General features: G+C 36.9%; 1 protein-coding gene and 1 pseudogene across 1 annotated transcript; one reads left to right on the top strand and one right to left on the bottom strand.

Moving 5' to 3' along the window:
- Positions 1 to 3,800: 3,800 nt before the first annotated feature.
- Positions 3,801 to 58,295, bottom strand: LOC129871530 (ferredoxin-dependent glutamate synthase, chloroplastic-like). The gene is made up of 33 exons (XM_055946464.1): positions 57,627 to 58,295; positions 53,742 to 54,054; positions 52,291 to 52,733; positions 52,074 to 52,205; positions 51,181 to 51,279; positions 50,977 to 51,047; positions 46,104 to 46,200; positions 45,753 to 45,845; positions 45,375 to 45,520; positions 43,500 to 43,659; positions 43,106 to 43,216; positions 42,759 to 42,974; positions 42,156 to 42,313; positions 41,685 to 41,814; positions 41,417 to 41,475; positions 41,171 to 41,276; positions 39,853 to 39,949; positions 36,586 to 36,701; positions 35,424 to 35,621; positions 35,175 to 35,285; positions 34,711 to 34,950; positions 34,497 to 34,595; positions 32,362 to 32,457; positions 32,020 to 32,217; positions 31,853 to 31,927; positions 19,543 to 19,671; positions 19,320 to 19,418; positions 18,526 to 18,668; positions 18,334 to 18,427; positions 10,312 to 10,550; positions 10,117 to 10,195; positions 5,091 to 5,174; positions 3,801 to 4,500 (listed from the first exon to the last, which is right to left on the bottom strand). The coding sequence occupies exons 1-33, from the start codon at positions 57,885 to 57,887 to the stop codon at positions 4,321 to 4,323; spliced, it is 4,872 nt and encodes a 1,623-aa protein (XP_055802439.1). The 5' UTR covers positions 57,888 to 58,295; the 3' UTR covers positions 3,801 to 4,320.
- Positions 58,296 to 63,969: 5,674 nt separating this feature from the next.
- LOC129871793 (5S ribosomal RNA) lies at positions 63,970 to 64,089 on the top strand (annotated as a pseudogene).
- The last annotated feature ends 8,000 nt before the right edge of the window (positions 64,090 to 72,089 follow it).

Genomic DNA, 72,089 nt, shown 5'->3' on the forward strand with positions numbered 1-72,089 from the left:
GGTTTGATGAGTTGCTATTTTACCGACTCGTTAAACTCAAATTCATGAATTATTTTCATGTTTTAATGTTAATTGAAGGGATTTTAGACCATAGTTCTCTTACGTGCAGGCACTCTTTAGAAAAAGCAAGTTCGATGGATTTGGGGCTAAACTCTATTGAAACACATCGGTGGAGGAACTGACATCCCGCGAAGCCTACAGGCGTCTCGCCAGCTTAAATGGAGAAAGGATGCCTCCATACCGATACTACAATCAATATGGTACAATGATTGATCAGCGATTCACCGGTCTCAATGCAACAACTCCTACTTCGAACCGAAGGTTGACTCGAGGAAGCAACTGACGCTTTACATTTTCGGATTGGCAGTCCCCCGATCCAACTCAAGTTTCGAAGCGAAAGTAGATGGGCAAAAATACAATTCTGAAAATTAGTGCTCCCTTTGTTATGTTTCAAGGACCAAAATGGAGATTTGTGCAATTACGTAAAGCAAAGCCAGATTTTCAAAAAAGTATAGTCAATTTTAAAGCAAGTTCAGTTCAATTTTAAAGAGTTATTTTGAGCAAGGACTTAAAGAAAGAGATTTTCAGTTTTCTTCCTAAAGTGGGGCATTTTTCTTGAAGTGGGACATCTTTAAAATTATTGGGCACCAGTGCATGTTTTGGGAGTAGTATTTAACATCCAGTTGGTCAAGGGTTAAGATAATCCAAACCCTATAACTATGCTGACAGCATATGATAGAATCCTATCATTGATTCGAGTGACTTCTCAAAAAGTCATTTGTAAAGGCTCAAAGATAAAATTCATTAGCAAATTTTGTCCTTTACCCTTGAAAGGTATAGAATGACTCTGGCAATGTGGACAAGACATTATATCATCATGAGCCTTACATGATAGTTGTCTGTTAGGGGAACACTCCAAGAAAGTAAAACTATATTACTTTCAATATTTGCCATTTGTACATATTTTTAGTTGTAGAGTTTTGTTGCTAAAGTACTCATGCATGCTTTACTATTAAGTTAACTTTATTTCAGTCGATCTTTAGAGTTATTCATTCAGCTCAATATGTTTAGTTTTAGTCAATTGTTTTATTCGACTATTTTACGTATAGTAAATTACATGTATGACGTCACGACACTGCATTATTTTAATATGCAGATTCAAGTGCTTAGGATTGAAAGCAATCGCTTTATTAGGATTCACTTTCCATCCAGCATTGGCAAGGCCTCCTTACTTTTAGAGGGCTTTAGTTTATCTAGAATATTTAGTAGTCGTTAGGTGTATGTAGTAGAGTATTCAGGTAGATGGGTGTCATATCCCGATAACCTATCTTCAGTACTTTAGAGGCTTCATAGATGAGTCAGTTGAGTTATAGCTTTCGCCATTGTTTACCCACTATATATATACACACACTATACATATTTCAATTTTTTAATTATATTTTTTGAGTTTGTTTTCCAAGTTATTGCATGTTCATCTTTTAAAACCTTCTGCACAATGTTATAGTATATAGTTAGTGGCAAACTAGACCAAAGACTTGCTTAGGACAAACAATGGTTCTGAGTGCCGACCATAACTAGGATATTGGCTCAGAGCATGACATACACCTCCTATCATACAATGCCTCAAACGAAGTCATATGAATGCATGAATGGTAATTATTATTATACGTGAACTCTGCAAAGCCAAGAATTGATTTCATTGACCTCCGAAATCAATAACACTTTTTTGAAACATGTCCTCTAGAACCTAGATAGTCCTCTCAGATTGACCATTAGTATGCGGATGAAAATTTGTGCTATGTCAACTCCAACTTTCTCATTCAGACAAACATGCCACCATATATAGATACATACATAACCAATACAAAATACACAACATGTCCCTATGGAAAAGCCCAATTAAAATTTTAAATTTTTTTAACTATAACATTTCAAACCCTATTTAATTTAATTACAAATTAAGGTAGGCTTTAATCTTGACTAGTCAAAATTGTCACTTTTTTTTAGTTTTGAGACTTGGCTGATAGCTTTTTTAAACAGGTAACCACCCCTCATTTTACTCAACTTAGAATCTCTACTTTTGGAAAATAAGCATTTAACTGTTCATTTATGTAAGTTTATTTTAATACTTGTAGATAACTATTTTTGATGAAGAAATGTTGTAATTTGTATCAGCCGAATAAAATAGGAAGAGAAGACATGTGTGTTTCCTCGTTTGATTTTTTTGGGGGGTAAAACCCTCAATCGAATTTCAATGCAGCTAACATAAGTCCTAGATGAAAAATATGCTTTTTCAGCATTAAGATAGTTTATCTTCACCACTGAAAATTTCATGCGTTAGTAGTATATTTTAATTATGGTAAGACTACATAACTAAGTAAACATAGGTAGTATATTTACTCAACTCAAGTATAGTTTTGAAACATTACATAACCTAACGAGGATTTCCTTTTTCCTAGCACATTCTCTTTTAACCACTCTCACCCTCTTTAGATTTATTTCGAAACCCAGCAAGGAAAGATAAAGATGAATTCATACCATTGGCAACAAAATTCATAAATATCCAGAACTTAGATTGCAAGAATATGTTATCAATACCTTCATTTGTAGTGAACTAAATAAGTTTGGGGTTTATTATGAATGCCATTTTTTTTAAATTTGAGGCGACTTCTAAATCTTCTCTTATTTTCTTTTGAATCTTATCTTCTTCTTTGATTATTTTGAGCAATTCAATCTTTGAATTATAGATACGTAAAGCAACACGTATCATAAATACATACTATATCAAAAAAAAAATCTTAGAATGTATTAGACTCTTCTTTGCTTTCGAAATTCAACTTTTTCTTTATTGTTCTTGAGAGATTCAAACATTGTATCATAAATACAAATGTAAAGCAACATGTATCATAAATTAAGATAATATCGGGAAAAAGTCTCTATATGCATCAGACTGTTCTTCTCTTCTAAAATTCCTCTTCTTCTTTGATTGTTTCTGAGAAATTCAAACATTATAACGTAAATACAGATGAAAATCAGCCTGTATTATAAGTACAAATTGTATCACTCTTTTCTCTTTAGATACATAAGCAAAGTAGCATGTATTATAGATACAAAATGTATTAAAGAAATCATAGAATATATTAGATGTGTCAAACTCTTCTTTGCTTTCGAAATTCCTCTTCTACTTTATCGTTCTTGAGAAATTCAAAATGTATCATGTATACAAACCTAAAGCATACAAATTATATCAAAAAAACCCTCCGAAATGTATCACTCTTCATAGCTTCTAAAATTTCTCTTCTTCGATTGTTCTTGAAAGATTCAAACATTATATCATAAATATAGATGTAAGCAACTTATATCATAGTTATAATCTATAGCATACTTTTTTCGCTTTTGTATCATCTCTTTTTCTTTAATTTTTCCTGAACAATTCAAACATTAATGTAATAGATACAAATGTAAATCATCATATATCTATGTTCATGGATTCTAAATGTGCCTAATACACATGTACAGAGGGAGAAGGACGAGAGAAGGTCAAATACACAAAGGGAGAGGGACGAGACAATGACAGATATACAAAGTGAGGGACGAGAGGAGAGACACAAATACACAGGGGGGGGGGGCGTGAGAGAAGTAGAGATACATAGATACACAAAAGAAGAGGGACAAAAGAAGCAAAGAGGCAAGCCATAAAGGAGAGAAGCGGGTGAGAGAAGGTGGAGATAAAGTGCCACAAGGTTTAGTAAAATGAAAAGTATTGTTGAGTTTAGTTATCAGGCCCCAAAGTACCGTGGTTTGTGAAATTCTCTTTTATTCTTTCATGCTTAAAGCAAAGGAAGCAATTTGCATTGCAATACATAGATGTTCCAAACAAGCAAATCTTTCTATTCTAATTTACACATTCTTGAACCAGAGTCGAAGTCACGATACAAGTTACAACTTATTAGGCATGAGAATGAAAGCCCCCTGAAACAGAAAAAAAATTAAGATCCAGAACTAGTAAAAGCATTAACATTGTATCTGAATTTCCAAGTTCTTCAGCTAAGCAATACTAGCAAAGGCACGACTATGCCATAATTTATCAAGAATTTACAATTTCTCCATCATCACTGTACAACTGCTGAAGCACCACGAAAGATTAGCCCCCTGTTAGACAAAGGTAAGCTTGCATCTTTAAGTATTTCTATCTCTCAGATTTCACTGTTCTCTTTTGCTGACAATCTGATTCTAAAAATTCAAAAATGAATTTCCTGTACAAACTGTCTTCTGATTAGACCGTGGTCATGGCTGTGTGCATATAATTGGTCTTCAGATTTATTTTAATGGCATCTTTGCAGACTGTAAAGTGACCACCTGCCCAGAAGCCAGTTGCTCATATTCAGCACTGGCCTCAGGGGTGTCTTCTTCACTGGGTGGAACCAATTGCCAAAAGAGTGGCAAATATTTGTCCCAGTCTTTGAGTATAACAGAGCCTTTTGTGCTGCCAGTTTTTTCCTAGGAAGAATGAACACGCTTACATTAGAACATATTACCTCAACCACTCAGCACCTCGTTCAAAAAAGCTGAGAACAAAAATGAAGAACTAATCTAAATTGCTTCACCCAACCGTTTAAACTAAAAATATTGAGCGAATGCATGATATATTTATACTTCATATCTAATATGTACATAACGTGCATAATCAGAGTTTAATTTGTGTGTACCAATTAGGAAATGTAAACAGTGAATCCGGCCCACTATTTGTGTAAGATCCCAAGAAATATAGGGTTAATAACATTCATGGAAAGAAGACACACCATCACTTAACTGTATTACTGACTAAAGCCCATTAACTAATCATAGGATAAAGAAAGATAAAAGTCCCCCCCACCCCAAATACACACACACACCCACAAGCAAAAAAAAATATTTTAAATTGTAGATGGAAATATACTAGAAAAAGTTTGACGGGAGCTAATCAAATTAGATTGTGGGCAGATATGGCAAATTCTTAAAACATGTAATTATGTCCCAATGAGCCGTATCACTAATCGAGTATGTGTGTGCGGGCATGTAGCCACATACGAAAATATACGTGTACTTACCACATGAGCTTCAATTAGGTTCTTTAGCTGTGTTTGACCCACCGGAGCAACCACTCTTTGGATCTTAACAATCTCCTTGTTTACCTTTACAAAATGGTGAAAGTATCAGAAATTATGCGAAGAAGAACACAGTTTCAAGAAACCAAATCAAATTTGTTATACATGTTGGTAAAGCTTAAAGTCATATAAAGCTAACTATGATTTTATGATTCAAATTGGTGAGTATATCTCACTCCGATATGGAATCTCCACATGGTCTGCCAAGAGATTTAGGTACTTTTCAATCTTTCACAAGGCAAGAATGCCTGCTTACTCACATGGTCTACCAAGAGATTTAGGTACTTTTCAATCTTTCACAAGGCAAGAATGCCTGCTTACTCACATGGTCTACCAAGAGATTAAGTTATTCTTTCCAAATCCTACACTAGTGGAAAAGAGTGTCTGCAGCTTTGGTGACTAACAACATCAGATATTTTGTTGCAGACTTCTATTTTATAGATCAACAATAGAGTTTGAATTCCTAAAAGAATTCTAGCAATCATTGAAGTGGAACAAGAACCATCAGAGACCTAAGTTTAAATCCCGATAAAATAAAAATACATTGGGTGATTTTTTTTCATTTGTCTAAATATTGATGTGCAGGGTTACCATAACCCTGTAGTAGTGGAAGATAATAAATACCCAGTGGAAAAATTGAGGTATGAGCAAGCTGTGACTTATAGAACTAACGACAACGATGAAGCTTTGGAAATACCACGAAGGTCATTCATAAGATTTCAAGCTAAGGAATTGTAAGATTGTTCGGCTTTCAGTGGGAAACAAAGAAGATGCTAATTGTGGAAGAGGAGCTCACAACTCAAGGAGATGATTGGCAAGTGCAACAATTATTTTACGGGCCAAACTGAAGTCAAAGAGGATATAGATTGGGGGCCGAACACCAACCGAGGAAGGCCTAAATCATCCCACAAAGAGGCCAACTTCGCGGCAAGTACGGGGTAAAGGCTCATAAAACTCACCCACAAATCAAGGAGTTTTTCCTTCAATTTAGGCAACTTCACTTCCCATGGTATTAGGAGACTTAGTCATACTTCCCTAATTCTTTCCTAGTTGGTTTATGGAATGTAATGAGACACATTTTAAATGTTTTCCTAGGTAGTTAGGATTTATTTCTTTTCCTTTTCCTGAGGGTGTGGGGCTTGTTGTCCAAGTTTGTTCGACAAATGACAAAAAAGGCCCTTAATGTATCATAAATGGCTCAAAAATACCACTTTTCCACCTATTAGATCACAAATGCCCTAAAAAAAATTAGGTCTATGATTGCCCCTTTCTTAATGGAACAATGACATGAAATTGGTGACCAGGATTAATTAATCACGTGATTCTATCTTATTGGTCCACATAGATTTTTAGACCTGACCGTCCATTGTAAAAAACACAAACCCCACAAAGTAGCATGTTTCTTCAAGCATCTGTAGAATTGGATGTTCATTTAAAGATTGGATTACTGCCGCAAGTTACTCCATCCTTATCACCCCTTCATTTCAATTCAAATAAACACAAACTTGTCTCCCAAGATTTTAAATTAGTACAAAATAAAAATCCATTTTCTGGAGTTTTTTTTTACTATTGGTTAAAGACGACACAATTTATATATAGTAAATTATATCTATCTATATTATATTAAAAATGAGAGTCCCAAAACTTAAAAGTTGAATTACATAAATGCCCTGTTTATTTAATGTACCTAAATATCCTATTTATATATATATATAACAAAAAACTACACATAGAGGCAAATTTTGTTGCTCCGCGAATAGTCACCACAAACTATCAGACCCGGTTTTGAAGAAAACCCTCTTGTTTGGAAAGTAATTAACCATTGTTTATCTTGATTGATAGAATTTTGAGATTATACCAAAAAAATACTTCAATGGATCATTGCCAAAGATATTTGCAAAATTTAACCAATGCTTAGCACTGTTTGCCATCTTCCAATTCTCTCTTTTTTAAAAAAATATGTATATATCTTCAGATTTACATACATTTCATGTGCTTTTATTTATTAGGCTATTTGCTATGGTGGCTGAACTCATTATGGTGGCCAAGTTGTTAATTACTGTGTCTTGGTTACATATTAGCAATTGTTTTGGTACATTTGGTCTTAAATCTTCAAGCACTTCTTCCTCCGGGATTTGCACTCCCACACATATATATAATAATATTCCATCTTTTACAAATTGATGTTATTTCAATAATTTTGTCAATTGCTTTAATTTTTACTTTAAATTGAGAATTTGAAAGTGAAAAACTCTTTTGAGGAGTATTTCAAGTGATAATGGTAATCACTCGCAAACTTCATTTTATTTTTCAAGTGAAACTAAAGTCATAAAAGTGAAAACTCCAAATTAAAAAGTTAAAAGACCTAAATACCCTTTTATTTACCTAAATACTCTTCTTCTAAAAGAAACATCACCTAAAAATACTCCTCCATTAACAGTCATAATCATTCAATTCACAAACGTGTCTTTTTATCATTACCCAAGGGTGTGGCCTATTAGTTAATGAAGTGGGTTGAACAACATGAAGTCTCAGGTTCAAATCCCAGAAGAGACAAAAACACTAGGTGATTTCTTCCTATTTGTTCTAGATTTGGTGGATAGAGTTACCTGACACCTATTGCTAGTGGGATGCGACATGTATCCCGTGGAATTAGTCGAGTTGCACACAAGTGACCCGGACACCATGGTTATAAAAAAAGTGTCTTCTTATCAAATGATAAATAATTAGATCCCTAATAGACTACAATATTTAATAAAAAGTTGAATGCCCCTAGAACTACAATCTAAACATCAATAAGGAGCTGAGTGTAGGCAAAATTGATTACCGAGGTGAAAACACACTGAAAAGGTTGCCTCCTGGTATGAGTTTTTAAACACTGAACGGGAAAGCATTTTTTGTCGGCCTATACGCCGACTCTGAATCAAAGATTTACTCACTGCCAACAAGTATATACTTGTACTAAAAAATCAATTTGTACTTAATTATCTCAAACTAAATCTCATTGTGATATTAAGAGAAAACAAACAAGCAGAATGTAATTCTCTTTATGTTTTATAACAGATAAAATCATAAAACACATTGATTTGGAAATAATATGTGTTCACATGCCTTTATAACTCAAATAATAACTTTCAAAACATATCATATGATTAAAATTCAATATTTTGCAATACAAACTTTATAATTATGCCATGAGATAAATGTGCAACGCACACTCAGAGATCTGAGACTACTAGAGGGGGAAATGAAGGGTAGTTTCAAATATATACAATAAAGTAATTAATTTACAACAAATATAGCCATGTTTTATTAACATAAAAATAGCCAAAACTCATAGAAATACAATATAGCTTGTCAAAAGTCACAGAAAGTATACATTGACTATACAATATAGCTTATCTATACATGAAATATACACTGACTATACATTAAGATACACTCAAAAAGCTGAATATAGCTTAACTATATATGAAATATACACTGAGTGTACATGAAGTATACACCGACTATTCAATTTTGATCAACTCAAAATCACCTCTAAATAGTCCCAAAATTTAGATATAAAATCCACTCAATGTTTTGAGTCTTTGGATATATAATTCGCTCGAAACGATTCACGTTTGTGGTACATCGTATTTTTAAAAAGAAAAAGAAAAACTGTAAGAAGAAAAAAAAAAGAAAAAACTCGAAGAAGAAGAAGAATTGGAAGAAAAAACTGGCCAAAGCAGAAGACGAAGATACAACCAAGGTGAAGAAGAAACCGGTCATTTTTTGGTAATTAAATTTGACGAAGGGTCTTTTGATGTAATTATCCCAAAAAAGAATTAACGTAGAAAAGAGTTTATGACTTATCAACAATCCTTGTCAATAACCCAGAAGGCTTCACAAAGCTCAAGTCTTTTCACAATGCATCACCCATGCCAAATTAATTGCTTTAAATTTTGCACTTGGTTTATAAATAGTACAAATAGGTTAGTTAAATTAAGAAACCGGTTACATTGTGGGCTTGTATGTTTTACAATGGACGGATCGGGTGGTCTAAAAATGTATGTGGACCAATAAGATAAAGGGCGCAATTTTTGAGCCATGTATGAGAAGTTAAGGTCACTTTTGACCCTTCCCTAAAGTTAGTTTATGATTTAATTATTAGGCCTTTAGGAGTGGTTTACACGTCCCCTTCCACTATTTGTTTTTATCAAGACATCCCCTTACAGTATATATAGGGGTTTCTTACACTACTTCTAAGGCTAGAAGACCACTAGAGGACACCCAGGACTATAGCATGTCATGAAAGAAGCACACTAGACTTCCATCGCACTTGGTGCCAATGAGGTTACTTTTACAAGCACATACCTTCAGGAGATAAGTAATTTCCTTTAATTGATATCTTTGGTTTCAATTAGGTCATCTATAGAGGAAATTAGCCTTGAGTGAATTACTGCCTCAACTTTCTTGAATTTAAAGTCAAGATCACTTAATCCAAGTTTTTGATTTGTTTCTCTAGTTAAAGTAATTAGTTTACCCAATGAATGGTTATTACTAGGTACAATTTAGGATTCTTAGGATCTTTCTTGAAATTCATAAATTCTATTCTTGAATTTCTCTCTTCAGTTCTTGTGGTTTTTTCTAGCTTCCGCAATTTCTTTTAAGTTTGTTATTCAATTCTTGAACCCCCAAGGTGATCCTTATCAATCACAGCCACCATCATATAAATAAAAAGAATTCAAGCAAATATTCATTAATTTTCTCTCCATTCTCAACAAAGTGAGATCATCTTGGTCTTCTCTTTTGCATGAATTTTAAGGAAACTCTGCAATTTAATATGATTATTTTGGGAGTCTAAAATGACCTATGTAGGATCCAGATTCTTCATAAACTTTGTAACAAAAGCGAATCAAAAAGGCACTTCAATACATCAATGCTGTGACAGACGAGCAAATATTCATAAAGGTGACTCAAATCTCACCTTAGGTACAAGTGTTTCGTCCTCATCTAGAATGTATGCCAAACCTCCAGTCATACCAGCAGCTACATTTCTACCAACCCTGTTGTAAGCAAGAAAACATAGCTCAAATCCATGTCCCGAATTCTGCACTGTCCAAATTGTACATTCAAATCTCTTATGATAATGAGTAGAGAATGAACAACAAACAAGACTTACTTTCCAAGCACAACAACACATCCTCCTGTCATGTACTCACAACAGTGGTCCCCAGTACCTTCTACAACAGCTTGAGCAAGAGAATTCCTCACAGCAAAACGCTCCCCTGCTTTACCTCTGACGAATACTTGACCACCTGTTGCTCCATATAAGCAGGTGTTCCCTACTATGGTAGCATCCTCTGGAACAAATCCAGTATTTTGAACAGGAGTTACAACCAATTCTCCTCCAGCCATTCCCTTTTGAAATTTAATTCAGTAACTTCATTTAGTATGGATGAATTATTCAAAAGTCAACAACTACATCTCAATCCCAAAATAGTTGGGGCTATATGAATCCTGATTTCTCATATAAACTCATATCATATCATCATAATCATATATAATATATTATTAAAAGTGGAAAAGTGCAAAGTGAAAAGTTGAATTACCATTTTGCCCCTACACTAAATTAAAATAAATCTAAATATAATTTAAAATCTAATTAAGTGATAAATAGTATAGGTTAAATTAGAAAAATATAAATGTGGACCATTGAAATTCTCAGCTTTTATTAGGTACTTTGGGCTTCTCAAATCATTGAAGATGCATGTGAACTTGAGCATTTATTTTCCCCATATTCAAAATTGTAACCTTTCATTAGCAATTCTAATGAAAAAAATGTTGCTCCCTTATCATGTTACTAATGAATTAGCTCATTTGCCTTAGAAACTAAGGGGTCGTTTGATGTGGTGAATAAGGCAAAATAGTCTTGGAATAAATTTTTAGTATCTCTCAATTGTTTGTTTGGTTACAAAGTGTGGGATAACTTATTCCAGGATTAATAATTATGACAGGGATAAGTTATCCTTCCCTTTGAGTGGTATAGTAATTCCGGGATAACTTATCCAGGGATAAAATAGGTAAATGACAAAAATATCCCTTTAAACCCTTTTTATACATCATTTTTCACATTCAAAAAGGTTATTTTTGTAAACAAATAATTTATTCTTAAAATTTATATAATGCATATTATTTTGAATGCAACAAACCAAACACTCAATAAAAATAATTCCATCACAATTTATCCCATCATAACTAATCTCATCATAACTTATCCCGTCATAACTAATCCCATCATAACTTGTATTCAAACCAAACGACCCGTAACTGAAATTACTGTTAATGAATCATCCCAATCCATTAAAGAAAATCACCAAATGATATATAAAATTTTGATTAAATAACATAGAATTACGTGGCTTAACATTCATTTTTGTCTCATGAATAATATAAAACTGCTTATTTATTGTAATTATTGATGACAAGTCATACAAAAAGTCATTTTAAAATGTATATAATGAAGAAGTAAAAAGTTGACAGCATCTCAAAGTCTCTTCTATCCTCCTCTTTTTTCAAGATTGTCTTCAATGTCACTTTCATCTTCAAGGTATTTGAACGCTCAAGAACTGATCTTGAAAATATATATGGAGTGCAGCAATGAAGGTTATGAATCTATTCTTAAGAGATTCAAAAGAAAATTGCTTTTAATTATAAAGTAGTATTTTAATGTTTTGACCGACTGTTTTTTAATTTTTATTACGTATGAATATTTCAGAATTCTGTTATTGCTTACAGGCCGAGGAAATTTTGTTTTGAAAAGATGGTGGGATAAGCTTTTCATTTGAACAAAAGTGCACTGAAGCGTATACAATTTCATACTACTAATATGAATGAATAGTTTTCTTCTGTTGCCGTCTTGTAGAAGTCCCTCTGTGGCCGTCTTGTAGAAGTCCAACCACTGTAAAAATTAGTTTAAATCAATTCTTTCATTTTATGTTGTTTATGGTTAATGTTATGTTTCAGTTTGTGTGTTGTGTTGTATGTAGCAAAAGTGTGAAGCTTCTGAGTGAAAAGACCAAAAAAGCCATCAAAAATTGAACAACTATTTCGTCCTTAGGACAAAATTATTTCACGAACTTTTTTGATGTTTATATATATATATATATATATATATATATATATATATAGGAAGCTTCAAAAGAGTAAAGTTGGATTACCATTTTATCCTACACTAAATCAAACATCTAATTATTCAAATATTAAATAATAGTACTTTAATTAGTGTTTGGATTATAAGTTATTTATTAGTAAGACGATCAAAGGATCATTAATTAAATTGTATAACGAATTAGCCAAATGGAAGTAGTGTACTATTTTAATTATTTTTTGGATTGTAAGTTATTTATTAGTAAGACAAATTATTAATCAAATTGTACAATGATTTAGCTAAAAGCAAACTAACGTCTATAAGTTCTCAACTTCTCCTTGGCATCAAAATACTCCAAAACATCTAATTAATTGAATATTAAATAGTAATCATATTATATTAAATATTAAAAGTGGGTATGTGTTAATCAAAAGTTGAAAGTATCATTTGTACTAATCTTTTTCTTTCCTTCATTTATTTATTACTAATTTCTTTATTTACCTTAAATATTCACCTTCATAACTCGAATCTCGTACCTATTCAACTGATACTCTTAATATCCATAACTCTCCTTCTTTTCATATTCATAACCTTCAAATATTTAATTTAAAACTTTAAGATACCTTTTGGTATTCCTCTATCTTTATCTATATAAATTCATCTTTTTTGTTGCATAAGACTACTATCAAAGATTATCTTTTTCAATCTTTAGTTAAAGTAGTGAAGCACTAATAACCTTATTGTACAATTTGATTCATGCTTAGTTTGACTCGATGTCTTGAATTTTGATTGGTTATGGGAGAAGGTGTCGACAAGAACTTGAAAAATTATGTATTGATTCTGTTTTTCTTTTTCCATCTATATTATTATGATTAAAGTCTTAAGAAGGATGTGTACGCGGTACATTTTTCTCTCTTTTTAATTTCTCTCTATTAGACAACTTTAATTTAATCTTTTATGAATTTCTAATTGTCATAAGTCTATATTTTATTTGGGCTGATATTAGTCATTTGTGAATTTATAAGAAGTTTGCTAACTACAAACCAAAGTTCAAAATTTACAGTTGGTTGCTTAAAAGAAATTAGTTTTAAACATAAAAATACGCCCTCAGTTGGTGTTTCGTGTCACACTTTTAAAAAATTTCTTTTTATTATTGTATTTTATTATTCATTACACACATATTTACATGGAATTTTAATCATTTTAACGGGTCTAAAAAACTTTACTGGGGACACATGTGCAAATCACGTGCCCAGAAACTAGTAATGACATAAAATTGAAAATTATGTTTAAAATATATAATAATAATAATAATAATAATAATAATAATAATTATTAAAAAAAATACCCAGTGAAATCCACAAGTGGGTCTGGGGGTAGGGTGTACGCAGACTTTACCACTACCTCATGAAGATAGAGAGGATGTTTCGGAAAGACCCTCGGCTCAAAAGTCACAGTCCCAAGTAAAAGATAAAAATAATATATATAGCATAATGGCACAAAAAACGAAAAGTAATGCAAATTTTACAGGACAAAAACAATAACAAGAACAATAATGATAGCAAAGAAATGTGATAATCAAAGGCAATAACAACACAACTATAAAGGCACGCCTGGACCTATGACCACCCTAAACCGGCACACGACCAGACACCATTCTATCCCTACTAGCCTTCTACTCTAATCTGCGACCTTCACTCTTTTCTACCTAAGGTCATGTCCTCGGTGATATGGAATAGCGTCCTATCTTGTCTAATTACCTCTCTCCAATACTTTATCGATCTACCCCTACCCCTCCACATAACCCTCAAATCCAACCGCTCGCACCTCCTAACTGGGGCGCCGACACCCCTTCTCTGCACATGCCCAAACCATCTCAGTCTCGCTTCTATCATCTTGTCTGCCACAGATGACACTCCCACCTTCTCCCGAATAACATCATTCCTGATCATATCACTTCTAGTGTGTCCACACATCTATCTCAATATCCTCATCTTCGCCATATGCATTTTCTAAATATGAGAGTTCTTTACTGGCCAGCACTCCACTCCATTTAACAACGCTGGTCTAACCACTGTTCTGTAGAACTTACCTTTAAGTTTAGGTGGTACTTTTTTATCACACTGGACTCTAGAGACAAACCTCCATTTCATCCATGCTACCCCAATACGGTGCATGACATCATCATCGATGTCCCCACTACACTGGATGATAGATCCAAGATATTTAAAGCTTTATGTCTTGGGATTGGTTGAATGGCAAGCCTCACTTCCATGCCCTCTTCCTCCATCGCAACTCTAAATTTGCACTCCAAGTATTTTGTTTTGGTCCTGCTCAATCTTGAACCCTTTGGACTCCAACGTTTGTCTCCAAACCTCCAACCTATCGTTAACTTTGTCCCGAGTCTCATCAATCAAAACTACTATGTCTGCAAATAGAATACACCATGAAACCTCCTCCTGAATAGACCGTGTTAGCTCATCCATCACCAAGGCAAAAAGAAAAGGACTCAGCACAGATCTCTGATGTAGTCCCATCTCAATAGAAAAATGCTCTGAGTCACCTCCCACCGTCCTAACACGAGTCTTGGCTCCAGCATACATGTCCTTTATCGCCCTAATATACACCATCGGGACACCTTTAGCCTTCAGACACTTCCAGAGAACATCCCTTAGAACTTTTTCATAAGCCTTTTCAAAGTCAATGAACACATATGGAGATCCCTTTTTCTTTCTCTAAATTTCTCCACCAGTCTCCGCATAAGATGGGTTGCTTTAGTAGTCGACCGCCCTGGAATGAATCCGAACTGATTCTTTGAGATTGACACTCCTCTCCTCACCCTCATCTCCACCACTCTCTCCCAAATCTTCATAGTGGGGCTTAGCAATTTGATACCCCTGTAATTATTACAGTTTTGAATATCACCCTTGTTCTAGTACAATGGAACCATAGTACTCCACCTCCATTCATCGGGCACCTTAGTAGTCTTCAAAATAACATTAAACAACTTAGTCAACCACTCCAAATCTGCCTTGTCAGTGCTCTTTCAAAAGTCCACCGAAATTTCATCGAGCCTGATTGCTCTCCCCCTCCTCATCCTGCTAATAGCACGTCTAACCTCCTCAACCCTAAAACACCTGCAGTAACCAAAGTCTCGAAGACTATAAGAGTACGCCAAATCACCCAGTACAATGTCTCTGTCTCCTTTTTCATTTAAGAGTCAATGGAAGTAAGCTCGCCACCTTTGCTTGATAGAGGTCTCATCCACTAAAACCTCACCTTCCTTGTCCTTGATACACTTTACTTGATACAGGTCACGGGCTTTTCTCTCTCTCACTTTGGCGAGCCTATACAATCTCTTATCCCCTTTTTTCCCCTAACTCGACATATAAGTGTTCAAAAGCTATCGTCTTAGCACTGGTGACCACCGACTTCGCTTCTGTCTTTGCCTTCTTATAGATATATTTAAGCCTACTTTGCTTTCAGTTTACCTTGTACTTCTCCATTCCACTACTAATCTCCTTGACGACCACCAAAGATTCCTCTTGATACCCCTAGAACCTCGGTAGCTGCTTTTCTAATGCAATCATCTTTCATGTCCTACATGTTGTTCAAAACCCCACTACTACTCCAGGCCCCTAAACCAGTCAACTTCACCCCCATCTCCCGAGACAGGGCGGGAGTTAGCCCCCCCCACCTAATTTTCAGTCGGTCATAAAAGGTCTTTTTTCTCCTATCCTTCTTAATCTCCAAGTCCATCACCAAAAGCTTATGTTGGGTAGTAATATTTTCACTCGGAATAACCTTGCAATCCTTACAGAGGCCTCTACCACCCTTCCGGAGAAGTAAGTAGTCAATCTGATTCCTAGCTACAGTGCTACTAAAGGTGACCAATTGATTATCCCTCTTCAGAAAACACGAGTTAACAATAACCAACTCAAAGGCTTTAGCAAACTCCAGAAGAGATACCCCGCTGCCATTCCTTTCCCTAAAACCAAAGCCTCCAGGATATCATCAAAACCATCAGAAGTTGTACCAATATGACCATTGAAATCTCCACCAATGAAAATCTTTTCGGTATTCAGTATAACTCTCACTACCTCATCCAAACCCTCCCAAAAGAGCCTTTTGACTTCTTCATCCAGGCCTACGTGGGGTGCATATGCACTAACAACGTTCACAATAAGCTTGCCTATAACTAGATTAATAAACATCATCCTATCACTAATCCTCTTTACCTTCACCACACAATCCCTAAGATCCGCGTCGACTAGAGAACACCTACTCCATACCTATCTCCTGAGCCTCCAGTGTACCATAATTTAAAACCTTTCACATCCTGAGCTTTGAAACCTACCAATCTAGTCTCCCGAACACAGACTATATTAATCTTTCTCCTCTTAAGACTCTTCACTAGCTCTATGAACTTCCCTGTAAGTGACCCTATATTCCACGATCCTACTCTCAACTTACGAAAATCCGACTCCCTCTTACCACTATTTCTCCTCGCCTTTAACCCCAATTGAGGACATGATCCTAGTCCACCATCAGTAGTCAAAGCCACTAAAACGAAATAAACTACAAAGTGAAAAATTGACAACAAATAAATCCAGAAAATACAAGCAATGAGATAATAATTGACAATATATAATGTATAATAAAGAGACAACCTCACTAGCTAATAGGCAAATCAATAACACTAAACACCAAGTGAAGAAGGAAAAATGAAGAACAATAGCTAGAAAACTAATTGTAAGAACTAAGAAAGAAGAACAATAATCCAACTATCAGAAAGTGATACTAAAATATAAATGGGAGCACAAATAATCCGTTGAGGAGAGGAAAGATAGAACTTGGCCTGACGAAGATTCTGAATGTCACCAGAAAGTTCGCCGGAAACCACTAAACGTCGCAGGAAATCAATAGATCTAGGCCAGATCTGGAGGTATTCGCCGGAAAACAAGCAAAAAGAAAGAAAAAAGAAGAAAAGGAGAAAGAGAAATCACCGGAGTTGCACCGAAGAAAGAGAGAGAGAGAGAGAGAGAGAGAGAGAGGAATCGCCGGAGGGTTCGCCGGCAGTAGAGAGAAAAATATAGTCGCCCGCAGCAGAGAGGAGTCGCCGGTAGAGAGGTAATAATAATAATAATCTATATTACTTTAAAAGCATGAAGATCCTTAGAAATGTTGATTGAATTTTGTTTCCTTCATTAAAAGACTCTACAATAGACAAAATTGTCATTTACAATTTTTCTCAAATAATTGTAATTTAATTATTATCCTAATATTTAGGACTTTGATATTAATTAAAATTATACCTATTAAATCTTTACTTATTTGTCATAGATAAAACTCGTAATATTTAGTTTGATATTAATTAAAATTATACCTATTAAATCTTTACTTATTTGTCATAGATAAAACTCGTAATATTTAGTACTTTAAAATTGACTAAAATTTTAGTTCCTAAATCTTTCTTAAATTGAAAAATATACTAAACGTCCTAACATTTAAAACTTCAAAACCAATACCTTTACCTTATATAATCTTACTTAAATTATGGTAAACAAATTAAATAAATAAAAGAATTAAAACTATTAAAGAAAGAGGTTCACATTTTTTTAAATAACTTTTTGGCCTTCCTACATGAAATTTTTATAATTTAGATATATATAGCATTTATTATAACGTCAATTGCTATTTATTTTTTTGTAATTTTGTTCTTTTATATAATTTTATTGATTAACGTGAGATACACGTGCAAAGAATGTACACTAAACTAGTAATAATAATAATAATAGAAGAAGTTCCATACGAGCCTAAAATCTAATATATTCTTTTTGAGGAACTAAAATCTATTATATTCTTAAAATTCATATTGTGAGCACTACCCAGCTTGGCAATATTACTTCGCAGTTTGCACATCAGAGAAACCACATGTGGCATGTGATCCAGAATTACACTACACGAATTACCAATGACCAGTTAGGGAAACCATAACAGACAGTTTCAAATCCACATGGAGCACATTGATAAGATATAGGTTGTCCAACAAACCTTTCCTACATAGTCATTAGCTTCTCCAATAAGTCTGATGTTCATTCCAGGTGTCAGAAAACAAGCGAAAGATTGGCCAGCACTCCCGGTAAATCTGCATAGTGGAGAAAGAGTTGACTTGTTCATGCTCATCTAGGACTCTAAATAAAATAATTGCAAATACAGAAGACAAATCACAAAAGATAATCTTACGTTATGTTCAGCTGCCCAGCAAAACCAGTATCACCATATTTCTTAGCCACGGCACCCGCAATACGACCACATACAGCACGGTCAATATTGTATATTTCAACTGTCTTGTTGACCACCTTTTCATTCTCAATTGCATCAGATATCTGCATATTAATAGTTTCTCCATCAGTTCCTTATAATTTCTCTAGAATATGGGAACATAAACATGTATTACAAACACGAAAATGAAAGATGCTTCTCTCTCTGCCAGACACTGCCCAACTTTCTTTTTTGTTATTCCTTTTAACCCCTTTCCAACGAAGAAAAATTTCTCTGAATGTGACAGGAGTAAAACATATATGGACAAGAATCACTTGTCACGAGTTATACTTACTTGTCCTGAATAAACTGTCCCTTTATTTGTTAGAGTCCCACATCAATAGAGGATATGGAATGCTGTCTCCTGATATGGCTTTGGACAATTCTTACATCATATGCTACCATTTAGGGTTGAGTTAGGTCATTTGGTTCATTTTCTTCACATGGTATCCAGACCCATCCCTATACTTGGATTACCCAATGTTGGGCCTTATGTTATGTTGTTGACGCTCCAGCTATGCAGCTGTGAGTGTGCAACCCTGCAGTTGTTAGTCCCATATTGGTTAAGGGTATGTGTTGTTGTCTACTTATATGACCTTGGGCAATCCTTATCTATGAGCTAGCTATTGGGATTGAGTTAGGCTCAAAGTTCATTTTCTTAACATGATTCATTGGATATTTTGATTCATGCAATGAAGTTTCTTAAGTGATCTTACCTTCGGATCTGCAAGCAAAACATCATCCAGAACAGGACCATTACTATGAACTACCTGGTTCCTTATCATACTGCTGCTCCATTCAGGCAACCCAACATTCTAAAATCATAATGAAATGACTTGATTCCTCTTGTGAAATAAAATAGGAAGAAAGTAATACACAAACAACTACAAGTAACTTAATCAATTGATCGATAGATCAACTGTTTTTAAAAATACTTACAGAGAGAAGGTAACTAAGATCAAGATGCCGAGTTTTCATCAATGATATGTCTCGAGGTCTAAGTATATCTGTGTGCCCAATTATGTCATCCAGTTTCTCATAGCCTAGTTGAGCCAACATGCCTCTCACCTGGCCAAAGATAGTGGAAAAATAAATTAAGCCGACAAACAAAGAAGGGCATGCTGATCAGGTCAAATTTAAGTAAACAAAAAAAAAACATAGCAGTTAATTTGTTGGTTTTAGATCATCAAATCCTTGCTTACAATTTTTTTGTGAAGTGACTTTTGAAAATACATATTTCTTCTTCCAGTTCCACATAAGGAACTCGAGAATTGCAATCCAAACACAATTGATCATCCTCATTTCACTTGTATATGTGACCATGTTTCCAGTAATGTTGGCTACTATCAGCAGCATATCTAGGGTTGCTTCTCAAGAGGAATATCAAAGATAAGGATCTCTTGTAAGAGAAATTGAAGAAAAGGTTGAGCAAGTGATAGAGACAATATTAGTTTAAGGAGGGAAAATTACGTCGTTGATGTCTACAAGTACGAAATATCCACATGCATCTTTATTTTGGATTCTTTGGCATTGCGAGAAATTCGAAGAAAATATGAGACTTCTTGCACGAAGGAAATGAGGGTGTAAAGAAGTTTTTGGTGGAATGTGTTTGACAAAAAAGATAAGAGTTCCTATACATGAAGGGGAACTATATATCCGGACATTCTCTAATTTCAATGCAGAAATACTGAGAAGTAGGTGTGGAGATTCACTCGGCAGAAGTACTCCTTATGGCGAGAAGCATAATAAATGCCTTATATGAAATTAGTGAACAGTAGATGTTTCCGGGTGAGGTAGACTTATCTTTTGACCTACCTAGTTCATAGTTCAAGGTAGATAACTTCTTTGATATCTCTGGTCACTTCTTGGTATTCTTAGAAAGCAACTAATGTTACTCATGAAGCGGTCACTATACGATTCTAAGTTTAATTCGTTACGCAAGTAAAGGTGTTTGGTCATCCAATAACCAATTCAATGTTACTTGGATATTGTAAAATCTTAAGAACTTGCGTTGGTGGAAGTTCTTGGAACTATTTCCTTGAATTTCCCATATCTTTTAATTTTCTTCAGTCTTCTTAATTTTTTCTTTAGTTTTGCTTCCACATTTATATTAGTTCATACTCCAGTTTTGAGATTCCCATCCACTGAGTTATCACAAATCCACAAGTGTCAGGTTTAGGAAATAACAGAGAGATAAAAGAGATCATTCCAGATATTATTTCAAAAGGGCCATTTATAACTGAGATTGAGTAGTTCTTGGAGAAACTATATGACTGCTTAGTGACGGGTGAGGTTAGCAAGATGGCTTGGAGGGGGAAAAGTAGTGAAAATGTTAAGAATGCTGTAAGAATATTGTAAATGATATTGTGTATCAATTAGGATTCGTCAGATCTAATTAGATCGATTATATAATTAGGTAGAATATTTTCCTTCCTATCTTAGCACTTGTATGAAAGGGGAGCCTTGGAGTAACTGGTAAAGTTGTTGGCATGTGACCAGGAGGTCACGGGTTCAAACCTTGAAAACAGCCTCTGGCAGAAATGCAAGGTAAGGCTGCGTACAATAGACCCTTGTGGTCAGGCCCTTCCCAGAACCCTGCGCATAGTGGGAGCTTTAGCGTACCGAGCTGCCCTTATCTTAGCACTTGTATATTCACACTACTCAAGACCGAGTAGCTTGAAGGAATAATCAAGCGGAGTTTACGCACAGAGCAAGGTTAGAGAATTATCAATCCACAAATTGAGACTTCCAGAAGAAAGAAAGATCGTTGTCATGCAATTTTCTAGTGACTGTGAACCTGTTTCAATTGCCTTCTATTTTCGTGAGTGTTGTGCATAAATTAACTTTAGATAGGAAGGAGTGGAGGTCCTAGATTAGGGTAGACGAATACGGGGGTGGAGGGTGTCTAGACTTGCGAAGGTTTAGGCTTGTTAGTGTCTATCGTAGTACTAGTTGCACCCTTGTAGTTCTTGTCATATATTGTTATTGTGTATGATTATCATTATTTTACTGTTGTTTGTGTTTTTTTGATGCTTTCTTCATTGTTTTCCTTTCATTTTACTTGGGTTTGATACACTTGAGCCGAGGCCTTTCGGAAACATCTCCCTCTCCACGAGGTAGTGGTAAGGTCTATGTACACTATACCCTCCCCAGACCCTACATAGTGGGATTTCACTAGGTTTGTTGTTGTTGTGTTGTGCATAAACCGACACCACCCCATCGGGCATATTGCGACAACAAAAGCCCATCCATCCCTGCCAAAGAAGGTGTCCTCAAGCACTTCCACATGCTGAATAGGAAAAAGAAATATGGTACGGTCTCTGTCATGTGCCGGAGCGTGTGTCCATTCATGAAAAAATGCAGGCTTGCTCCTTTGGTTCTTAGGGTCGCCTAGTTCGAAGGCCTTTGATACGATTTTTCTGCACATTCCAACCATGAACTAGGGTTCCGGCGTGGTCCAATGAGTTTTTCTGGTGAACTATCCTTTCCATTCTCAACACTGTAGGTCGCTTAATCCTTCTCACACAACCTATCAATTTTTTGTGTGATTTCAGTAGTTGGAACTATGTCTTCCAGCAGTATCGTCAATTTTCCAGTTTTTCTTCATTGTTGCAACACTGATCTTGCAGTGTTTTTGACACTTTCAGAGTCGTACCACGCTTGTGATTGTTCTCAAAATCACTTCGTGAGTTTTTCTGGCCAGATTTGAGCATATTACAGCAGGTTTAAACTTTCAGGCGACAAAGTTCAGTCATTTTCAAGAAAGGCTTGAAAATTTGAAAGTAAAAGTTAAAAATGCTCTCAGGCACATTTCCCAAAAATTCTCTCCTACTTCCTAGGAGAGAGAGAACCCTTCTTTCCGGTGCCTTAGACCATCTCCATATTTTACACCAAATTTGGTGTGTGAATAGAGCTACACCAAATTTGGTGCAACACTTTTCATCACACCAATTTTACTTTTTGAATATTTTAAGATTATTTCATTATACAATACTTTTAACTAAACATTATATAAATTGTATGTTTTAATTAAACATTTCATTATTTTTATAATATTAATTTTAGCTTAAAAAGTTAATTTTTTATAAATTATTTTTCTATACATGACTTTTTAAAAATTAAATTTACGTTAATTCTACTATAAATTTTAATTGAATATAATTACAATTAACCTTCACAAAAATTAAATATGCAAAATATAAATTGGTGGACAAAAATTAACGCATCAATTCAAGATGCATTGGATGGTCCAACTCCAATGGTAGAAATGGCAGCAGATGAAAATTATCGATTTCAACAATTTTTTTGCTCGACTTTAAAATTTAAGGACAAAGAAGCTCATTTTGAACTACGTAATGCATTAATAGAGCATTTATGGGAGCACTGTAGTGATCTTGAAAGTTGAATATTCATGTAGAATTTAAAATAAAATTTTCAATTGTGCAATGTTTATTTAATTATATTTCGTTAATGATTTCACTTTTATTTGTGTTATCCATTATTATGTATAATATGTAACATTTGCTAGCAATTTATATTATTTAAAAAATTATGATATATAATAATTTTATATTAAACGAGTATAAAAGAAAACAATATGAAAATTATATATAGTGAATGTTTTAGAAAGAATTTTGTTTTATGAAATAAGAAATAATAATATGATAATGGAGAGAAAAAGATTCCTTTTTGGTGTAAAATTTAGTGTAGTGGGTTGGAGTTGATTTACACTAAAATAGTGTTGACACCAAATTTGATGTTTGGGTTGGAGATGCCCTTAGAACCACCACCTTCCTCCCTCCTTAGCTATCTCCTCTGGTGGTAGCCTCTTTTTTTCTTCTTCATCCTTTCTAGCTCCCATTTATAATGAGGCAATAGGCCCTCTACAGGACAATATCTAGACGGAATGGACAACATCATCTACTTTGCGGTTGGATTCAAGTCTTTTGATATAGAAAGAATTTCAAGGACCTCAGGTGTATGGTTCGAGTGGACTGAGAGAAGTAGGAATGCAGTCATGAGGACAACCTTTGATAAAACATCTATGGAGTGGATAGTAAGGGTTCTAAAGGAGGCATCAAGAACTCAAGGGAACACAGTCCGTAGATGGAGGAAAACAGACGGCATAACTGAGATCTTTTGTGCTCGGAACTATAATAAGTACGGAAGATACAACAGTTTGATAAGTGTAAGGGGCAGAAGAAGATCAGTTCTCATAATCCCAGAACTGACCTTCAATGCAGGGTGGGCAGAGATTGCAGAGAAGGTGGCAAGGTTTATAAGTAGCCATAAGGCAAATAACAACTTGGAGACCTCCAGAATTGCACATGAAGACATTCCTTATGCTGAGATGGTCAAGGGCTTTAAATGGGGAGAGAGAGTAGGGAGGGGAGTTAATGCAGGTGTGAAAGAAGGAATCATTAGCATCAAAGAACCCTTTTGTAATTATAGTGAAGTGCTCAAGAGGAGTCTGGTGGGAGAATTCAATGCAGATGCTACACTGTCAGAAATCGGGAAATGGCCCTCTTCTATCTGGAAACAAGCACATGGTTTGAATGTCTATGAAATGGGGAATGGTCTTTTTCTCTTTGAATTCAATTCCAAACAGCCAGCAGAACAGCTCATGGAAGGGAGTTGGAAATGGAGAAAAACCCCAGTTAAGCTTATCTGGTGGAATCCTCTGGTTGGAACTTTAGAGGAGAGGAATACACCAAGCTCGACATGGGTTAATATAATAGGCCTACCCCTCCATCTCTGGTCGCAAGAAGATCTTTAAAGCCATTGGAGATAGTCGCAGTGGATGGCTCGAAACAGAGAAGGAAACCACACTCCGGAATCACCTCAAATGGACGAGAATAAGAGTTCACAATGAACGCAATAATATCCCGAGGGAGATCAAAATCGAAAGCGGCGGAATAATCTTTGAGATGCAAGTATGGGCTGAGTTGCCAGCTAGGGTTTACGATGGAGAAAGGACATCCCAAAAATTTCTTTACCCAGAAGTTTGGTAGTCAAAAACCGATGGGTAAAGAGTTGCGATCTGACACGGATCTGTTGAACGGGACTAGACTAGAGCCACATGCGAAACCACGTGATGTAGCATAGTCTAGTGAAGCCGGAAGCTGGGCCAGTGACAGTGGGCTTTGTCGACTGGCTCCCAAAAGATTATCGGGCCTACAAAGGTCATGGAAGGCCCTAAGCATTCAATCAGTAAAAACACACGTGATCAGCACGTGACTTCATTAAAAGGGCTTAAAGACATCAAATCCCTAGCTGAAAATTTCACAACAGCGCTGAAATCTTGGGAGCTCACCTCCTACATGGAGACGAAGGAGAGAAGTGAAGAGGAGACTACAAACATGAAATCGAAGTCAAAGGAAAGCAATGACAAGGACACTGATACACCAAGACAAACAGGGGGAAAACACGTCTAAAACCACCGACCAATCTGTGACAGGAGAAGCAGAATTGCAAATAGAAAATGTACATCAACCGGAACCTGTTGAAATGCAGACTCCCACAGAACTCGAGGTGACTGAGACAGAATCTCCAAGCTGGGTGAGTTCTCATATTTTGGAATTAAGTAATACTTATGGGGTAGCATTCGAGAGATTTGAAGGCGAAACTCTGGACCTTCTCATGAGAATTGATGAGATGAAGACGGCGATTGATAAAATGAAACAGGTGAAAGGCTCCACAACCCCGAAAAGCAGAGGCATAGGGAAGAATGAACTTAAAAACCTACAATCCAGTCTTAACAAGGAGGTGGAAGGGGCAAGGAGCAGGGGGAAGAACCTATGTTTAACCTTTAAATGAAGGTTAAGATTTTAACATGGAATGTGAGGGGTCTTACAATTGGTCAACAAAAAACCTGGTTAAGACTTGTTTACAAAAATTGAAGGCCGATGTAATATGCTTGCAGGAAGCTAACGTAAGGGAGTAGTAGGAGTGGCATCTCACTTATGGCCATGCAGATGGATGAAGTGTGGTTTTACTGAAGCAGATGGTAGCAAAGGGGATATTCTTTTAATGTGGGACAGCAGGGTGTGGAGGGGTACCAAAGTGGAGGAAGGCAACTTCTCTACCACTTATAAATTTGAAGCTCTCCATGACTCTTTCTGCTGGACCTTTACTGGTGTCTATGCCCCTCGCACCAGAAAGGAGAAGCTTGATTGTTGGGAGGAAATAGCTGGAATGAGGGGGTTGAGTGAAGAGCCATGGGTAACAGGGGGAGACTTTAATACAGTGAGACATATGGTGGAAAGAAGGGGGTGCTCCAGAATCTCTAATGTCATGAATGATTTCTCTAAATGGATTGAAGAACTGGAACTCCTTGACCCTATCCTAATGGGGGGAAATATACCTGGACTAGGGGACTTAATCACCAGAGCAGTGCAAGGTTAGACAGATTTCTCTACTCTATGGAATGGAAGGAAAGTTTCAAGAACATCAGGCAAAGGATTCTGCCCAGAGTAACATCTGATCACAGCACTATCATCTTGGAGTGTGGTGATTGGGAACAAAGGCAGTCTTACTTTAAATTTGAAAACTGGTGGCTCAAGGTTGAGGGATTTAACGAGTTGGTGCAGGATTGGTGAAATGGCTTCAAAGTTGAAGGATGTCCAGACTATAAACTTCACACCAAGTTAAAAATGCTTAAACAGGAATTGAAAGAATGGAGTAGAAGAACATTCTCTGAAATGGCCAGCAGAAAAAATAGCTTACTTGAAGAACTATCTGACATGGATAGATCTCAGGAGGATAGAGAATTATCCCAAGATGAGATGATGGTTAAAGCAACAATACTTGTGGAACTCGAAGTATTGGCCAAACATGAAGAAGAGAAATGGAGACAAAAATCTAGATCTCTCTGGCTAAAGGAAGGGGACAGGAATACAAGATTTTTTCATAAAATAGCAACAACACACAGAAGGTACAATACAATTCACAGGTTGGTAGTAAGGGGGGAGGAAGTACAGGAACCTGAAGAAATCAAGAAAGCAATGATAGATTTCTACTCCAATCTATACACAGAATCTGCGTCATGGAGACCTTCTTTCAACTTGACAGGTTGTCCTACAGTCTCCATAGAAGAGAATGAACGGCTTCAGAGACCTTTTACAGATACAGAGGTACTGCAAGCAATTAAACAGAGTGATGGAGACAAAGCCCCCAGACCTGGTGGTTTTACCATGAATTTTGTCAAGGCATGCTGGGACAACTTGAAGGAGGACCTGATGCAGACTATTAACAATTACCACCAAAGGGGGATCTTTGAAAAGTCTTTCAATGCAACATTTATAGCACTGATTCCAAAGAAACCTGGGGCTGTAGAGCCAAAGGATTTCAGACCAATTAGTCTGATTGGGGAAGTCTACAAAATCATCTCTAAACTCACAACTGAAAGGCTCAAAACAGTCATGGGGAAATTAGTAGATGAACGCCAAATGGCTTTCTTGAAAGGGAGACAAATACTTGATGCTTCACTGTTGGCTAATGAACTGGTAGATTCAAGGGTTAAACAGAAGAAACCAGGGATCCTTTGTAAATTGGATGTTGAAAAGGCATATGATCATATCAATTGGAATTTTCTCCTCAAAATTCTAAAAGACATGGGTTTTGGGAACGAGTGGCTAAAATGGATCAGATTTTGTGTTTCTAGCGTGAAATTCTCCATCATCGTTAATGGCAACACAGCAGGCTTCTTCCAATCTCAAAGGGGCCTTAGGCAAGGGGACCCCATGTCACCCTTCCTATTCTTGTTAGCTATGGAAGGTCTCAATCACATGTTCAGGATAGGAAATGCAAATAGATGGGTGAAAGGCTTCAGTGCTCAGATAGGACGAGAGGATGAACTAGAAATCTCCCATTTGTTTTATGCAGATGATGTCTTAAATTTTTGTGAAGCAGAACCATGTCAGATCAGGCACCTCAGAGCCATCCTGACAATTTTTGAGGGAATTTCAGGTCTCCATGAAAACTGGCTAAAAAGCCACATCCTCCCTATCAACCAGGTTGGAAGCTTGAATGAACTGGCTGAAGTTTTCGGTTGTCAAATGGACTCTCTACCAACTAAGTACTTGGGATTGCCACTAGGAGCTAAAAATAAAGAATTAGAGGTGTGGAGTGGGGAGTTGGAAATGGATGACAAGAAACTGTCTAGGCAGCATATCTTGATCCATCGGTAGCAGAGCCACCGAGGGAATCGATGTGGAAAAGTCAATACCTTTCACTAGGTGGCAGATTGACTCTTACCAAGTCAGTACTTGATGGACTTCCAGCGTACATGATGAATCTCTTTCCCATACCAAAAATCATTGAAACGAAACTCAACAGGGCAAGGAGATCCTTTTTATGGCAAGGAAACAAGGAAAAGAGAGGTTATAATCTCGTGAAGTGGGATGTGCTAACCCTCAGTAATCAGCAGGGTGGTCTCAGTCTGAAGAACCTCAACAAACAGAACACTGCACTATTGCAAAAATAACTCTGGAGATTCTGCTCAGAAGAAGGGGCTCTGTGGAGAAGATTTATAGAAGGGAAGTATGGTGTACTCACTCAATGGACAACTGAGGAGGTCGTGGGTACTTTTGGGTGTAGTGTCTAGAAAACCATAAGAAGATTATGGCCCCATTTCAGAAATAACGTCTCAATCACTGTTGGAAATCGTTTAAAAACTGATTTCTGGAATGAGGTGTGGATTGGAGAAAACAGTCTCAGAAACTCCTTCCCACACGTTTACACTTTACAGAGGAATGCTAGAGTATCCCAAGTTTGGAGCCAACAAGGATGGGATCTAATATTTAGAAGAGCACTGAATGATTGGGAAATTGGGGAAGTGGCAAGTTTACTGGAAGTACTTAACTCACACCCTATGTTATTAATGAGGCCTGACAAACCTAGATGGAAACTACACAGCAAGGTAATGTTTACAGTGAGGTCTTGCTACAGAGAACTCAACACACTACAGATAATGCTAGACATATGGCCTTGGAAGCTAGTGTGGAAGACCAAATGTCCTCCTAAGGTAGCTTTCTTTACTTGGTTGGTATGCAAAAACGCTTGCCTAACACATGTGGCTCTCCAGAAAAGGGGCTGGCAGACATGCTCAAGATGTGCCTTGTGTGAGCAGGATGCAGAGGTAAATTCTCATTTGTTCATGCACTGTAAGACAGCTAATGAGGTTATGGAACATGTTTTGGTGTCTGCTAGGAGTTAATTGGGTGATGCCTAAAACAACATTGGAACTTCTAAGCAACTGGGAAGGTATTGGAAACAGAGGAAGAAAGTAGCAGTGGTGGAGAACAATCCCAGCAAGTATATGGTGGACCTTATGGAAAGAAAGGAACTCAAGGTGTTTTGATGGTCAAAACAGTAACTTACAGAAGATTAGAATGAATTTTATATGCTTTTTGTTTTTTTGGTGTAAACAGAAACTGGTAGGGGAGATAGATGAATTAGTTGATTTTATAGGAAACTTGTAAAAATACCCTCCAGGGTGATGTAAGTTTCCAATTCATCATTTTTTGGATGATGAATTGTTTGGTGTGAATATAAAGTTACCCTTGTCTCAAAAAAAAAGTTCAGTCATTTTCATGCCATCTTCCTGAGGTTATTAAGAAACTTGGTTGCAACAAAATGGAATCTAATACTTTACATAATCGGATGGTTATTGGTCTCTTTATCGGATTATACCGAGTTGCTTCAACACAAAGCACATAAGAAGACTACTCGTGAGATAACTTGTATCATTCAGACGCGTAATAGTGTGACTTGCGCCCCCAATCTTCTGCTTCCCGTCTTTGGGTCATTGATTCAAGTGGATCCGATCAAATTTCTAGTGATAAATCTTTTTTTGCTACTATTTCTTACTCCAGATTTCTTTCGGCAGTCACAACGATTCTCAAACCATGGCCTCTAGAATAGGTCAAGCTAGCCCATTTTCTTCCTTAACTTTAAATTCAATTCTGTATGTTCTGGTGGTCATTTTAATCTCTTATTCATTGGTCACTTATCCCAAAAACTTAAATCACTTGCACCTTGTCCTCCTTCCATAGTTGTCCTGCTAGTGATTCACTCAATGTATTACTTACAAAGTCGGGACATCTCAGCTTATCATAATTTCATAAAATGGTACCTTGTTGGTGTCACATGTCTACTTTAAAGTGTGACTCGTGTTAACTCGGTAACCATACTTGTTCTCATTTCCCTTGACTTCTTGATAATAAGGAAGAGCTTCAGGTCCTAGTCGGATCACTTCTAACCTAAGATTTTGCTACTTTGTTTCGTTAAAATTCTAGGTGATTTGGATTTTCCGGATGAAAAATCCATCTGAGTTGTGTTTATATTTTCAGACTTCCCATGCTAAACGCCGGAATCAATTTGGATTTCTATCCGCAAATCATGTTCCATCACCTTTTTGGGTGATGCAGTTCTCACTTCATGTCATCTCATTAATTGTATTCCTTCCTTATCTATCAAGAATCAAGTTCCACACTCGGTTTTGTTACCCCACTTATCTTTCTCTCTTTCATCTCGTGTCACTGGGAATATGTGCTTTGTCCATAACCTCCAGCAGAAGAAGTCTTCTTTTCTTTTTGACCAGGTAAATAGTTTCATTTCAAAAATCAAAATGTCAAAGTCGACCGTATATAAAAAGTACACCAAACAGTAAAGAACCTACAAAAGAATATGGTTCTATACAAAAGACACTCAATCCTCTATACAATCGGGACTACATGGGTAGACTAAAAAAAAATAACGCACTGAAGACTACTACTTCACTGCCCAAAATTCATTTCTGCCCCTTCAGAAATGCTTCTATTTCTCTCTCTCCAAATGATCCACATCAAAGCCTGAGGTGCAGCATTCCGTGTCCTGCTCTTTCGCTTGCTACTTCCAGCTTTCCAGCAAACAACAGGTCCTTCACAGACCTTGGCATCAACCAAGACATACCAAACCAACTGATCACATCCCACCATAATCTCTTGGTCAGGCTGCAGTGTAGTAGAAGATGATCAACATCTTCGCCTGCCTTCTTGCATAAATAATACCAGCTGATACGGACAACTTTTCTTTTCCTAAGGTTTTCCACCATCAAAATCACCTCTCTAGCAGTTAACCATGTGAAAAAGCACACCTTCCACAGCACCTTAGGAATCCAAATCGACTTTACAGGAAAAGTTTCCTCCGCCCTCACCAAAAGCATCTCATTATAGAAAACAAGCAATCATTCCCCAGCTTCTATCTCATCGTATCGGGTCTTTTAAAAGGCACAAAATGTTGATGGAATAAAGCTAGTAATCTATAAAATTCACTCCCCTCCCAATCCTGGAAATCCCTTTGGACCTCAAACTCCACAAAGTTTCTTCCCCTTGTGTGCCCCTAATTTGTTTGACTATGACCTCCTTTTGAAAAGATACCCTATAAATGCTTGGAAACTTATCCTATAACTAAGCATCTCCATACCATATATTTCCCCAAAAACTAACTCTATTCCCATCTCCTACCCTCTATGATATATTATCATAATACACTGGTATGCACAAGAAACATAGATCTGGTTGTCAATAAATGCAAATCTTGTCGGAAAAGCCCACTGGCAGCGCCAGAATAGGCTTCCAGTGATCATAATCCAAAATAAAATTGATAGAAAGGCTCGCAAGGCCTAGGCGACCTCAACAGAAAAAAAGATGGCTCGAAAAAACATGTTGCAACAAGCCTCATGCACCGGCGCATGTGTTAGAGGCATCGGAGGTTTAAGTCGCGCATGATTGGAGTTCTACCAGAGTGTTTTTCTGGGCATTGGTCACTGGAGCTTTCTGAGTTTGATGGCAGTGTTGGTTTTCGCGAACACTGAAGGAAAGAAGAAGATGACGCAAACAACTGCTACAGTCACCAAAATTGACGCACGGGACTTCAACTGTATTTTTCGGATGTTTCTCACCGATGCTTTAATACCATGTGAGAAATATAGGAGAAAAATATTATTGAATTTTGTATTCCACATTATTATATTGAGCCCTATTTATAGACACTAAATTACAATCTTTTTCAAGTAGTATATACAATCCTATTCTTGTTCTCATTCTAACAAAAATGATCAAAGTAACCATAAAATTTCTCAAATAAATGGAATACTGCAAAGTAAGCCCGGGAAATGAACGGTGTATGTATTTTCTATAGAAATACAAAAGAACAAAGGGAAAACAGAATTTCTTCAACCACATTATACAAGTGAGCATAAGGTTACCTCTTCGGCAACATACAAAAAGTAGTTAACAAGGTCTCCTGGAACACCTGGGAACCGAGCTCGTAACTCCTCTCTCTAACAGTTTTTGAGAACCAAAATGTTAGAAGAAAAATTCAAAGATGATCAATAAATATGATGAAGATGATTGAAAATGGGACATAGGCTACCTGACTGGCAACACCAACTGGACAATTGTTTGTATGGCATATGCGGGCCATCACACAACCCGTGGCTATCATTGCTACCGAACCAAATCCATACTCATCTGCACCCATTGCTGCAGCCATCATGACATCAAATCCACTTTTAAATCCACCATCAACTCTAAGAACAACCCTTTCTCTTAACCCATTTTCAATGAGTGTCTGCACACAGCCGTTCAAAGAATTAAAACAGAAAAAGAACATACTTAGAAAAAACAAAGTATTAAATGCAACAAACATACATGAAATGAGAAAAATTATTAGATAGACACTGGAAATGGTTCATTTCTACAGTAAAAAAATAACCTGGTGTGTCTCTGTAAGTCCAAGCTCCCAGGGACCACCAGCATGCTTAATTGAACTTACTGGGCTTGCTCCAGTTCCCCCATCATGCCCTGATATCTGCAATTGACAACCACTGAAAAGACTTAGCTTACTATGTTTTGATTTTCAAAATAACATCAAGCCTCACGGTTTCCATGTGTTAAGTGTCAGAACTGAATCAGGGAATAGGTGATTGTCTCCTAATATGGTCTTCCACAATCTTTACCTCATAAGCTAGCTATTAAGGTTGAGGTAGACTCAAGTTCAATTTATTAAGATGGAAGCAGAGCTAAACTCATTCCAGTTCTTGGTTATGCTGGGTCTTCATGTTATTTTGGTTCATGCTCCAAATATCAAATCCAGGGCGTCGAGGATGAGGGGTATTTAGGTCCATATTGGTCGAGGGAACATATTCTTCTTTTTAGATGATCCTCACCTAATGAACTAGATTTGGAGATGAAGTTAGGCTCAAGGTCACATGCAAAAAATAAAATTCACCATCATTGGAGAAACCATTAATTCAATTATGTTGCTTAGATACAAATTAAAGGTATATGATAATGTCTTGGCATATTTCAACTAGTATCTCCACATGATGTGTCAAAATTGCAAAATTGATTGTCAATGAGATGTTCCAATTTTGAAACTTCAGAAAGAAAAAGAATGAAGTGAAGGATAAACGTATATACATACGTATTGAATACTATATCAAATGATTAATCAAGACCCGAATCTGTAGTTTTTCTAAAAAAAAATCAAAGAATTGATGTGAATCCATTCCACATTGAAGAAAGAATCGAATATTCATTAATCAAATCATTCAGGCCTAATAAAACAAATAATATTAAAAAATTCGAATCGCCAAAAGCTTTTTTCCAAATATTAAAAAGAAAAAATACTCGAGTAATATGGAAATTCCATTATTTTCTAAAATTATTCATTCAAAGATTATACATTGATCTATTTTTATCTATCACTAATATTCCTAGAATTACTACACAACTCTTTCTTGAATCAACAAACAAATTGATTGAGAAATCCATTTCCAATAATGAAATAAATCAAGAAAAGATTAATACTAATAATAAAATTCACTTTATCTTTATTTCGACGATAAAAAAGTCACTCTATTATATTAGTAATAAAAATTCACATATTTTTTGTGATTTATCCTACTTGTCACAAGCATATGTATTTTACAAATTATCACAAACCCAAGTTATTAGTTTGTCTAAATTTAGATCTGTTTTTCAATATAACCCAACGTCTTGTTTCCTTAAGACAAAAATAAAGGACTATTTTAGAACACTAGGAATATTTCATTGTTCCAATTCTTTTTTGAACCTAATATTGGATCATTCTTTATTTCCATGCCATACCTAATGACATTAAAGGTAAATTAGTTTTAGGATTTTAAATATCATAACAGTAAGAATGTAAAAGATGACTCAAACTTTTCCCTCCAATCTATAGAAATTAATAATATAATTTTAATCTAAATGTGCCAAGCCAAACAATAATTTAATTTGACATAAAAAGGATGTGAGTCAACCAACTGTCAAATCCCAAAACACAATATGTATCATTTTGATAGGGAAAAGGCCTTTTGGACCAATCTACTACACCTTAATAATGATGTTTTGGATTTACCTACAGGAAAAAAAAAAGTAATGGTCATTTAAATTTCAACTCCTACAAAGTTTCTAGTCATTTAATTTTGAAGGGCGCATCTGAAGGTATAAAAAATGATTATTAGCAGATGAAGGTCTACCATTTTTTTCTAGTTAATTTATGGTGCAAACATGAGGCTCCACTTAGTATAGATGACTAACAGTTATTTGAAGAAAAACACATTTATCGGTCTCTAGTTTTGCCACTTACAATACCGAGAATTCTTCCACCACATTAATAAGCTTTTACTTCATAAAAAAAAGGGAAAAAGAAATTGCAAGTTGTCCACCATAACAGCCAGCTGAAAATGTTGATAGATAAGCTAGCTGGCAGTCTCTCTCAGGAAACATGGCCAATTTCTCCTCTTTCTTTTAGATTTAAGCTTCAATCTCTGAACAGGGTAAAGCACAAAGGACACACAGCTACAGGCACAACTATTTGGTTACCTGTATGATATCAGCATTTCCCTTTGCCACCCCAGAAGCCACAGTACCAATACCAGCTTCAGCCACGAGCTTTACAGATACCTTAGCTTTTGGGTTGACCTGCTCATGAATGAAACCAGAATATTATGCTTTACAGACTCCTTAGCTTCTGGGTTTATACTGCTCATGAATGAAAATCGTGATAGAAAGGAACAAGAGTTAAACACGCATTCACCTGATGAAGATCATAAATCAACTGAGCAAGATCCTCAATAGAATAAATATCATGGTGTGGTGGTGGAGATATAAGAGGAACTCCAGGTTTTGAATTCCTTAGTCTAGCAATGTAAGCGCTAACTTTTTTACCAGGCAATTGGCCACCTTCACCTGGCTTTGCACCTTGAGCAATTTTAATTTCTAACTGGTCAGCATTAGCTAGAAATGTAGGAGTGACACCAAAGCGTCCAGAAGCAACCTGAAAAGGTTGTAGGGAAGTCAAGTGCCATTCTCCACAAGTCATCAGGAGAATAACCTAGCTTTAAAAAGCTATGTTGCTCCGACTTCTCAAGAATGTCAATAAATGCGTGTTGGATTCTATTTTTGGAGAATCCGACATGAGTGTGGCATCAAAGGAAAGAGCCAACAGAACTTAGATAAAAAGGACTAACAAACATCAGAGCAAACTCATAGTGCACATACCTGCTTAATTGCACTTGTCGCAGTATCTCCATTTTGCAGACCCTTTAGGTGTGGAAGTGTTGGAGAATATCCATCAATGACATCAGTAAGTGGTTTCCAACGAATTGGATCCTGTTTGAAAGTAACAATAGAAACATCATCATTTGTGTAGAATAGTTGGTGATAAAGAACAATTCCGATGGTAATGTGCTCAACACAACACAGGTGTATCTATTTTTTAAGAAAGGTGACAACACAAGCGTAACTTACCTCACCGCCTTCTCCTGAGTTCGACTTTCCACCCAATCTATTCATTGCAATTGCAATAGCTTCATGAGTTTCCCTTGAAATAGCTCCAAGTGACATGCCACCAGTGCAAAACCGCTGCACAATTGCTGAAGCAGGTTCAACCCTTCCAACTGGTATAGGCGAACGATCACTTTTGAATTCAAGAAGATCTCTGAGAACCTGCAATAACTAGATATCTTCAGAAACGACGATTTGTTTTTGTGTACATCACCCTTCTTTCATCTTTAATAGATTGAACAACAGAAGGGTTACTAGAAGGTTTATGTCAGCAATCACTATTAATGCATCTTAATCATCTGCTTTTTCAAGAGTGATATTCGGCTGAGCATAAACAACATAGGGTAAATTACTAGAAGGTTTATGTCAGAAATTACAATTAATGTATCTTATGCATCCGCTTTTTCAAGAGTGATATTTGGCTGTGAACAATAGAGGGCAAATTACCAGAAGGTTTATGTCAGCAATTACTATTAATGTATCTTATGAATCCGCTTTAGGTGATATTTGGCTGTGCATACACTACAGAGAGGAAATTACTAGAAGGTTTATGTCAGCAATTACTATTAGTGCATCTTATGCATCCGCTTTTTCAACTGTGATATTTGGCTGTGCATAAACAACAGAGGGGAAATTACTAGAAGGTTTATGTCAGCAATTACTTTTAATGTATCTTATGCATCCGCGTTTCAAGAGTGATATTTGGCTGTGCATAAACAGAGGGAAAATTACCATAAGGTTTATGTCAGTAATTACTATTAATGCATCGTATGCATCCGTTTTTCAAGGGTGATATTTGGTTGTGCCTAAACAACAGAAAGGAAATTACTAGAAGGTTTATGTCAGCAATTACTATTAATGCATCTTATGCATCCGCTTTTTCAAGAGTGAAATTTGGCTGAGCATAAACAACAGATGGGAAATTACTAGAAGGTTTTATATCAGCAATTACTATTAATGCATCTTATGCATCCAATTTTTCCGGAGTGATATTTGGCTGTGGATAAGCATCAAGAAATACATAAAGTCAGTAGTAGTAAACTACAGGATTAAATAAGATATACAGATGATAAGAAAATGCAAAAAAATCCATGTACAAGAAACATAAACTAGTAAAACAACTCACGTTTACAGGTCGATTAGCCAAATGCTGCTGATATACTGAATATGCACTTTCACTCTTTTGGCGGACAGCTTTATGGAGCAGTTTTGACATCTCTGGGTTGTTTCCATGGTATTCACCTTTTAATTAAAGGGAAGAGAGTCAAACAAACAAAAACCAAAAGGAACACATGCCTATATCTATCAAGACTTCATCTTGAAACAAAGATACCACCACTACTTTTCATTTCTCAAAAAAAGACGATTAAAAGAGTAATCTTTTGATTCGCAAAATACAGCTCGAAATGACATCCCTATTTCATGTCGAAAGCACCAGATTGCAGCACTTGTAACAATTTAAGGTAAATGCACCATATTGATTTTTGCTTCACTGTGGAGCTTTTGCTCAAGAGGAGCAAGAAGGGGACACAAAAGTTTGACAAGATATAAAATTATACGAAAGCTGGTTTCTTGGAGGGACATGGAACTATAGGACTAGCCAGCAGGTAGAGACGACTCTGTTATTTCTTGGATTTAAAATGCACATATAGGGAGAAGGGAATAGAATCACAACTGTCCTCACTGAAGTCTGGCAATTCACAAGTTATTCTGGTCAGACATCGAAAAGTGAAGGTGGCAGAAGCTAGTTGACACTATCTAGGTTACTTCTCTCATCCCTTCAAATGTTTGTTTAAAAGTATAACCTAGTCTTAAAATCAAGAAAATTAAGACACAACTAATACATTAAAAAAACACATACCCATTGTAATCCCATAAGTAGGGTATGACGGGTAAGATGTGCGTTCACTTTACCCCTACCTTTGTGGGGTAGAGACTAGAGAGGCCGTTTCCGATAGACTCTCAGCTCAAAAGAAAAGTTTTTGAAGCAGGTTTGCAAGAAAAACATGGCAGCAAATGAGCAAGAGACAAAGCAAGGAAGCAACAGATAGTATTATCCATTGAAGAATAAGAGACTACGTAACTACTAAATAATACTACTAACACAGATCGGTGACCGGCACCTCTACCCAGATCTAAACTCTGTAGACGAAACCCTCACTGGCTGCTTCTATCTCTATCCGAATCTTTTTTCCATCACCTTTCACTTTTATGTGAGCCCAATGCAGGTGGTTTATGAGGGTTATCTCCTCCTCTTTCTCGATGAATCCGCTGCACTGGTCTCCAATCTTCTTAAGGATCTATTGTGACCACAAGCTCAGCGGGAGCCCTAGGATCCTGATCCACACTGAATCTCTAGGGATTTCTTAGCCAGCAACCCATTGTTGGATTCCATCATTCTAGCTGCATCTTCATCTTCTTCCATGGCTAGGACCCATCGTAACATGTTCTGCTATCTTCCTTGAAGGGAGGTCAAAGAGAAGTAGTCTGTCGTTCATCGCACTGTTTTCCAGGACTTGCTAGCCCATCTTCTGGTCCCAGTAAGAGTTGGCACTTCCTGAGATGGGAAATTACCAACTATGCATCGATTGAGGAGGTCTTTTTCCGATGTCAAAGAGCCACCTATGATTCTTATGCTGTTCTCACTTGTCTGTAGTTGCACTTTCTTTGCTGCATCTCTTGTCCATCTGTTGCTGATGCAGGCCTCTTTGAATGATGAAATTAGTTGTGCAGCTGGCTGTATTTCTTGTGCTTTTTCTGGCTCATATATAAATTTTGCTATTTTATGAGCTATGTTCCACCATCCACCTCTGTAAATGCTCTCCAGAGTAATAATGATAGACTTGTTTTGTGCCTGAATAGCAATGAAACTGATGTACTCCCATTATTGTTGAACTTAAAGAGTGCAAAAGAACTCCGAAAAGTGATCTTTTGTCCTCCATCTTCTAACAATCTTCCCCTGTATTTCTGATGCTTCAATAAAAACAGACACCAACCATTCCAAGACTTTATGGCTGATCTTAACTCTTCCCATTAAATTTCTGCTATGTTTGACCCATTCATACCATATTTCTGCCACTGAATGAACTTTGTAATGTCATATGATTTGAACCCAGCATTGTATAAATAATGTTCTCCAGAAATGCATTTACTCCGGTCATGTTGTCGGTAAAGACCTCACCAGAAAGGAAATAAAATTTAATTTCAGACTACGACAGGTTTTCCCTGAAACTAATGCCTAGGAGCATTTTTCATAGCATTTGCTGACTTGCCCATTTATTACATTATAATTCATTATTATATAAAAATTACTCAAATATTGCAATTCAGCATGAAATGGACTAAGTGACCCACATCAAAATTCGAACAAGTGCTTATTCTTCACAATCTGAACCAATCAACTTGGAAACTGTTTTGCCACTCAACTGTCAATTTATATGTGCAGTACAAATTTAAGTATGAAGAGCATTAATTTTACAAATATCCGGATCAGACAAACATCTAATGCTTCTCAAACATATCATTTGCATATTCATATTTTATACAGTGTTTCTTTTGTTTAGGAATTTGCCTAGTCAAATTTGATGCTACAAAACTGCACATCCAAACTTAGGAGGGGAGAGAGAGAGAGCGGAGACTCAACAATTGAGGAATGAATCATTTCTTCCCTTAAATGAATATGGTCAAGTATCTTTTCAGAATTTCCTGGTCAAACAGTTTCTATCTAATGCGCCAAACTGCTCTCCCTTGCTAATGATCCACGTATGAAATAGCTAGATTATATATCAGATTTTTCATGTGAATTTCTTTTCTTCCCTCCTGCTCTCTCTCTCTCTGTCCTCATTCATCTCTCTGCCTCTATCTCACTGAAAGAAATAAAGAAATAGAATGTGAAGGCTGTTTCGTAGCCTGGTATAGCTTCCTCAAGGTAAAGAGCCAACTCTGACCTACACCTGTACAAGCTCTTTTTTTTTGGATAACAGTGCTATCGGGTCAGCTACCCTCTATACTAATTTTTGGAGTCTAGAATATTAAAAAAATAACAGACACGTAAGAAATAGAATGCCCAAAGGCTGTTTAACAAACTCAGCAGACCACCATTATGAGTTGACATGAGAATCTCAATTTGGTAAATCTTGGATTCCTAACACCAACTCTCTACAAGCTTGGAGTCTAGCATGTTAAGAAAATCTACCAGAGCGCACACACGCAATGTTTTTTTAATCTTGAACTAGGAAGACACAAGAAACTGGCACGGTATATGCAGACTCTAAACACCATTAAAGGTCAATACAATTTTACCACATTTGGTTAGGTTCCATAGATCTGGATACAGTATGATGAAAAGATATACTTTCAAAACCTTTATGTTTCAGCCTCTAGAAAAATATACCTCCTTGTCTGAATTGTAAGAACCCATAATTCTCTAGTCGTTTTGCTGTATCTTCAGAGAAAGCCTTCACCCAAAATGATAAAGTCTCTCTTGCCAGCTGCGAAAAGCACAGATTGTAAGTATACCACCGTGTCATCTGAGCTAACATTTTGCAGAACTTAAGAGATCAAGGTAACTTTTAACCAAATGCTCATGTCAAATTGTTATCAATTATGCATAAAAGAGAAAAAATCATCATGTTAATTCTAGAGCCTAGATATTTCTGCCTAACTAAACTAAAGGTTTTCCCAGCAGTCTGACTGGACCACTGCAGAAACCAACCAACTATTTCACATATCAATATTTAAAGCTGAAGCTCACAAAACAGATATCCCATTGAAATTGTAGCTAAAAAGTTGCGCACTTTCAATATACTGCCAAATCCCAATACTTGCAATATCTTTATTCTCTTGAAGAAGCTAGATTTCCCATAATGAATGTGATCAACATCTTATGCTATAATAAAGCAATTAAAGTAGCAAGCAAATATATATAGGTCAGATACAACCAAAATCATTTCAAGGCCAAATATAGTATGTATAGTATATTCCATACGACTCCATTAGCACTGTAATAAGATTAGTGGATCAGCTTGCTAAGTGGACCATATCACTTTGAAATCGAGGAAATTCACCATTAATGTAACAGTTTACTCATAGTGTTCCAATCATTAAAATGAGACCCTTAAAGAAGAATTCATTTGTACTACAAAGACCTATGTTGCTCATACTCTTCGTAAATCTGTCAAAACCATGTCGGATCCTCAAAAATATACTACTTTGAAGAATCCAACGAACAATTGTCGACATTTTGAAGAGTCCGAGCAACAAAGACAGGCTGCATGAATGAAAAGCTCCACACTTTAGAGTGAAGAGTTATAACTGCAAAACTTCTTTTGTTAGTCTTAGTACACAGACCTCATGTTCAAGAAGCAGTGCAATCAATGTGGTTTCCTTGCTAATATTGGGCTTGATGGTTCCTACAATAGGATGTGAGGGGTGCTATGCTTGGCAACTGGATATGGAAAGGGAAAGTATGAGGGGGGAAAGGAACGGAAGCAAGAGGGAAATAAGTGGGTCCCAGTAGAAAAACATTCATTTTTCCCTTCACTTACCCTCTTTCTTTTGTCTTACCAAGCAAGCGAAGAGAAAAAAAATTCCCACACTCTGCTTTCTTCCCTTTACCTAATTGCCAACATAGGTTAAGACTTGAGACACTAAGTACCAAAATTGATACACGATTAACCATTCACAGATCAGATGCTTCATCTCTTAAATACCTCATCAAGGGTTAATCCACCAATGCTCGATTTACTGCCACAGAATGCAACATCTACGACCTCCATCCCCAATCCATAGATTTCAAATATCTGTGCACCACAATAACTGAACCAAATAGTTTTTGGTGAGAGAAGCAGATGAGGAAACATAGAAGAGTAAACTGACATAAAGAAGACAGAAAAAACAAGAAAAGAAAGAAAGGCTACGATAGGAAAATTGCTGGCTCAAACTATATTGGCGGATACCTCGACAGCAAGGAGATCCCCATTTTTGAAAGAATTTTGAGAAGGCCAGATTTAATTGCCTGCAATTGAGGGGAAAAAGATCAAGTCAACATCATCTTTTTTGAACTGCAAGCATCTGCCAGGTGTGTCTTCAAAGGTTATGTAGATAAAAGCAAAAGGCACTTCTGAACCCTAAAATTCCATTAGCAAAACATATCTCCGCTCTTCTTTAAAAATGCCAACCAGGAAACAGAAGTTTAGTAAACATACTATCATAAAAAAGGAATACCTTGCAAAAGTTCTTTTGAGCTTGTTCAATGGTAACACTAGGCATTTTCCCATTGCGCATCAAGTTCACAGTTTTAGTGCTCAAGCGCCATTGTCGACATGTCTCAAATGCCAAGTATGGACATATAGCACTGAATTACAAAGAAAATATAAGTATGTTGTTGCCTGAATACAACAGCAGAACTGACCCCAGATGATATACGTCAAGGGCAAAAGATAACTTTACCAGTGGTAAAACAAATTGAACTAATCTAATATGTCAAGTGACAGATCACAGATGAGGAGGATGGTATGTCATACAGACTGAATGATACATTTTTCCACCTTCTGGATTAAGTTAACTGCAGTATCTTTTCTGGTTAGTATGTTGTACAGACTGACAAAAGAGTACAGATTGATGCACTTCGAATCACAAACTTGTAGTGAGGAGGGGAATTAAAAGCAGACAGAAGTTTTATGTCCAGAAAATAACCTTGCGCCAAATCCGATCAAGCAAGCAAACTGATGAGTACTGAAGCATTGGGCAGTATCAGCAACAATTGAAGCAGACATTCTAAGGCCATTTTGAATCAGATGCTGGTGAACGGCACCTACAGCAAGAAGTATTGGAATCGCAGGGCGAGTAGCTTCCTGGAGGCAGCAAGGAATTAAGTTTAATTGCACTTATTAATTACAACAAGAGCATAAAAGTTCTTATCAGGGAAGAATTAAAAGGCAAAATAGATTAACAGATCCAAAAGACAGAACCACATCAGAGAGGAAATTCAGAAAGAACCAGACTTCAAAGATATCAAGAAACAGAAAAGAAAAAAGAAAAAGATGATGACCTCAACAGTTTGAAAATTTCTTGAAATAAATATTGTTACTCAAGGGGTAAACTAAACAACAACAACATAACCTGTGTAATCCCACAAGGGGTAAACTAAAAATAGCTCAAAATTGAAAAGCTGAGACTTGCATATAGTTGAAGAAAACAGCACCTGAACAAAATGTCAATTAACTATGCACGCAATGCCACCACCAAGGAAACTATAAGACAGATTAATAGCATGAAAATTGCCAAAAGAGAGCTTACCAATTCATCAGACCTATCAGAGAGAACAAGCAATTGAGAACCATTTCTGACAGCTTCATCAGCTGCTTCACATAGTTTATCCAGTGACCTTTTCAAAGATCCATCAACTCCTTTCCCAACATCAAAAAATGTTGGCAAAACATGAGGTTTCAAGTGTGAATCTTTAAAAAGAGATTCAAGCTCTCCTTCATTAAGTACAGGACTGGGCAAAATAACCTGACCAAAAACAAAATTGTAAACAATAGAAAACCACAAATGATACAAAATACATCTACAAAACATAAGATCAGAAATATTTAAAACTACAGATTATCAAAAGTTGAAAGTAAGTGCACGAGTTGACCAACCTGAGAAGCATGTTCAGGTCCAACCTCTAGTATATTTCTACGCTCGCCAAGATTGACTTCAAGGGACATGACTAATCCTTCTCGGAGAGGATCAATAGCTGGATTTGTTACCTGACATAGATGCACATAGACCATATTAGACCAGTGGCTCTATAAATACCATTCAGCCAAATATCAAGTAATCAAAAACATCTTTCAGTCAATTTCCTTATCACAAGACTCATTCAAATAGACAAGCATACATTTAATCAAAAGTTTGTTCAGAAAGAGAAAGAAACAAGTTGGACATCCTACGAAGCTACACAATAAATGTCGGAAGCAAAACTGACATATCTAAAGACATTGCAGACACCTCATGGAAATATCCAGGACTACAGAAAACAACATTGCCCACCTGAGCAAACCGTTGCTTGAAATAATCATATAGCATATGCGGCTTTTGAGATAATACAGCCAACGGAATATCGTCTCCCATGCAAAATGTAGGCTCCTTCCCTTGTGCAGCCATACTTTCAATAACCATTTGAACATCCTCACTAGAATAACCATACGCCCTGTTTTATGGAAATGAAATGATAACATAACATTAATAATGATGGGATATAAATAATTCGTCAAGAGAACTTGCATAACAGATTCTACCCGCAACAAGTTATTTACTTCACCAGATGCATCAACAAATTAAGAAGAAAAATTCAGGTGCAACTAGCAATGAGAATTGTCTTCTTGCTTCATTAACATGATAAGAAAGCTCATAAGTATCGCTCACAATCTAGTTCAACATGATAGAACAATATTGAGGTGGATAGGCATTTCATCAAGGAGAAGCTCAAAGAAGGAAGTTTGTGCTTGCCATTTTTTCAACTGAGAAGCAACTAGCAGATATTTATACTAAGGAATTGTTTAAAGCGAGATTTGAACGTCTTGTAATCAAGTTAGGCGTGTTAGATATCTACGACCCAACCTGAAGGGGAATGTTGATTTGTATTACCTGATTGGGATCACATGGGATCAAATCAGATCAGAAAAGTTAGGGAAGTTTCAGATTTTTAGATATCAGATTCAGATTAGAATTATTCCTTTAATTTTGGACTATCTAGAATCAAGGGGAAAAAGATTTGTTTTCTCCTATAAATTGTGTCGTCTTTGAATAAATAGAACATACTATTCTGGTGCCAAAACTTTCAGAAGCTATATATACAATTGATCTTCACCCGAATTCTCTACTTTTTCCTTGACTAAGTGATTCTCCCTTTTCTTGTTTCCTTGACCTTTCTCTCTGTTATATCTTCTCTTGTTTTCTTGGCGAAATTAAAAGTTGCCCTCATTGCATTTGTAAGTCACAATGGATCCTTCACGTTACCCCTTCCATTTCTGAACTTACAGTATCTAGAAAAGCTTTTCCCTGCTACACACAATTGCCACTTTGTGGGATTACACTTGGTATGTTGTTGTTGTTGTTGTACACAATTGCCGTTGGTAAGCTTTTCTTCTGTGCCTCAAAAGTATAGATTAGCGATCCAATATTTGATCTGTTTACACTGTTAATCCACATTTTACATCGCCAACTTCTGTAAGCAGAGTCATGCGTGCAAATTTAATATTTCACCCTACGGCAATACCGTCTATGAAGATGGAGCCTGTCACCAACAAATCTTGGTACAAGTCTCCTCTTCGTATCCTCCTTAATTTCACTCTTCATTTAACGTCCAAGAGAGAAAATAAGAACTTGCAAAGAGTGTTTTTGTCATTTAACCTAATCTATAGGTACAAAAGAATGCATAGATTTATACATCAAGACATGTAAATATGGAAAAACTTCAAAAGAGGGCAAACTATTATCTACTTAATCCTGTCTCAAAACTCCAAAAACTTCAATTGATGCATATTATGCAGAAATACGACTTTATCTTTTAAATGTTGACATATGTTACTGCTCAGAGCATTGGCATTACAGTTGTTCGTTTCACACTACTGAATGTTAAATGAAGAAAATTCTAGAAGAGATCATACTAAATAAAGAGAGCGTAATTATAAATGAGGAGATAAAAACTCCAGGAGACACGCAATAGAACAAATAAATTATCCATGATAAATACCAATATCTTACTAGGTCCTGACTAATAGGCAGGACAAATAGTAGTAGGGGCAGAGGACACAATCATAAATCAAATATCATCTGTTGCAAAGAATAGGATTCCATTTGAAGTACCTGAACTACAAAAGTAAAAAAAAATCTTATATACAAAGTGAAATTCCAAAGTCTTACTGCTGGCGTCTTAGAATTGTTTCACCATCCATTACTGTTGTTGAAAAAAAGTTCACAGGCTTCAAAGATCGCAAATTTTCTTTAATCCACTCCCCATACGGATTGGACAATGCAACTCGCTTTTTGACCTCTGTATTCTCGAATACCTATTTTAGTCAACAACCAAATTACAACAAACAAGTTATGGACATCAAGAGCTTTTGGGTCTTGAAGGGAATGATAGGCTGATGAAGGATATGAACAAACATTAGTTATTTTATTATTATTATTATTATTATTATTATTATTATTATTATTATTATTATTATTATTATAAAAACTAATAATTGAAGTGCATTTAAAATGCCATGCAATTAAAAAATTAAATCTCCAACAAACCTGACCACTTGAAAGATCAACGCTTATCATCATACCAGGACCTAAACGTCCTTTCATTGTTACCTTTGATTCATCCATGGGTATCACACCAACCTAACCAAAAGAAAGAACCCCTCCAGTCACTGTAATTAATATCCAGTGGCAAAGACAACAGAATCATCAAAGCAATGCTCTTAATAATAAATTGATTACATTTGAAGAACACAGATAGGAAAAAAGTGTGCTTATTCAGCTTGATTGATATTAGGAAGGGTTAGGAGAAACATAATTCGGAGACGAGACATAGTCTATGGCTTCTGCAACATTTGAATTCAGAATTAGGCTTCTGAAAAATGAACAAAACTTACACACCTCAGATGCAACATAGACAACGTTGTCTTTGGTCCGCCAATATCTAGCAGGACGAAGTCCATTACGATCAAGGCAAGCACCAACTATTTTCCCATCACTGTGAAAATGTAAGGAACGGAGACCAAAAATAAGTAAGACACTATGAGTAAATAATTGAGACAAAGTTTGAAAATATAACATTTTCTTAGATGTATTATACACCTAGCAGTCTTAGTTTCTTCATTCCACAAGCACATCCAACAACTACATATCAAAGTTTCTTAGTACAACAAAAATTACTATGCCTAAATCACAGTTATCTTACACATATTCCTCGTTTTTAGGTGATAAGTCAATTTCTTACATCAAAATGAAAATATGTTTTCAAGGATACCAATACATCACCAAACAGAGCATTTGCTTTCCAGAATCTATACAGACAGAGCTAAATCAAAATTAAGTAGAAAATGTTGAAGAGCAAATCACTAACAGGAATAGAAGGCCTAATATATTGAATCAAACCATGGTGACATCACAAATCATTTCATATATAATGAATGGGATCACATGGGTAATGACAGGAACTTCAGATTTCACATTGGTAAACAATGGCGATTTCTCACATCTATTCAGAGCAAGTAGATCTCAGCCACATAGAAGTATTTGACACAAAAGATCAAGAAGAGGTTGAAAAAGAAAGACATCTGGTCTGACTAAAAGACCATGCCATGCTTGACTTCACAACATTAGGATATGAACTCCTTTCTTTGTGAAAGGGAGACTTAAAGAAAATAGCTGTTAGATAGGCTCCGTAGTTATAGCTAAGTGTAAATGGCTGTGCCGCATTGAGAAATGTAATTGTAAATATTGATAATTATAAAAGAGGAACCAGGTTTAAGACATTAGTCTTCACACAATCTCTCATTCTCTCTCTCATTTTTCTTATTTCTTAAGAGACAATTCTATTCCTCAAACCATCAGCTCTCACTTTCTGGTGACCGAAACTCTCAAATCCAAATGATTTTGATTGGAATAAAAGAAAGCTCTAGAAAAATATCGAACAAAGAAAGAACCAACCAAGTGGAAATGTCTTTTATGTACTATTTTTTTTCTCAGCCTCGTTTCTCTTATCTAAAGAGACCATATTATTCTAAAATCAAGAGGTCTCACTTTCTTTTGACCAAAATTGTCAAATCCAAATTACATTTTGGTTGGAATGAAGGAAGTTAAACAAAACATATCCAACAATAAACGAAAGATCCATATAAAAATGTATTTTCTGTACTGTTTCTTTTTCCTTGATCCCTTCTAACTGTCACATTGGCTGATAGACTAAACCATGGCAACTAGAGTAGGTAAGGCTAGCCCACTATCCTCTTTGACTTTAGATTGTATTTCTTTACATTTCTTGTTGTTTTGTCGATCTTATATATTAGTACCTCAATGAATTAATTATTTTTTTTGATAAAGGTAATGTTCTCAATTAATTAGTTGTCAAGTAAATTTCTTCAATAACTTTGTTGTTATGCTACGGGATGAAGAATTGGTAATAGGAATGACCTAAGTTGCTCAGACTCTTCACTTTCAGTGCCGCACCCATATCGACACGACATGGGTGTGGGATCTGTACCCGATTTAGTCAACCTTTTTTGGGTACTTTGACTAAATTTGAGGGAGAAATTTTGGACAGATTCAATGATCTTTGTAATCAAAACATACACTAAGGTGAAATTGAAGAAAATGGAGTACCTTGTATATATAAATTTCTATTGTCACTCCCTTTTCTTTTATCTCCTTCGAGGATTCTCTTCTTGATCAATATTTTCTCATCAAGTTTTCCACATAATATCTCATAATTTAGGTTTTATAACTCTATTTATAGAAATTCAAATTATTTTTAGCCGAATCCCCACACTCGCATCCATACATGGATCTGTATCCCTGGTCTTAAAAAATAGATCATAGAGGATACGACCTCTAGATCTGCACCCTTGTCCGAGCACCTTAGAGCATGACTAACATGGATACTAAATCATCCAATCCACCCAAATTATCCTGTTTCAAATTCGTGAAGTTACTCGATAGACTGTCGGGTCATTCCAATCAATCTGAATTGTTAGAATAGGAATAGGAACAAAAATAGTATATAGAATCCTCCTTGGAAAAGAATTGCATTATAGTGCCTATAAATAGGGTTTCAGCGTAATTATGTAGAGGCACAATTTAATAATATTTTTCTCCAATATTTCTCAAATAGTATCAGAGTCTTTATGATCTTGGTATAGATTAAAAGAAAATGTTTTCGCAGCCGGAGGCCGGTTATAACTAATATAGCCGCCCGTCTGGCAATGATTATGTTAGAAAAAGTTGGGGCATTACTATATGCATGAAAAACAATCATGCTAAAAGGACTGATTAGAGAAGCATTCGGGACATAGAAAGTGGTCGTCGTGCTTCTTTTCGGTGGCTTCTTAGATATGATTTGTGTAGCACCGTGTATCTCTCTGTTTTCTACTTTCTTATATCCGATTTGTGTAGCACCAAGCATATTCCAACTAATTACCTTCACGTATCTGATTTGTGTAGCCTTATGCATCTTTCCAGTGAGTACTTTCCTGATTGGCAAAGCCCCATACCACCTAGTTTTGTTGCTCAAAGGGAGTCTAGTAGCCTTGTATGTCGATTGTGAAGGTCACTATGGTGTAAAACAGTCTTCTCAAGCTTGGTTTGGAAAGTTCAGCACAGTAGCTCAAGAGTTTGGCATGACTCATATTGTAGCTGATCACTTTGTGTTTATCCACTTTCTGAATCAAATCCAGTATTTCATGAGAGGACTAAGCACATTCAAATTGACTGTCACTTTGTTAGAGAAAAGATACTCTCAAGAGATATTGTTCCAAAATTTGTGAAGTCGAGTGATCAGCTTGTAGATGTCTTCACCAAGCTCTTCACCGGTCCTCATATTAATTACATCTATAACAGGCTCGGTACATATGACTTGTATGCACAAACTTGAGAGGAAATGTTAGAATAGGAATAGGAACAAGAATAGTATATAGAATCCTACTTAGAAAAGGATTAGTATATGGAATCCTACTTGGAAAAGGATTGTATTATAGCGTTTATAAGTAGGGTCTCAGTTTAATTATGTAGAGACACAATTCAGTAATATTCTTCTCCTATAGAACCTATCACTAAAATACCCCCAGAGGGGGATAAGGTTAAGTGGAGATAAAAGAGTTTTCTATGAGATGGGAAATAAAAACTATTTTCCCCACATGAAGTTTGTGAATAAGTGATTGTTTAATAATGATATAGGAATATCCGTCTTTCTTCTAAATAGGATGGATTGAACTCATAATTCATTATATGCTTTTTATGATTATCAACTAAAGGCAAATCTAGCTCTCTGACAAACTAGAACACGAGTGGAAAAATAGGGAATTCTAATGAAGGAATTGTTGCAGCAAATAAAGCTTGTGAAGGTTAGAGTAATTTCGTCAAGCTCTTGGTGGGAATAATATTTGCAAAGGAATACATACAAGTGATAATGCATCAACTCTTACAGTATTTAACAACATGTCATAAGTGACAAGAACATAAATAACACATGTTTGATTTGTCTCACTTGTATATTTAGAGAATAAATCACATCACCGTGGTAAGCAACCATTCTGACTTCCCTTGTCATCCTAGATATCCTTCTTTTGAAAGGAATAGTTGGTCAGAATCATGGACCAACACAGAAAGAGTCTTATTTATGATGGTGGCAATAAGACTCGAAAACATTACCTCTTCTAACTCCATTGTACATTTCTCACTACCTAAGTGTTACCAAAGATGAAAAGTGGAAAAAATGTTTTTAAGATCTATTGAGGCTTCAAGTGCAAATAAAGTGTGGGCTTTAGTGAAGAAAACGCAATTTGAAAAACAAAAATCAAATATGTCTTTGTAGTTCAAGCCTAACAATTATCAGCATTAACAAACATATGGACAAGGAAATGGAAAAACAAAATTACGATTCAAAAACTTGCAGGTGTTCTGGGATGTGTGGTGGGTTCCCTACTACTATCTATTTGGGGCTAACTTTCGGTGCTAAAAGTAAGGCCTTGGAGACTTGGACTAGTGTCATAGAGAGTTGTGAAAAGAGGCTTGCAATATGGAAGGGACAATACTCTAGCAAGGTGGTAGGGTCATACTAGAGTACTAGTCAATAGTTTTCTGAATGCCCTTCCTATTTATGTCATGTCTCCATCTCCTTTACCTACCAAGGTAAGGAAAAGAATTGAAAAGATTGAGATGAATTTCATATGGCAAAGAGACAACAAAAAAAGAGCATTACACCTGATTAATTGGGATGTTCTTATCAAATCGAAAAAATAAATGCAGAAACTTCTCATACCTTTAGCCTTTGCATGATCAACAGTAAACACTAAATGATAAGAGCATTCACATTAAAAAAATTTCTTTTATTGGTTGTGACTGGACCAACTTGCACATTACCTCGATTAATCTACGGTCAAAACCTACCTAGCCACAAGCACAGATTGTAAAGATAATCTGGTCCACCAAGGCTGGAGGAGATAGACTCACAAGAAACATTGTGGCAAGAATTTGGAAGTAGTCATGTTGTCACTGCCATGCCTCAACCACTAGGCCAACCCCTTGAGACTCAATTTTGATTTTAATTAAGATTCTAAAAAACACATTTCACTAGTTGAGTACATAATGTTAGCCGGAAGTAAGAAGATTGCTGCTCTAGCCCTAGTTTAAAGACCTTTTCAAAAACCACTTTGTAGAGGGCGGGTATCACGCTCAATTTATGAGATAATATTACAGAACTGCATCTAGAAAATAAAAGAAGTTGAAATAGAACTGGCATTCAGAAGATCACCTGAATAAGAGTAAGGCTGGCCCATCCCAAGCTTCCATCTGACCTTTGTAGTAATTATAAAAATCAAGAACCTACAATGATCAAATATTCAGTCATGAAAAAGTGATTTTAAAGGTAACATACTAATAATCATCTCATGCATTACATATATTAGTTATAGAATTACAATTCAGAAGGTAACATATTACTGCCAACATGGAATACCTCTGGATATTTAATAGTCAATGTTGGATGATTTTGATATGCTTCTGGGACGAGAATCATCAGTGCTTCCTCAGGAGCCCGGCCACTTCTTATGAGTAACTGATCCCAAAAAAGAGCTAGATGGTGAAAAAATCTATTTATATATCTATGAAAGAGATAAAACAAAGTAGCAAGGAAAAAGGATTAACAACAAACAGCTCATGTTTAGAAGTCTACATGAAACAAGTTATAACATCTGCCACAAAAGAAATGATAAGTAACATAAGATGTTTCTTTGATAATCAACAAGTAGCATAAGATGCTGGAAGAGATGTTTTCATAAAACTCATCTAGAAGCAATTTAAAGTCAACACAAGTACCAGCAACCGAAATACAATAAGATTTTCTTTACTGAGGAAACCATCTCAATGAACATTGAAGGTCAAACAGTTCCTAGTGGTGAGAAAAAAAATTAGTACTATGCCTTTAATAATAACTATAGCCTGTTTGGCAAGCTTATTTTTTTCTCAAAAGTGCTTATTTTTTCTAAAGAGTGTTTGTTTTTAAAAGTGAGGTGTTTGTCCAAGCTTTTGATAGAAAAATAATTGCTTCTGGAGAGTAGCAGAAATTTTTCATACGCCAAAAAAGGGTAACTTTTCCCTAAAAGCACTTTTGAGAAAAATACACTTAAAACACTTTTAAAAAGCTTGGCAAAACACTAATTAATGTACAAAAGTTATTTTTAAATTTATTGGCCAAACACAAACTGATTCTCACCAAAAGTACTCTTTAGAAAACCACTTTTAGAAAAAACTCCCAAAATAAGCTGATTTTTAGAAACTTGGTCAAACAAGATCTAAGACTAGATAACTAAAGATGCAGTTTTCCGAAGAATAAAAAACAGTGATCCATACTTCAGCAGTACTATCTAAATTTGCAGAATCAGATGCCTTTGGGTTGCCAAAAGGACGGATTTCATCCTCACGGTCACGCCAAACAGCTGACTTCAATGAGGCCTCCCTGGATTGCATCCAATTCAAGTTTCCCTGCATATGTTTGTGGATGTGAAAATAACAGATAAATACAAGTAGCCAGCAACCCACAGAAAATGTTAGTGAAACCTATATTTACCTGTATAGTGTTGATCTCTCCATTATGACCCAGAAACCTCATTGGTTGAGCAAGAGGCCACCTGGGACTGGTGTTCGTACTGAATCTACGATGATAAATAGCAAGAGGAGATGTATAGAGCTCACTTTGTAAGTCATAATAGAACCTCCCAAGGACTTCAGAACGAAGCATTCCCTTGTAAACTATTGTTTGATTGGACAATGAACAGAAATAAAGTTCATTTCCCCAAATCTCTGAGTTCACAGCCTTCTCAATGAGTTTTCTACAGATATAGAGTTCTCTTTCAATGTCATCAACATTTTCCTCTTTAACAACTCGAACAAAAACCTGTTGTATGTTGGGCATTGTTACTTTCGCATAATATCCAACTACAGAAGAATCTACTGGAACCGACCTCCATCCAAGCACCTCAAGACCCTCGTTGTTAAAGATACTGGAAATAACTACAGATATATGAAACAAATTAGAAAAATACAACAATTGTATTCTATGAGAGGATCTCATAAGAAACAAGCTCATAGGAAACTACCAGAAAATATACATTTTTGAGAGCCACAAAAATATCAATAACTTGGGCAATCTCGAAATACATCATGCCACAATTTTGAGAGCCACAAAACCATCAATGGTAAAACTTGTGCAAGCTTCGATGGAAGACAAGATGTGGGAAGTGAGACTAAGATGGTTCAGGCATGTGAAGAAGAGATGTTTGGATGCCCCAGCGTGGAGGTGTGAGACGTTGGTATGGATAGTTTCAAGAGAGGTAGACGTAGACCGAAGAGATATTGGGGAGGGGTGAGTAGATAGGACATGACACAGTTTCAGCTTATCGAGGGCTAGATAGGAGCCTATGGAGGATACGGATTAGGGTAAAGGATTAGTAGGTAGCAGTGTGTTGTCTTGTTATCTGTCCATACTTGCAGTTGTAGTATTGCTCCTATAGAATCTGATCCTTCAATTTATGTTATTATCTGTTGTCTTGTCTTTTGACTATCATATTTTGTTGTAGTTATTGTCTTGTTACTATCTGCTATTTCTCGTACTTCCGTTACTTCATTTTCTGGAGCCAAGGATCTATCAAAAGCAGCCTCTCTATCTTAGGTAGAGGTAAATTTTGTGTCACTCTACCCTAGACCCACTTTGTGGAATTATACTTGGTATGTTGTTGTTGTTGATTTTTTTGGAGGGAAAAACAAAGACCTACTTAATTATCTAAAATGAAGATGTACAATGTGTGGTTCTAAAGTCACGTATGGAGCTTTCAACCTTTTCCACACTACAAGAAGGCAAAGACATAAACTGAGAAAGTTAATCATGGATAAAAAGAGAAAGAGAAGTTCTATATATCTATAGCAAGAATCCTCAATAACCAAGTAATGAGAATAGGTTACTATGTTGTAATAAGAAGTATGTGTTAGAAGATCCTCTTGAGTTATATTTAAAAGACCGACCTTTCTTGGCTTCATTCATTTGGTTAGAATCCTTAGGAAGAAAAATCATTCCGACGCCGGTATGAAGCTTGTCAAAGACTGCAATTCCTTCTTTCTCAGCCCAGTCATTGAAAAGATCCCAAGGAATCGAAGTCATCAGTCCAGAACCATCACCAGAATCATTGTCAGCTCCACAACCTCCACGATGTTCCATGCAGCCCAGAGCTACAAGAGCATCCTTGACGATCCCATGTGATGCTTTATTGTCCAAATTTGCGATAAAACCAACCCCACATGCGCCTCTTTCAGACAATATGTCATCCAAGTCGGCAACCTGAAAAGGTTTCCACAAAAGATAAAATAATCATGTGGAGTAATTTAACATGGTTATGGAAAAATGTTAATAGATTATTTCTGATGAAGTAAATAGCTTCATCAATGACATCAAGAAGATGCATGAGTTACAAAGGATGAGGACTGCAAAAGGGATCAGCTCCAATACATGTGCCTAGACTTCTAAGGAGCTAATGAAGTCCAGAAAGTTAATATTCCATCAAAGCACCTGTGATTCCTTTCAGTCCAAACAATCCAGAAAATACAAGCTTAAATCATGCTCGAGATTACACTCAAACAACACAGAAAAAGTAACAAGATTATACCCAAAAAGAACAATACTCCAAGAATCTACCATTCCAAGCTCAAGAACCTTGAAAAGAGATGGAGCTTAATTTTACCAATGCATAACACTTTCTTTAAGTAAATAAACAAAGGGAATTTTTCAAAAATATACAGCCCAACACACAACGAAGCCATATTTTCAGTTTACATCAGAGTCAAGAACTTTCACAGCAACTGAAGAGGCGTTTCACTAGGCACTACAAATGTCAAGGTCAATCTGCCTAACTGATTATTTTGAAGGAAGGGACTGCTATCTTTCAGAATTAGCCCTTCTCGCAAAAGTGTTTATACACCAGTATACAATATTACAATATTATACACTTAAGGTAAACAATGTATCAACCTTGCATAAGAAGTGTTTATACTCACTTTTACACTGTTATATAAAATAATACAATACAAACAAAAATTGGGTTTTTTCTCCTACAAACGTCAACCCGCAAAAGTCCAGATGAAATGGGTCAAAAACATCACCAAATCTTCATCAGATAGCTTCAAATTTAACAACAACTTTGAAATGACATTCCCAACGAACTTCAATCATGAATTAGTCAAAAATTCCAATGAATCACAAAATCTATGTCTGAGTCATCAAGCGTTTAGAAACCCCAACAATGAAGTTTTTGATATTTCACTTTAATTCACCCAATAATGTTTAAATATGTATATAAACATGAATATCACTCTCAATCAGTTTCTAAGCATCAAAATATGGAAATCATAATCACAAATCAAGGAATTACTGCATTCTCCTAAATGTTTCAAATTATATACAAAATGCGCTAAATAGGGTAAGGTGTGATAATGTGGGCTCATTTTGGTTATAAGCTTTGGCTAAGTGGTCTAGGGTAAGGTCTCCTATATCCTTACATGTAAAAGAGAAAAAAGCTGCAATAGCTATGCAGTGGCTGAAGGCAACAGTCCCAAAATCTGAAACATCCCGAGACTTAGATATTTCAGCCCCAAAACCAAATATGGCATTTACAGAAGGTTTCATTATTTCCAGGTGGATAACTAACTATGCATAATTGAGAATAAAGAAATTTTCACAAACGTTATTGATAGTAACTTTTACATTGAAAAAAACATCAGATTTATCACTTCAAAACAATTGTGCACACATATGAGCAGCTGCATCATAAGAAACCAGCAGTGTTATTAACTTCTGGCTTCTGTGGATTAACATCTTCCAGTAATATGGCTCGTAGCAACATAAGTAAAAGCTTTGGAATTTTACAAAAGGAAAAACTCCAATAGTATCTTGTATCACTCATTTCATTAGCAGTATTTCAAAGAAAACATAATGGAAAAGATATTGCAAGACGATAGTAGTCTTTTGATGAGTTCTCACAGTGAATTGGCTTGGATAAAGCATCTAAAAGAAGGTTTGCCTAGTAAAACATGAGGGATCAGAGGGGAAGTCTTCACAGTGCAATATCTAACTTTTGTTTTATTGACAGCAGAGAACAAGACACACAGAGAAAAAGGATAGTAAAGCCCCAGGAGAGCAGTATTTCAGAAGATGTTATGGCAAAAGCTTGATCCACATATGACTAAATATACCACATAAAAGTGTTAGTCCACTTCGATTTTTTCTCTGATTAGTTTTGGGAATCAAACATGCCTGTGTTTAAGACTTCTCCAATTCAACTTGAATGTCCAAATTTAAGTTTAAAAAATTATAAAGAGAAAAATTGAAATATAGCTGTTAGTGTTCAATAAGGAGAACATATGGACCACATGACCTATCAAACCACATCATATAGATCCACATGTCACTTTGTAAAAAAATTTAGAATAAGAAGGAAGAATTGTATTGAGTAAATGCAGGTTTCTTGTGACTTTTGGTAGCTTGAAAGTTCTAGAAAAACTGAAAGTCAATATTAGATAAGAAGTGGAATAACAATGTGGAAACTTCTACTCAATAACAGAAAATAATACTAGGAAACAGAAAACTATAATCTTAAGAAATTAAGCACATCATGATGAGAAAAGGTGTATCAAAAGATTCACCTCGAAGGGTAACGAAAAGATAAATTGACTATATTCTGGTGTAAAAGCGAAGCTTTTAACATTAATAAACTGTGATGATTTAGAATCATAGCTTATCATAGATTCAACTTCAAACTTGAGAAGTAGATTCTACTCTTCTTCAAACATGAAATACCATCTGATAATTATATATCAAGCAGCACCCATACTGCTAGTCAAAAGAAAAGTTTTGCATGCATACTTTTAACTTCAAGGTAAACCATACCCATCCGAATCCTATTTCTTTCATGATTCTCAAAAATACAAATTAAATTTTAAAAAACAACTATTTCTTTGACATATTTAAGTATTTGAACCTTTTTTTAATGTAGCTCAAAGTATTCTAACTTTTTAACTTAACGTGATAAGTGAAGGCAAAGTTTTTAGCATCGAAAAGAACACATTTTTCATACATAGAGTACACAGGAGTATGCACCAAACCTACTTAGAAGAAAAAATTCAACAATCAACGACTGTCAACTGGGGAAACAACCATGAAGAAAAGCCCAATGAAGCTGATCAAGACCAACTACCTCTCAACCATTAGCAATACTTCAATAAACACCTCAGATATCACATGGAGATGGAATAAATCTATCTATCCAATATTTACAAATTCAAGAGCTGCAATGTACTTATGGTAAGTAAAACAACAGCCTCGAGGTGATAAGCAAGCAGATAATAACTAATTTTGTCAATTCTACTTCACCTTTATATGATTCAACCAAATAACACTGAAATTTTTTCATCTAGAAATCTTACATATTTTACCAAATAGAAAATGAGCACACCACATATACCAAGGACTTCAAGAAGTAATTGTCCAAAACGATGTTCCATATATGAATTGTCTTCCAATCTCATATATAAGGACTCTGTCCATATTCAATTTAATACATCGAGATAGACATTGGACCTACTATATACTAGTCATAGTACAAATAAAAAAAGGAGTCTCCCTTCAAACTGATAGAAGGCGAAGGCTTTTTGTTAAGCAAAAGTTTCCAACTTATCACCATCTCCCTAAATTGAGCATAAAATCAACTTCTACTCCAACTAATTAGCCAAATTTTCAACAGTTAAGTAATCAAGCATACCTATTGATATGTCTCTTCACATATATGGAAAATACGAAATGTATTGAAACTAATCATTGGACCTACTCCAATAAGAATTAAACATATGGTGCAAACACACCTTAGGCACTTTATCAGAGGACTGCTGAGATGCATTACTGGCACCACGTTCAAGGTCAAGAACAGCATTGCACTTCTTGTTTAGCAAGCTTCTCCTATTAGGTGCCGCATAACCAATCCTTCTACGAATCCTCTTGCTGGATTTATAGTACAGACCAACGAAATCAACAAACACACCGTCTTTACTCCCCGCAAGTATCTTGGGTGACTGGCCGTTCGCATAGAGTAACTGCGGAACGTTCGCCACCGAGTTCACCGCCATCAAACCCAATCAGAACTCTCCCTACACACACAATCGCACAGTGAGTGTGTGAAATATTTGTATATACAGAGAGTGTAGGTAGAGAGAGAAAAAGTCAATGGTTTAGAGAGTGTGGGAATGGGAGAGAATGTGTGGAGAGTGGGAAGGATTGGGAGATAAAAAGAAGGGAGTTTTGGAGCCACACTTTTCTTTTTCTTTCTTGCCGAGTAGATGTTGATGTTGATGTTAATGTTAACGAGAGTGGCCAGTGGGAGTATTTTTTGTGTGAAAGGTGACTGTAGGCTGAGATCAAAGGACAGTTTTTCCCTTTTTCAAAAATGGCACGGCAGTGTATGTGATTATGGTGATTTCAAAAGTATTCCCTTCTTTGGGTTTTTGAAGATTGAGGAGAAATTTTGAACCACATAAAACGGAAGAGGTTCCACTGAGCAGTGAGAATCAGTGACAACTGAATAGGACCAAAAATCAAACTACTATTTTTTTTTTCTTTCCTCTTTATCTATACTTCTACTGTGTTTTTCGGTTGGATATAGACTTGCAAAAGATAAAGAAGAAATAATATAATAGAATAAAGAAAGGTTGTTGATAAGATTAGAATATTGCTTTTTTGTGGTGTAAATACATTTAACAAGGAGAGCTACCGACTGATCACACCGGGGCGTCGACATCCCTCCTTTGCACATGCCCAAACTACCTCAATCTCGCTTCTCTCATCTTGTTTGTCACAGATGTCACTCCCACCTTCTCCCGAATAACCTCATTCATGATTTTATCACTACTAGTATGTCTACACATCTATATCAGCATCCTCATCTCCGCCACATTATCTTCTGAACATGTGAGTTCTTTACTGGCTAGCACTCCACTCCAAATAACAACGTTGGTCTAACCATCGTTCTGTAGAACTTACCTTTAAGTTTAGGTGGTACTTTTTTATTACACAGGACTCTATAGGGAAGCCTCCATTTCATCCACGCTGCCCCAATACAGTGCATGCCATCATCATCGATGTCCCCACTACTCTGGATGATGGATCCAAGATATTTAAAACTTTTTGTCTTGGGGATAGGATGAGTGGCAAGCCTCACTTCCATGCCCACTTCCTCCATCGCAACACTAAATTTGCACTTCAAGTTTTTTGTTTTGGTCCTGCTCAATCTTGAACCCTTTGGACTCCAGGGTTTGTCTCCAAACCTCCAACCTATCGTTAACTTTGTCCCGAGTCTCATCAATCAAACCTATGTTGTCTGCAAATAGAATACACCATGGAACCTCCTCCTGAATAGACCGTGTTAGCTCATTCATCACCAAGGCAAAAAGAAAAGGACTCAGCACAGATCCCTGATGTAGTCCCATCTGTCATGACCCAACCCCGTAGGTCACGACTGGGGTCCGACCTGGACCCCCCGTACACATATCTATCAGCCACATTGAACTGTAAATAAAGCAATATCATGTAACAAAGCCCCACTAGGCGATAACATTTACATACACATGTAGCCCTTTTTGTTTGTATCACAACATGACATGGCACGCAAGCCAACAAGGCTGCCATAACATAACAACATATACAATATATCATATAGACCCAGCTGAACCAAACTGACATATACAATCCACATATACATGTCTGCTGACCTCTAAACATATAAATGACAACATATGGTGGGATAGGGCCCCCGCCGTACCCCTGAATGGATAAAACATTTTCTATACATCTGTGGGCAATATCAAAACTAGGCCCTAATACAATGGAGCCTCTTCCAGTTGAGCTGCGTGGAATCCTAAGCTGACGAACTCTCAAAATCTGTATCTGTAACTGCGGGCATGAACGCAGCCCCCCGGGAAAGGGGATCAGTACGACATATGTACTGAGTATGTAAAATGTAACATAATACACTGGAGGTATATTTGAAATAGAGAAGCAAGGGAACAAATTATCAAATCGAAGTCATGTACCTATACTCTGTGAATCACAAAAGCATGCATGCTCAATTTATACAATATAGCCGACCCTTTCAAGGGTCCGGTGAATGACATCTGTAGGACCATCATAGGCCTAGCGTCATCACCACCTTATTACAACACATCATCATATATCTATACACATATCCTGGCCCTCTATTGAGGGACTTAGGGAATAATGCAATGAACTATGCACGAGAACATATCCTGGCCCGGGACTCAGGGAAAGAAGTGTTACAATATAGACGAGTAGAGTAGTGAGTAACAATATGCAATTTAAATCATTATCAGAGACTCGACAGAATAAGAAAGTTAAGCTTCTATTTGAGGACCCGAGTAACGGTGTAGTCATCTCGAGTGTCCCTTAAATGTCATTATGGGTTGTCTCAAAAGTAATCTCGGAGGCCCTGTAAATGTATTAACATAGGGCCAAATCATTTATAGAATCAGAAACACTTATTACCTTATAGTCCTTAGGATGTAGAGCCTGTACATTTGTTACCTCTTTAACGTATAAAAGTTTCCAGGGAAAGTAGTTCAACTACTATAGGAGTTTAATATTCAGAAGTAATTAAGAGATGTTTAAGAATGGAGTTACCTCGGAGTTCAGATCAGATTCAACTTACAACTAAGACAAGGACATGCCCCAAAAGAAGAAAGAGAATAAGCTCTATATAGTCTGTACTTTCCTTCAGGTGATCTTCATATACATATTTTGTACCCAGCCCTTCACGGGGCTCGGTGAACCACTATGGCATTGTAACCTCATTTTCGTATCAAATACATCTTAATGGAAATGAGAGATAGCTTCCCATACATTACATTCTGACACATAGAAGCCCTACTAGGCAATACTTAATCTTCACAGGAACTCTAATACTGAACAGTGGATAGGGGTTATGAGGCGTACTCGGAATTCTGGGAATGGAATTATCCCCGCACTTCATATACAATTCACTTAAGGCTAAACATTGCCAAAAGAAAAGAAAGATAGCTGTACGAACTTATACCAAAACATGCCAAGAGAAAGCTTCACATACCTCTTGGGAGTTATCCTTTATCCTGCTCGTCTTGTCATTTTCTGAACCTATTCAATATGAAAGTAATACGAATATCAACTACTCTTAACTTTCCAGCATCTTAGGTTACGCCTTAATATTAATGGAATCTATTTCCCTAGTCATTTTCTCGACTAGTTCTTTAGTTTGTTAAGGCGTTAGCGAATATTGGGCAGCACCTCCCCTATAATGTGCCCTATCCAAATTTCCAATAAGGTCCCTAAGACCTACAGCCAACCAACAACAACAACCTGTAGCAATACACACCAACAATATACAATATAAACTCCTAATGACTCATTCAAAAATACGATATCGAAATAGGGTTTCTAGTTTCCATTTTTGCCAAACCTTTAACCGTACGAAGCGGGGGTCATGTGGCTGCAACCAGAAGCTCCCCCACTTCATTTAGAACATATTTATACCCTGCAACCACAAGCCACACCCCTGCAGCAGCACCTCACAAGAACAACACTTTATTTCGACAATAATTCAACTATAGCGACTTCAATTTAGTTTATTCCGAACATCGAACTCTTTACGACTTTTACCAAACTTCCAGAAGCCCAAAAGGTGTGTAATACACCCTATAATAACACCATAAAGTCCAAATTTAAAGGAGAAGCCTTACCTTACCCGAAATTGGCCAAAACTAGCCAAAATTGTGCCTCAGAACTTCTTCAAACGCGCTGAAATTGAGCGGGCTGTTTGTGCGACTTCCTCGCTTCCCCAAGCAGTAAATTTATGTTATTAGAACCCTAAATTCATCGTAGTATACCTTAGATAATTTATTTACGGAGCAAAGCTCGGAGGCGTACCTTGGCAGTCCCTAGGCCATAGCCCTCCTCTCTTCTTCCTCTCACGTTTCTGTCCAATATTTTCCAAGTGTACAGCTAAAGAAATGACTTCTTAGTCATCATAATATACATATATGTAAATATATATATCTTTACATGCTTGAGGAACACCGTAGCTAATTAATTCACGGAAGAAAAATCAAGGAACTTACCTTAAACTTCTCCAACCATGGCTGCCTCTTCTCTCATGTTTTTTTCTCTATTTTTTGGCTGATTTTGGAATCTAAATGACTTAAGAGTCATTAATATGTATATATCCACCTTTTAATAAGGTGCCACGTGGCAGCCCCTTAGGGTGACATATGGCAACCCCCTAGGACGCCACCTAGGCTCATGCGACCTATCACGCGCCGCCATGTGGCAGCGGGGTCCACCCCCCAAGAAGGCAGGTGAGTCACCTTATTTCTTGTCACCTGCTTGCTTGAGGTGCTTGCTTGTCACCTGCTTGGTTCACTTTTGTAAGTTTGGAAACTAGTTTCTGCTCCCTCTCGTAGGTTCGTAATCTCATCTTATTTTAAGAGCCTATGTAACTCATGCTACTAAAGCTTGGTACGTACTCCAATAGCTTAAGTATGTAAGACTTCCAAGTTAGTAGCTTAAGTAGATAAATCGAGTCCTATGACCCATTACTTGGCCTCCAATTCCTTCCGGACTCTTATGATTTCATCTCCAACCTTCTCTACTATGGGGTATCACATTCTTCCTTCCTTAGAGCCATTTGATAGTGTCGTAGCGTATCCGGCTTACATGATAATGTCCAAGGAACTTATGAGACATTCTGAGTTTAAAAAGGGTGGGGTGTAACATCCTTCCCCCCTTTAGAACATTCGTCCCCGAATGTTAGACAAGACTTCTCTTAGCACCTTATACAAATCGTAGGGAGATTCTTTGCTATTTTCTTAACACATACTTCCATACCAATACTTTATATACGTGTTTCAGGAATCGGGGTTACCTATAAATATTGGTTATATGTGCAAATACTTGTATTTCATGTTCTCTTCAGTTCCCCAGTCATCCTCTTTCTGGTTTTGGTTTTTCTATCGTGTCGTGATGGAAGGCACGTCTTTAGTCTACAATCTTCCAGTTCGCCAATCTAAGATGGCGATAGGTTTTTTTTTCCTCACAGGACTCCATCTCCTGCACCTTATTTATGGAACATACCCTGGGTGGCTCATCAGTATCTTTGCGAAGCATTCCTATCTGATGGACTGGGCGTATAGTTCCAAATAAGGTGGTAAGCGCAACTTACTAGCTGTGTTGCCCACCTTATGATCAACTTGATATAGTCTAATATATTTTGGGTTAGTTTCCTTTTTTGTGTGACTCCGTTATGAACATCCAATCATCAATTTGAATTCTGAACATCGATGTCAATTATCTGTATATCATTCCTGCCAACTCTGGGTTTTTAGTCAATAGCTTGCTTAATCATGTCGGGGCCATTGGAATACTGGAGTAGTAATTGTTACTGTAGGCAACTTGATAAGTGATGGATAGTCATTCCGGCTACCTTCGAAGTTAGTCTCCCGGCTTGTGACATATCTTCAAGCATCTAATAGTGCGCTCAGTCTGTTTAGTAGATCGAGGGATAAATGCGGTACTAAGACCTGTCTGTGCTCCTGATCTCTTCTTGGACTGATCTCAAGGCGTTAATTATAATTGAAGTCCCTTTATCTGGGATATTAGATGAGTAAACCTCACGGAACCTTACTACTTTCTTGTCATATAACTTCACCTAGTTCTAGCGGCATAGGTGGTCTTGCTTGGAAGCAAATGAACTGATTCGTTAGCCTACTCACAATAACCCATATAGCACCCTACTCTTACAGAGTACAAAATAGGTTCATAATGACGTTGATAATTTAGGAATCGTTAGCCTCGTATAGTCCTTCTCGACTCTTTTCAGAACTTTAACTGGCATTCGATATTTTGGGTCCTGCTTTTTCGCCCTTAGAGTTGGCTACCAAGTGGTGTCGAAATTTCTTCGTCCACTGGCCCATACAGCCATTCTGCGGTTTCCCTCTCATTAACTAGCTCTATGTTGAAGAGATGTGGCATTCGAGTGCGTCGTCAATTAGCAATTAGCTAATCCTTCTTGTTTTGCTTAAGCCCTTGTTACAATTTCCTTAACGTATCTTATAATAATATGGGTACATAATCTCATATCGTTTCTCCGTCACTAGTTCAGATTCCTCCATCTCGAGCGATCACACCAGCACTAACGCATTAAGTTCCATCAAAATTTTGAAGTTAAGCGTGTTGGGGCGAGAGTAATATTGGGATGGGCGACCTCCATGGGAAGTCTTCGTGTCGCGTTTCATTGTAATCCTTGCCATAATGTGTGGGGCACTTGACTTAGCTCCAGATTTACCTCAGCATTGTTTCGCAAGTCTTTATGTTTTGCTCTGTCTTCTCGTCTATTATCTTGCATCCAGCGTGTCGATATCCTTTCATTAGTACATTCTTCTATTTTTATACGCCGCCTTCTAGTGTTATGTTGTTCAGGGTCTCATTGTAAACTTCTTAACGCTGCCTTATGTAGCATTCTGGCGTCCCTCCAATTATTGGTAGCTTCCGGACCTTTCTAACTTGGTTTGGCAAGGTATCTTATTAAAGTTTAGACACCTATCTCAAATGTATTCCCATATCGATTGCCTTCACCTTACTTTTGCCATTTTCTCATTAACTTCCCCCCTTTAGAGGGTACTCGTATTTTCCTCTGTTTGTACTTGTAGTCGTTCCAATTTCAATTAGGCAGTACTAGTATTCTGATGATAACTATTCCAGGTTTTCTTGAAGTAGTGATTTTGTCCCAACCTATATCCTTTGCTACATGGGGCGAATAGAAGTTGCATCATTTGTTCCTTAAGTTTTCCATCCTCGTCCCTTAAGGGTTCCACTATTTTTGGGGCGACGTTGTGTACATGCGTCATTTTTTTGTATCGTAAGTCCCATGCTCTTACTGCGTTCTCAACGCAGGCCTTTAACTTAGCCAACGCGTACTATGTGCGTCTGACTAGTGGTTCCACTTTATCCCTGCATACTCGTATCACATTGTTCAATTCATACTTAAATATCCCCCTTTTTGTTCGTACATATATTCAGTTCTCGACATCTCTTTGAGGTGCTTCTATTAGAATTTCTTTCCCCAATTAGTTAGTGGAGAACTATGAACTGTTATCGTAACTCATTTTCCAACCATTGTTGGAAGAAATCAGAACCTCTTAAACATCACAATATTTCTTTTAATACTTGACCTACCTGGTCTCCTTCTGAGTTTATCCTCGAGTTGTGAACAACTCGTCCAATTTACAATAGGAGTTGAGGGCTTGGTATTTTTTTTCCAAAAAGAGTAAAACTCATTCGTGGGACATCTTATCCGTCATCCTGAACCCTCTGTTTATCTTCCTACAATACAAATACGGCTAGAGATACCATAATCCGAACTTTCTACTTAAATAAGCTTTTGTTCCTCCGACATAAAATTTTTCAAGTGAAAAGGGTGCCCCTTATCGGCAACCTGAAGGATACCTCTTACAACTTTAGTTGAACACAGTAGGGGTACTTGGTATCAACTTCTCAGACATAAAAATCTATGTTTCATTTCCTTTTCCCCGTTCTGGGAAAATTTCGACAGAGTTTCCTCTACACTTTTTACTATCCCACAACCTACACGCAGAAAATACCAACAATGCCTCATAGGGACAACACACACACACACACACATATATATATATATATTTATATCATATCACAGTCGCATAGGGCTTTCAATGTCATCTCATATCACAGCCACACAGGGCTTTCAATGTCAACAATAATATCAAAAAAACTGGACTTACCTCATATATCCAACTTCAAACTGCATCTGTTGCACTTTCTGTCTGCTTTCCTTTCAATTTTCAACTTTACATTTCAATAGTACTTCTACTTCAATACCTTACCCGATGGATATCTTCAGTGGCTTTACTTTACTTACCTGCATGCTTCGTAACTTTCCATGTCGTCCATTAATTCCTTTTGTTGGTGTCGTCCTTCTGTTAAGATCCAAGGTTAGTATAAAGAATTTTCCTATGACTCGGATCTACAGCACGATCTCAGATGTAAAAGAAAGGTAACATCCTAAATGTCCTGTAGCTTCCTGTTTATAGATATGGCGCGCATCACATCGATAACCAAGACTCTACTAGACACGGTCTGCAGACAATCCAAGGACGAACTGCTCTAATACCACTTCTGTCATGACCCAACCCCGTAGGTTGCGACTGGAGTCCGACCTGGACCCCCCGTACATATATCTATCAGTTGTAGACACATTGAATTGTAAATAAAGCAATATCATGTAATAGAGCCCCACTAGGCAATAACATTTACATACACCTGTAGCCTTTTTTGTTTGTATCACAACATGACAGGGCACGCAAGCCGACAGGGCACGCAAGCCGATAAGGCTGCCATAATATAACAACATATACAATATATCATATAGACCCAGCTGAACCAAATTGACATATACAACCCACATATACATGTTTGCTGACCTCTAAATATATAAATGACTACATATGGCGGGACAGGGCCCCGTCGTACCCCTGAATGGATAAAACAATTTCTATACATCCGTGGACAGTATCAAAACTAGGCCCTGATACAATGGAGCCTCTTCCAGCTGAGCTGCGTGGAATCCTAAGCTGACGGACTCCCAAAATCTGTATCTGTACCTGTGAGCATGAACGCAGCCCTTCGGGAAAGGAGGTCAGTACGACATATGTACTGAGTATGTAAAATGTAACATAATACACTGGAGGTATATTTGAAATAGAGAAGCAGGGGAACAAATTATCAAATCGAAGTCATGTACCTATACTCTGTGAATCACAAAAGCATGCATGCTAAATTTATACAATATAGCCGGCCCTTTCAAGGGTCCGGTGAATGACATCTGTAGGACCATCATAGGCCTAGCGCCATCACCGCCTTATTACAACACATCATCATATATCTATACACGTATCCTGGCCCTCTATTGAGGGACTTACGGAATAATGCAATGAACTGTGCACGAGAACATATCCTGGCCCGGGACTCAGGGAAAGAAGTGTTACAATATACACGAGTAGAGTAGTGAGTAACAATATGCAGTTTAAATCATTATCAGAGACTCGACAGAATAAGAAAGTTAAGCTTCTATTTGAGGACCCGAGTAACGGTGTAGTCATCTCGAGTGTCCCTTAAATGCCATTATGGGTTGTCTCAAAAGTAATCTTGGAGGCCCTGTAAATGTATTAACATAGGGCCAAATCATTTATAGAATCAGAAACACTTATTACCTTATAGTCCTTAGGATATAGAGCCTGTACATTTATTACCTCTTTAACGTATAAAAGTTTCCAGGGAAAGTAGTTCAACTACTATAGGAGTTTAATATTCAGAAGTAATTAAGAGATGTTTAAGAATGGAGTTACCTCGGAGTTCAGATCAGATTCAACTTACAGCTAAGACAAGGACATGCCCCAAAAGAAGAAAGAGAATAAGCTCTATATAGTCTGTACTTTCCTTCAGGTGAACTTCATATACATATTTTGTACCCAGCCCTTCACGGGTCTCGGTGAACCACTATGGCATTGTAACCTCATTTTCTTATCAAATACATCTTAATGGAAATGAGAGATAGCTTCCCATACATTACATTCTGACACATAGAAGCCCTACTAGGCAATACTTAATCTTCACAGGAACTCTAATACTGAACAGTGGATAGGGGTTATGAGGCGTACTTGGAATTCTGGGAATGAAATTATCCCCGCAGTTCATATACAATTCACTTAAGGCTAAACATTGCCAAAAGGAAAAAAAGATAGCTGTACGAACTTATACCAAAACATGCCAAGAGAAAGCTTCACATACCTCTTGGGAGTTATCCTTTATCCTGCTCGTCTTGTCGTTTTCTGAACCTATTCAATATGAAAGTAATACGAATATCAACTACTCTTAACTTTCCAGCATCTTAGGTTACGCCTTAATATTAATGGAATCTATTTCCCTAGTCGTTTTCTCGACTAGTTCTTTAGTTTGTTAAGGCGTTAGCGAATATTGGGCAGCACCTCCCCTATAATGTGCCCTATCCAAATTTCCAATAAGGTCCCTAAGACCTACATCCAACCAACAACAACAACCTGTAGCAATACACACCAACAATATACAATATAAACTCCAAATGTCTCATTCAAAAATACGATATCGAAATAGGGTTTCTAGTTTCCATTTTGCCAAATCTTTAACCGTACGAAGCGGGGCTCATGTGGCTGCAACCAGAATCTCCCCCACATAATTTATAACATATTTAGACCCTGAAACCACAAGCCCCACCCCTGCAGCAACACCTCACAAGAACAACACTTTATTTCGACAGTAATTGAACTATAGCGACTTCAATTTAGTTTATTCCGAACGTTGAACTCTTTACGACTTTTCCCCAACTTCCAGCATCCCAACAGGTGTGTAATACACCCTATAATAACACCATGAAGTCCAAATTTAAAGGAGAAGCCTTACCTTACCCGAAATTGGCCAAAACTAGGCAAAATTGTTCCTCGGAACTTCTTCAAACGCGCTGAAATTGAGCGGGCTGTTTGTGCAACTTACTCGCTTCCCCAAGCAGTAAATTTATGTAATTATCACCCTAAATTCATAATAGTATACCTTAGATAATTTATTTACGGAGCGAAGCTCGGAGGCGTACCTTGGCAGTCCCTAGGCCGTAGCCCTCCTCTCTTCTTCCTCTCACGTTTCTGTCCAATTTTTTCCAAGTGTACAGCTGAAGAAATGACTTCTTAGTCATCATAATATACATATATGTACATATATACATCTCCACGTGCTTGAGGAACACCGTAGCTAATTAATTCACGGAAGAAAAATCAAGGAACTTACCTTGAACTTCTCCAACCATGGCTGCCTCTTCTCTCACGTTTTTTTCTGTAATTTTTGGCTGATTTTGGAATCTAAATGACTTAAGAGTCATTAATATGTATATATCCACCTTTTAATAAGGTGCCACGTGGCAGCCCTTTAGGGTGACACGTGGCAGCCCCCTAGGATGCCACCTAGGCTCATGCGACCTATCACGCGCCGCCATGTGGCAGTGGGGTCCACCCCCTCCCCCCAAGCAGGCAGGTGAGTCACCTGCTTGCTTGTCACTTGCTTGCTTGAGGTGCTTGCTTGTCACCTGCTTTCTTCACTTTCGTAAGTTTGAAAACTAGTTTTTGCTCCCTCTCGTAGGTTCGTAATCTCGTCTTATTTTAAAAGTCTATGTAACCCATCCTACTAAAGCTTGGTATGTACTCCAATAGCTTAAGTATGTAAGGCTTCCAAGTTAGTAGCTTACGTAGATAAATCGAGTCCTACGACCCTTTACTTGGCCTCCAATTCCTTCCGGACTCTTATGATTTCATCTCCAACCTTTTCTACTATGGGGTATCACATTCTCCCTTCCTTAGAGCCGTTTGATAGTATCGTAGCGTATCCGGCTAACATGGTAATGTCCAAGGAACTTATGAGACATTCCGAGTTTAAAAAGGGTGGGGTGTAACCCCATCTCAATAGGAAAATGCTCTCAGTCACCTCTCACCATCCTAACACGAGTCTTGGCTCCAGCATACATGTCCTTTATCATGCTAATATACACCATCGGGACACCTTTAGCCTTTAGGCACTTCAAGAGAACATCCCTTGGAACTTTGTCATAAGCCTTTTCAAAGTCAATGAACACCATATGATGATCCCTTTTTCTTTCTCTAAATTTCTCCACCAGTCTCCGTATTAGATGGATTGCTTCAGTAGTCGATCGCCTCAGTATGAATCTGAAATGGTTCTCTGAGATTGACACTCCTCTCCTCACCCTCATCTCCATCACTCTTTCCCAACTCTTTATTATGTGGCTTAGCAATTTAATACCACTGTAATTATTACAGTTTTGAATATCACCCTTGTTCTTGTACAATGGAACCATAGTAGTCCACCTCCTTTCATCGGGTATCTTAGTAGTATCCAAAATAATATTAAACAACTTAGTCAACCACTTCAAACCTGCCTTGTTAGTATTTTTCCAAAAGTCCATCGAAATCTCATCCGGCTCAATCGCGCTCCCTCTCCTCATCCTGCTAATAACACGCCTAACCTTCTCAACCCTAAAACACCTACAGTACCCAAAGTCTTGAAGACTATAAGAGTACGCCAAATCACCAGTACAATGTCTCTGTCTCCTTTTTCATTTAAGAGTATATGGAAGTAAACTTGTCACATTTGCTTGATAGAGGTCTCATCCCATAACACTTCACATTCCTCATCTTTGATGCACTTTAATAGATCCAGGTCACAAGCTTTTCTCTCTCTCGCTTTGGTGAGCCTATACAATCTCTTCTCCCCACCTTTTTCTCCTAACTCGATATATAAGCATTCAAAAGCTATCGTCTTAGCATTGGTGACCGCCAACTTTGCTTCCGTCTTTGCCTTCTTACAGATATCTTTAAGCTTACTCTCCTCCTCCTCACCCACATACTCCAACCACTCCATATAGGCAACCTTCTTGGCTTTTACTTTGCCTTGTACTTTTCCATTCTACCACCAATCTCCTTGACGACCACCAAAGATTCCTTTCAATACCCCTAGAACCTCGGTTGCTGCTATTCTAATGCAACCAGTTGCCATGTCTCACATGTTTTTCACATCCCCGCTACTACTCCAGACCCCTAAACTAGTCAACTTCTCCCTTATCTCTCGAGAAAGGGCGGGAGTTAGGCCCCCCATCTAATCCTTGGTCGGTCATAAAAGGGTCTTCTTTCTCCTATCCTTCTTAATCCCCAATTCCATCACCAAAAGCTTATGTTGGGTAGTAATATTTTCACTCGGAATTACCTTGCAATCCTTACAATGGCCTCTATCACCCTTTCAGAGAAGTAAGTAGTCAATTTGAGTCCTAGCTACTGTTATACCCCGTACCTTGGTACATTGGAGCATATTTTTTTTCTAAAAGATTGTTATGTGGTCCACATTATCTATGAAGTTCTACGTGAGTAGTGATGGTTAGAAATAGGTCTAGAAGGCTTCGGAAGGAGTTGGAGGCCAAATAAGGAGTCATGGTACTCAACCTACTTGCGTAAGCTACAAACATGGATGGCTTATAAAATTAAACTACTTGAGTACACGTTGAGCTTAAGTAGCAAAGATTATATAGGTTCTTAAAGTCAGACGAGGCCACAAACCCACGAAAAGGAGCAAAAACTAGATTCCAAACTTACGAAAAGAAGTAAGTAGGTGACAAGTAGGTGATGCACCTACTTGGACTAAGTAGGTGACCTATCTACTTGGGGTGGACCCCACGCTGCCACGTGGTGGCTTTGGATTGGATGCATGGATGAGGTGGCACCCTAGGGGCTGCCACGTGTCACTCCTAAAGGAAGGGTGTAAAACCCTAAGTCATGACTAAGGGCTCTTATTTTCAGCTTTGTACTTAGACATATTTTCGTCTTGTTACTTAGAACTAGTGAGAGCAACTTGAAGAGAACAAGAGCAAGGGAGAAACAACCATGGCAGCAAGGTGAGGCCCTTAATTTCATTCCGTCAATTAATTATCTAAGGTATTCTTCAACTAGATAAAGGTGTTAACAATGTGAATTAATAGTTGGGGCAGCGAAAGAGTGCAACGAGCAGCCATCAAATTTTTAGCCACGTTGAGAGCTCTCAAAGTCAATTTTCAACAAGTTTGGGGAAGTTGTTTGTTAAGGTATGGCTCGATTCTCTTCTCCCATATTTGGGCAAGTGTTTAGACATGTTGTGGGTGTATAGATATGAGTTGGAAATGTGAAAATATACACGTTACGGCTAAGGATGTTGCAGGTCATGTAGGGACTGTTTCAATGATATTCTAGCAAGTTAAAGTTTGGCTAGTGTTGTCGTTAGCATGGTGTTGTATTTGGAGGTGGTTTATCTATTTTGTAGGGATGGAACATGGTTAAATAAGATTATATAGGCCGCTGGTTGCATCCTCGTAATACTCCATTTTGTATGGTTAAAGATTTTGCAAAATAAAAAGCTAAAACCCTACTTTGGCGTAATAGTTTTGGGTGAGTTGTGTGGATCTTGTGTTACGCGATATGATAATGATTTGATGTTATATGGCTGCGACTTGTTGCTGTTGATATGGATGCTAAGGTTAGAGTTTAAAATTGAAAAGTCAGATGGGGCAAGTAATAGGGGAGACGCTGCCCGATTTCCTATAATTTCAGAGCTAGCCAATAGACTAGTCGAGGAAGGCGAGT

The sequence above is a fragment of the Solanum dulcamara genome, chromosome 10 (assembly GCF_947179165.1).
Source record: "Solanum dulcamara chromosome 10, daSolDulc1.2, whole genome shotgun sequence".
NCBI classification, from domain to species: Eukaryota; Viridiplantae; Streptophyta; class Magnoliopsida; order Solanales; family Solanaceae; genus Solanum; species Solanum dulcamara.

Excerpts from the sequence above, each read along its gene's own strand:
- LOC129871530 (XM_055946464.1), bottom strand. The coding sequence starts at position 57,887 with ATGGCGGTGAACTCGGTGGCGAACGTTCCGCAGTTACTCTATGCGAAC. Across the intron at positions 42,314-42,758 it reads CTGATAGGTCTGATGAATTG|GAAGCTACTCGCCCTGCGAT; the intron begins GTAAGCTCTCTT and ends TGCTGCCTCCAG. Across the intron at positions 39,950-41,170 it reads GTGGATTAACCCTTGATGAG|CTGGCAAGAGAGACTTTATC; the intron begins GTATTTAAGAGA and ends TGCTTTTCGCAG.